The sequence below is a fragment of the Pinus tabuliformis genome, chromosome J (genome assembly GCF_031772625.1).
Source record: "Pinus tabuliformis cultivar Carrire ecotype Pingquan chromosome J, CPIR1, whole genome shotgun sequence".
Classification (NCBI taxonomy): Eukaryota; Viridiplantae; Streptophyta; class Pinopsida; order Pinales; family Pinaceae; genus Pinus; species Pinus tabuliformis.
In genome coordinates this window covers 1,083,088,049-1,083,160,137 of record NC_142295.1, presented here as the reverse complement: position 1 = coordinate 1,083,160,137, position 72,089 = coordinate 1,083,088,049, and the positions used below count along the sequence as shown (strand labels likewise).

General features: G+C 36.7%; 1 pseudogene; it reads left to right on the top strand.

Moving 5' to 3' along the window:
- The first annotated feature begins 38,721 nt into the window (after positions 1–38,721).
- On the top strand, positions 38,722–63,359 carry LOC149230746 (putative serine/threonine-protein kinase At1g01540; annotated as a pseudogene).
- Positions 63,360–72,089: the final 8,730 nt, after the last annotated feature.

Below are 72,089 nucleotides of genomic sequence, written 5' to 3'. Positions count from 1 at the left end.
TTCAGGATATCTGGATCGAGAAGTTACCGATGAGGTTGTAGCGCCATACTATTGGTGTTCCTAGCTGTTGGATGAGGCTATTGTGCATGATAGCTCAGGCTATGATCTGTTATCATGAGCATCATTAGGTATACTTAGGATGTTTTTCTATATGCATTTTGAGTTTCGAGGTTAGATGACCAACATGTCTTGGACACAAATTTTATAAAAACTTTAAAACATCTATCTATTTTTTTTTTTGCTTTCAATGTTTTTATATATGGTTATGTGCAATCATATTCAACTATTGATGTGAATTGAAAATTTTACTTTTACATGTGTCACAAATGTCTGTTAAACACATAGTTCGCTAATGAATCAGTTAATGTGTTAAAGTTCTTGGAAATGTGTTGATATTGCATGTAATAAAAATGTCTTTCCAAGAGACGAAATTTGAGGAACATATGATAAATTGTTGGATTTCAGACGATATAACATTTGTTAGTTGCAGTAAGACAAGTTGTGAGTCCAGCCTAAGGATGATTCGGCGTATGCCAAGCGAAATGGCATCAAAGAGGATTTCAACCAATGTGTTATACTTAGTGATATTGTTCGTAGAACGACCGATACAAATCCCTTGAAAACTCACTAACTCACCACTTGGAGCGAATATGGCCCATGCTGTAGAAGATAGGTTCTGCGTACTACGACTAGCATCATTGACATAACCAAAAAATGGTTCCAAAGATTCTGACATCTACAACAAATGAAAAGCGGATTACTTAACCACATAAAAACTCTAAAAGTCACATTATAACACACACACACGCTATCAAAGTTTATATGCAATGCTTATTACTACGCAAAATTAAGCATAGTAACATTTCAAATACAACCCCTTATGGGATTGTGACAATGGAATTCCATCATAATCAACTAACTCATAAGCACCTTTTGCCAAAACAGGCTTGAAAGTATAGGGGCCCATCCATAATGGTTCAAATTTCCCTACTCTTAGTTTATCAGCTTCCTGATCATAAAGCAAGACCAGGTCTCCTTCCAAGAAAATGTGAGGCTTGACATTTTGATCATATTGTGCCTTTATTCATTTCTTATGTGCTTCGTTAGCCAATGCAGCTTCACGACAAGTTTCATATAGATGGATGAGCTCTAAGAAACGTGCTTCTTCTTCAAAATTGTCAAGTAACAGGTCAATTGCGAGTTTTAATGATGAAAGTTCACATTGTACAGGCAAGATTGCCTCTAGACCATACACCAATTGAAAAGGTGTGAATCCAATTGCATTTCTCACCGAGGTTCGGTAAGCCTACAAAGGTGAGTACAGGACTAAATGCTAATTCTGTTTATGAACTCCTATCATTTGTTGGAGCATTCACTTAAGGATTTTGTTGATGGCCTCAACTTGTCCATTAGCTTGCAGATAATAAGGAGTAGAACTATCATGTGAAAGTCCTAACTTGGAAGTCAATTCGGTCATCATATGGTTGTGAAAATGCGACCCATGATCTGTAACTATAGCTTGTGGTACACCAAACCGTGCAACTACATGGTTGAAGAAAAAAAGAGTAGTCGTCTCATCGCTGTTGTTTAATGTAGGCATGGCCTTGGCCCATTTCATAAAATAGTCCACGAAAATAATTATATACCCATGTCCCCCGACCGAGGTAGGGTTACATGCCATAAAATCGATGCACCATTTTGCAAATGGTCCAACAACAATGATAGGATGCAATGGTGCAGGTGGTAATCGTGTTTTGCAATAAAAAATTTAGCATGCATGACAACTTCTGATAGCAATAATGCAATCATTGAATATAGTTGGCCAGAAGTAACCAACACGGAGATTCTTCTGTGCGGTAGCATGACCGGATAAATGTCCACCACAAGCACCAGAATGGAAATCATTCAAAACTTTCTCGGCTTCCTCATGAGTGAGGCACCTCCGTAAAATCGTATCGATACCACGATGGTAAAGGGTGTCGCCAATGATCAGATAATCTTTGGCTTGGTAATGAATATGTCAATGTTATGAGCGAGAGGTATCGGGCTGGAAAGTTTGGGTCTGGAGATAGATCAGTACATCTCCATACCACGGGTTAGATGATGAAATTAGGAATAGAGACTCATCCAGAATTGATGGTTCCGTTGTTGAATCGATATTGGTAGAGGGAAGGTCGCAAAGAAGCTTGAAAAAGACTAGAGATTTCTTTGATTTGGATTTGATGAATTCCAAATCAAATTCCTGCAAAATGACAATCCATTTCAAGTACTTTACCCCTAGCAATTGACATGACAAAATGTATGACATAGGGTTGCAATATGAAATTACAATGGTCTTTCGAAGCAATATATAGTGGCAAGTATCTATACATCTTGAACAGTAGCCAAATCTAACTTTTTGATGTAAGAGTACTTAACTTGAGATTGCGACTCAAATAATAGATTGAATGTTCAGTCCCATCTTCTTCTTGGACTAAAACCATAGTGGTTGTATCTGCAGCGGCGAGATACAGGAAATAGTTGTTTTGCTAATTAGGGGCATACATTAATGATGCTCGAATCAGGGTATCTTTAAGAACATCAAAGGAAGATTGCACAACCTGTTTCCAATGGAAGGGTATCCCCTTTTTCAAAAGATGAGTAAATCCTTTAGCCATTTCAACATAGTTGGGAATGAACCTCCTTATAAAGTTAGCCTTCCCTTGGAGTCTCTGTAACTGTAGTAAATTGGAAGGTGGAGGCAGATCAAGAATTGCCTTAACCTTCAAAGGGTCGAGTCGAATTACTTCTTTAGACACTATGAAACCAAGCAAATGACCAGAACTAGCAAAAAACACACATTTATGTGGATTGAGCCGAATCTTGTAGTGTCGACACTGTAAAAATATAGCTCTCATATGTTGCGGGTGATCATCCCCTTTCTTTGAATGAGCAGGTAAATCATCTAGGTAGGGTTTAACAATGTGTTTGATGTCATGGAAGGCGTAATTCATTGCCCTCTGAAAGGTTTCCCCAGCATTCTTCAAATGAAAAAGGAGTTTCCTATATGCGAATGTGCCCCAGGGACAAATAAAAGCAGTTTTAAATTAGTAATCTAGGCGGACATTAATATGATTATAGTCAGAAAAGCCATCCATAAATGAGAATATTTCACATACTGCACAGTCATCAATTATCTGGTCGATAAAGGGAGTGGGATAGTTGTCTTTTGGACAAGCATTATTAACATCCCTATAATCAACACACACTCGTATTGTTCCTTGTTTCTTCATTACATGAACAAGATTGGAAACCCAATCGGTAAGAGGAACAGGGTAAATGAAACTAGCATGCAAAAGTTTTGCAATTTATACTTTTATGGCAGCAACCTTCTTTGGATGAACAGGACGGAGGCACTGTCGTACTAGTTTGACTTCAAGATACATTTTAATTTCATGTTCAACTATACTAGAATCAATTCCTGTCATTTCCTCATATGACCAGGCAAATATGTCGTGAAATTCGCAGAAAAGAGCACGGTAAGTTTCAAGTTTGGACGGAGAACAAGATTTTCCAACATGGATGTTCTCTATAATTCCAAGTTTGGTCGAAATGTCTATAGAAATGGTTCTTTGATATTTTATAAGTTTCGTTTGGAATCGACTGTGTTTATAAAAGCAAAATTCGAAAGGAAATCAACAATTGAAAGGTGATTTGGTTCATTTGAAACATCTTCTATGTGATATGGAAGATGGGATCGATGATGATAATCTTCCCATAGTTCTTCTATCATCATTGATTGGATGATTCCCTCATCAGTAGAAAATGTACGTGAAAAAGGATCAAAGGAAGTACCATATTATAATGAACGATCAACCCATACAATTTGTGATAATGGATTTGGGTTTGCTACACAAGCCAAAAACATTGATTTCTATGCAAGCTCAATGGGGCTTAGCGTCATGATTTCATTACTCATATCATCTTTAGAATTATTTGGAATCTTCCATGAATCAAATGAAGTGGAAGATATCATATTGCAAGTCTCAACTTTTGCCACTTCCGCATTTGTGATGGTAACGGTAGCAAAAAAGTACCCATTAGGGAAGGATCTTTAAAGAGACCTACTCCAAGGTTCTAAAGAGATATCGGGGGTCCGTGAACTAACGGAATGCTTCCAGTAGCTTGTGAACTAGAGGAAAAGAAGTTGAGTTGATCAATTACTGTGATTTCGCCTTTATGAGGGAAAGCAATCATATGAAAGTATGTCGAAACCACAACAACCATAGCATAAACCCAAGGTCTTCCTGGCAAAATCTTGTAGTCAAGGGGTCCATCAATGACCTCAACTTCAATAGTTACAGTTTTTCCCCCTAGTTCTATCTACAGGTTACTTAAAATTCCACAAGGCGTATATGTGCAACCGTCAAAAGCTTTTAAAGTTGTAGGTGATCGTGACAAAGGCGGGGAGCCAAGTGTTTTCCAGCAACTCATTCACATGATACAAGCAGAAGAACCCTCCTCAATGATGGTTCGATGAACGAGTTTATTCAAAGCCTTTACTTGGATCAGGAAAGCTAAATGAGCTGGTAATTGCAACATATATCCCGCATGGTTGAAAACCACAAGATTAGAATCCGTTGGATCAATTCCACCAATTTCTAACAATAAAGCCTACTTTTGGGAGGGATAGTTTTGAAGCACCTCAAGCATCGACATAGAAGAAGGTGACTGAGACAGATCTTCTAATATGTTATAGTTTTGTGTTGCTCAAGCTCAAGGGTTGAATGTAGACTTATGTACAACTCCTTTAGGCGGTTTTATTTTTAACTATGGTGCAATAAGTGGTGGAATAGGATTAGACGAAGTCGAAGTCGAAGGATTTGGTTGATTTGAAGCCTGGTTATTCAACGACAACGATGGATTACTATAATCTTTACTTCGCGTAAACACCAAAACATCAATTTTAGGCTTAGATGCGGATAGCATAAGAACTTGTGAAGTGGAAGCATGATCTATAGCAACAAAATGAGTCTCTAGATTCGGAAAAGGATCTGTCAATGCCACGGATGCACTAGAAGTCTTAAGAAGTTTTGAGACTTCAGAGTAGTGAGGACAATATTGCGTAAAATGATCCTTGTTATAGATCAAACATGGATAACAAGGTTCCCTAGCCAGAGAAGGGGAATCAAATGATTTATCTTGAGGGGAAGGGTTTTGTTCCTTTTTAGCTTTCCCCTTCTTCTTGCTTCCAAGTTGCTTTTCATTCTTGCCTTTGTCAGATGACATGACATTTATTTCGGAAGCAGGAGTATTATCAGATGTAGTAGAAGTTTGATAGGAAATAGAAAGTGTTTGACCATATGGTCTACCTGCTGTTTGTGTGCTCGAAGAACCAATCACATCGTCACTGGCATGAGAGTCCTTACTCAATGGGGGTGGATGAACAATAAAAGTTGGTATGGGTGCATTTGGAATTTTGTCATAGAGCGTGCCAGATAGGGTGTGAATCAAGTCTAAATATTGGGCACAAGCAATTACTTGCTCTTCAATGACAACTCCTCCTTTAGCCACATCCTCTGTGATAGATGGAAATAAGGATTTTATAAACCACTCAGCTAAAAGTTGATCAGGAACATAAGTTTTGACCATTCGACGACAACGACACCACTCATGAATATGATCAGAGATATGAGTAGCAGTAGTTTGTTTAAAGTTGGCCAATAGTTCTGTTCCAGTTTCATATCTGATGGGTAACTGGAAGTGGGTTAAAAATGTGGTAGCTAAGGATGTAAAGTTATCAAATGAAGCTCGTGGTAACTCAATGTACCATTTTGCAGCTAGACCAGTAAGTGTTCACTGGAAAAGACGTAGTCTAACTAAATCATCATTCAAGGAGTTTGATGAACACAATAAATGAAAAGTCATAACATGGTTGGACAAGTCTTCTCTAGGGTTTCCATTGAATTTCAGGATATTAGAAGGCAATTTATGAGGAAGCACCAGCCACCAAGGTGCATAAAGAATTGGGTCATTGGTAAGTCGATTTAAATCCAATAATTTAAGTGTGGCAACAAAATACAACTGTCTATTGAGGTCAGGTTGAGCATAACCAAGGTAAGATGGAATTGCCTTGGCAATAGACCTTTGCATACCAGCATAAGGCATTTGCTGTTGGTAACCTTGATAGGGGTAAATTTTTTGAGAAAAGTTGGTATAAGGTGGTTGTTGGGAACGAGGATAAATTTTATGCTGTCCAAACCCAGCATAGGCTTGTTGACCAGGACCTGGATAAACTTGTTATTGACCAAACCCAGCATAGGCTTTTTGACCAAGTCCAGGATAAGTTTGATATTGCTGGAATTGTTGCTGTTGATATTGTGGCTGCCATGGTTGTTGATTTAACGGTTGTTGCCCACCAATGTAAGTTTGACCAGGTTGTGAATAAAGTAAGCCATTGTAAGTCTAAGTCATTCTAGTAAATGGTAAACTGCCCTGAGGTTGTTGGATCCCAGGCACAAACGGTTGTTGTAAAATGACTTGAGAAGACTGAATCTATAAACCTGAAACTTGGGGGTCTAAGGTTGAAGGACCAACTTGCAAAGGTTGAGATACAACTAATTGAGCTTGCAATTGTGGTAAAGTTGTAACGATAGGCATAGTAGGTATGGATGATACAAATTGCATAGGTTGCGATGAATACACAAGCCTTGGTTGAACGAGCATTGTTGGTTGCCACTGACAAATAATCATTCCAGGTTGACCTAAAGATGATGACATACTGCCATATGGTTGCCCCCCAGAAAATGGAGGATAAGGAGATTATGCATATTGTTCTCCGTATGGGGGTAATCCAGTGTAAAGCGGATACATTAGACGGTAACCAGATGAACCAGCTTGATATTGACTTGATTGATCAAGTTGTTCAGTATCCATTAGTGAAGAACAGGTAAAATTTCTGTTAAGGACATGGGTGAATACCATGGACTAGAAGCAACACCTGAGTGGGTTCCAGATAAAGATTGGTAACCCGGTGGGACGGAAGGAAAACAATACAAATGTGACTCAGGTGTTGTGGTAAACATCGAAGAAGTAGCAACATAAGGTTCTGCCGTAGCTGTAACAGATGGTATAGTTTGGGATGTTGATTCTACCATAGTCAAATGTCCTAATAAATGTCCTAACGAATCAACGAGAGTCTGAATGTAATCAGGATCAAAAGGAGTAGTAAAATGAGGAATATGAGGATAAAGATAAAGTCCATGTCCAAAGTGAATTGGAGTTTGGGTGTTTCTTCTTCAGGTTCCTCTTCAATCGAAATCAAACCAGGTGGAAGGATTTCACCGTCAGGTCCGTAATAGATTTTCGGTATTTGTTCCTGTAAAGGGGAAGTCTCAAAAGTTACAGATGTCTGAGGATGAACCGGTCGATCGTCTTCTGGTATGGTAACCACTTCTAATTGTTCAACTTCAAGATCCAAGTGTTATGGTAAAAGAACAACAGGTTCAGGTTGGGCTTCTTGAACAACTTCTGGTTCAAAAGTAACTTCTGATTGAATAATGATAGGCTCAGGATCAACTTTTGGTTGAACAGATTCAAGTTCAGAAGTAATTTCTTGTTGACCAACTTTGGGTTGAGAATCAACTTCTTTTTGGACAACTTGGGTTACCATTTCACTAGGTTCACGTTTAGTGTCCTTAGGTAATTGTGGAGATTCTATTTCAGTAACATATGTACCAGTAATTGTAGGAGTAACTGGGGTCCTAGTACTTACCAGTATAGGTGATTCTGGTAATTCAGATGAAGAACCAGAAGTTTGTGATGTACTGGATTCAGTCAAACGAGACCATTTTTTCTGGCTAGGTGTAGCTTCATAGGGTAAAGGCGGTTTAATCGTTGTCCTCCACGAACGTCGTGGTAAGGGTTGATGTTCCTCCATGTTTGCTGATTGATTTTATTACAAAAATAAATAAAAAAAGAGAGGGTAATCTAGGCAAAAGGATTACCAAGCAACTGTGAACTAATATACTGCCTCAGTAAACCAAGGACTTAACATACGTGCAAGCAATCTCTCCAAATGCTATGTTCGGTGTATCACAGTGTACAAGGCAACCAACTCGGTTACCTAAGGATGGATAACAACCTAATGTAGTCCTCCCATATATACCCGAAAGTATGTGGAGGCCCAATCCGTGTTAGTGTTGTCTAATGCGAAACCGCACAGTGAGAGAATTCCTTTATACTTTTCATACTATAACACTGTCCTATATACCTGAAGGTACATGGACGAGCTACGATATACTTACGTATGTGGAATGAGGTATCACACTCGGAATGTATCGCAGACAATTAACGACAGCTGCTATGTTTACGACGCCCGAACACGTCTCTAGCCTAGAACTTCTAAATGTTATTTGTTAGGTGATAATGCTCCATTAAGTTAATTGATATAACGTTTAATTTGATCTTGATTAAGAGTTTGTCTTTCAAGTTCTCCGCGTGATGTCTTTGAAATTCCTAGAATGCAACTATGATGAGAAACATTCTTTTCATTTGATTTTGAACAATGAAAACCTTAACTACAAGGGATAGAGCAATCAAAATGTTTAATCAAAGAGAAAAGAGCACATCTAATGCAATTTCCCTAAACTATTCCTATAAGCACACACAAACCTCTAATTTCATAATGTAAGTTTTTCTTTTCAATTCCCTTAATGATGAGATGAACAAAAGGAAACTAATGCACATACAATCAATCAATCTTTTTGCAAGAAATGAAGACTTACGACAGTTCTGTTTTGAAAGAAATGAAGACTTTACGACACTTCCTTTTCATAAAATATTAATTGACTATAAGCTAACTTTGACAATGAATTAATAATGATAAAGAAATCATTTAAGAAACACTAAAAAATCAAGGCCAAAGTAGGGCTAGGAGGAGAAATACAACTTGATTTCAGAACCACAAGAATCATTAATCTTTCAGCAAACAACAACAGAAGCAACTTTGGAAAAATCAAACCAAAGGTGGGTTTTTTAGCCTAAGAGGAATTAGCGCAGGCCAGAGAGGGAGACAATGTGCTACAATGCACTGTCTCTAAGGAAGGGGCTGCTCTAGAACTCACTGTGTCAAGACAAACACTATGCTGGTGCCAGAGAGTCAATTCAAGACACATTCAAGCACAAGTTTTGACTAAAAACACTTCAAAAAGATTGAAATAAGATCAATAAAGCTAAGAAAAGTTTACTAGGGTGTAATATGATGAGGGTAAGCCACCAAGAACGACAATCGTTCCCTAGTATGGTCGCCAATTTGTTACATGGAATTTGCATCTATGGATAAACACATTTTCCCTAGGTGGGTGACTACACCTAGAACAACAGAAAGAAAGTAGTTTAACCTTTTCTTATAGAATATAGATGAGATGGAGGAACTCACTTGTTGCCTTTCGCTTCCTTGATCTCTTTTGAATCGCTCACGTTGCTCCCACTTGAACTAAATCCGCTCAAAAGGTACCTGCATCAAGAGAAACATAAACAATAAACGATCAAAGCATACATAATCTATCGACTATAAAACAAGGGAATCAAAGACATTGAAACACATAATCATCACAGATGTGAACAATCATATGAGAAAAGGAATAAGCTCTTTATTAATGTCGAAGGAAGAGTATCACCCAATACAGTTTGATCCTATGCCACTCCTCCAGCTTCAGTCCAACCCTCACCACATCAAAAGCACAACACTCTAGCAACATAACATTACTTAACATAAACTCAATTCTCAAACCAATAGAATTTCCTTACAAACTTCAGATTCTATCCCCCTGATCACTATGATGAGTGCTCAATTTATAGGAAATGGAGGTGGTTTTGTCATAAATGATGGAATTGAATGGCCTTCCAAACTTGGAGTTAGTTTCCATGGAGCAAGGGATGAGAGGATAGGAGGTTAATGGATACTTAGCCTATCCAATTTCGAGCTAATGGGAGGAGATAAGAGATGGGAACCTTTTAGAATCATCTAGAATGAAGGAATATTCCCAGAACCTTATGAAAAATTCACTCAACCTCACCTAGCATAGGCTAAAGAGGGCCTAAGTGCATTGCAATGCAGGCTACAGTGGGCCTTCCTGCTCTACAGTGCATTGTCTCAAGGCATAGGCTGCGCTGGTGTCCCGAGGAGGAATTTCAGGAAGGCTTCAGGCCATAAAAATTTCATAGAAGGAGGCATTCAATGAGTTGACTTCTCTAGGGCATGTAACAATTGAATTAGGGTTTGATGAGCCCTAAATTTACTGATCTGAATGTCAGGAGTGATGTGCCCAAATAGACCTGTAACAACATATTATTCATCAAGCACATAAATATAGCTAGAGCATTAGTCAAACCGAATGGAACTATAATAAACTCATAATGCCCACACCTAGTCCGAAAAGTTGTCCTATAAATGTCCTCCTCTTTGATGTGTACCTGGTGGCATTCCGATCTCAAGTTGATCTTAGAGAACATTGTTGCTCCCTTTAGTTGATCGAACAATTCATCAATCCTTGGCAGCATATATCTGTTATTGATGGTCACTATGTTCAACTGCTTGTAGTCAATGCACAATCTAAGAGTACCATCATTTTTCTTCACAAACAATACCAGTGCGCCCCAAGGTGATACACTTGGCCTAATGTATCCCGTGTCCAACATTTCTTTCAACTGTAGCTTCAATTATACCAACTCAGGAATGCTCATCCTGTAAGGTCCTTTTGATGTTGGAGCTACCCCTGGAACCAACTCAATAGAAAATTCTACCTCCCTATGAGGTGGAAAATATGTAATGTCATCAGGAAATACATCCTTGAACGGCTGTAAAACTGGGTACCTGCTCAACAAATATGCATCCTAAACTTCCTTACCTTTGTCACTAGAAATGTGCACTGCAAATAACATACAACCTTTGCTACAACTACGCTTTCCTTGCATAGATCTCACCATCCTAACTGATGTGGCTTTATTCTTTCCCTGTAATACTCTTGGTTCTCCATTGTCATCAACACACTCAATGGATTTGTCATAACAATCCACCTTGGTTCTATTAAGATACAACCAATCCATGCCCAACAACATGTTGTATGATCCCAATAGTAATACATTCAAATGTGTCGCGGTAGACATACCATTCAAATCAAATGCACAAGTTCTTACCCAATGGTGAACTCGCTTCTTTCTACCTGTAGCCAACTGCACTAACCAAGATTCTTCATGCAACTCCTTACTCAAACCACACTTATCCACCAAGTTAGGAATAACATAGCTATAATTAGATCTAGGGTTAATCAAAATACAAATAACTTGATCACAAAACTTATTTTCCATCTCAATGATAAATTCCTCATGGTCTGACTGTTTTTATCCAATGCTGCATAGATACGAGGAACGCTCTGAAAAAAATCCCCAACAGTTTGTGCATCCTATGCACTATATATTTGAGGCCTACCACCCTGATTTTGTGGACAATATCTCCTGCGATGATGTTTTCCACAAGTCCAACACTCTATAGGCTTCTAGCCTACACCCTTATTCTACTCCTCATATTGATGTCCCCATCCTTAATATGATGCATTGAACTTCTTAAATGGTGCAACATTCTCTTTATTATCTGTACCTTGAGGTCTTGCTCGCTTTCTGTCCCATTTTCATTTTTTCTTTAAATTACCTTTCTAGTTTGGCTTAGTCTCAGATTTGCACCTCGATTGTTCATAAAAATGCCTTAAATTTTGAAAGGCATCCTCCAATGATCTAGGCTCATCGAACTCAATCATGTCTTTGAATGAAACCAACAATTCACTAATGAAACTCTGAATCTTGGCCTTCTCCTCCCTAAGATAAGGCACATACCTCAATAACTCCAAGAACCTTCTAGTGTACTCCTCATATGTCCTAGATCCCATCTTTAACTCATAGAATTCTTTTCCCCTGTCATCAAAGTATCTCTTTGACATATACTTCTTCTTGAATAGACGCTCAAACTCACTCCAATTCAAGTCTTCCTCATGAATGCATCTATCATTATTCACGTCTTCCCACCAAATGTTTGCTTTACCTTTGAGACTAAATGTATCTACTCTTTCTTTCATGTTCTCTGAATAGTCATGTAACCTGAAGAAATTCCTCACATTGAGAAACCATGCCTCTGCATCCTATGGTTTCTTCATCTCTCCATCAAAAGTACGTGTCTTTGCTTTCTTAAACTCATCTGGCAAGTATCCCCTATCACTCCTATTGTAAGGATGATAACGATAACGATCATAGTGCCTATCTGAATGAGAACTAAAATAATACATGTGTCTATCCCTTCTCCTCTCCGAAGTGTCCAACAATCTTCCATCTCTAACTGTGTCATCTCTATCTAACCCGTGACCACCATGTGACCTACTACCATATGCCCCATCATGTTTTTCCTCCTACTCATGGCTGATCAAACATGGTCCCTGTCACTGCAAATCTGACAAATTCTGAAGTATCACTACATTTACCTCTGCTTATTTCTCCCGTGCCTGCATGATTCTATCATTACCTGGCTTACAACTCCTTATTTCTTCCTTTAAGCTTCTCAGTGTATCTGCCAAATCAGAAGAATTCCCAACACCATACTGCTCATTTGATTCATAGGGAGAGTCTTTGTAGTATACCATCTTGCTATCCATTTGATATTTCTTCGTGTAAGGTATATTATGTAATCTAAACAAAATCACAATAAACTACTGTACCTTAGTATAGAAATGGGAGGATACCTTATCTGCAACATCAACAAATCAATGTAATACATGTATACCATAATCATGAAAACATATAGAAATATAACACATAATAACCATGCAACCATCATTCTAGCTAGGGTCCAGTCCTCAATGCATAACCTTAACAAAAACACACATCACGACCCCATGCATGACAACAACTACTACATCACTATACACTTGACCACATGCAAACATTAACATGCATAAGAAATGCGTAACCAACCATACACATGCATAAACATATGTAATCAAGTATGAACGAATAATACTTGTAACCAAACCTACAAGAATGATACATGCAGCCAAGCATACAAGAATGTAACCAAACATAGAAGAATGTAGCCAAGAATACAATAATGATACATGTAAGCGGCATATAACAACATGTAACCAATCATACAATCATGACAATGCACTCCACAATAAAAACATCAACTTCCACATGGCGACATTACTACAACCATGATCAACATTATGCAAATGCAACAAGCACATGGAATGCTAATGTAAGAGAAACACATGCATCTAACATGCATGCATGACCAACACACAACCCATCTAGTCTGAGGGGTGAACCATGATCTGATACCACTCTGTAGCACCTTCCTCCCACATCTACCCAAGAAACCAGCTCGACGGGGTAAACATGCAATGAGAGGCCACTATGATATTATTCGACCTCCTAAGTCATGTTAAGGAAGTGGAACCAATTGACGCACACCATACAGACATTCAACATCAGCATTAGGACCCTCAAGAACCAATCCAACCTTTCTGCCAACCAAACCTTGGGTCCCATTGAGCTTTTGGACCACTTGACCTCTAGACACTCTCATGCTATGGGCATTCTAACATCCAAGGACCTCTAGGTGCTCTCATGGGCCTATAAGCCAATGTCAAGGGACTTTTTTCACAGTGTTGTGCCAACGTCCTCGAGATTTGAGCCACATTTTCAGGCCCAGAGCCCAGGTCACTATCCAAAATAGAATGAAATCTTCATAATAGTAAGATAATAGGGAAATGATAATGCAAAAGAAATTACTTGAATAAGACCTTGACTGAACGTCTACGAGCCATGACAGGAATTTCTTCAAACATATCACGAATATGTAATCAACAGGTGTAAATAACATATCTGAGCATAGGGGTATCATACTTAGCTGAGTATCGCTAAGAGACATTGATGCCTTAACACATTGACTACCATTTCATCCATTAGGTTATAGATACATTGTTCATTCATTTACAAGTAAAAACATGGTGAGAGCCATACATAGCTACTGCCATAAAAATATATATATAACCAACATAATAGCAACAGAAATACCAATGAATTCACAATCATATGATCCACATATAAACCATTATAATAATCATAGAAATACAAGGAGAAATAACCTCATATTGATGATGTAAAATCCAAACCCGAGATGGGACTTCCACGTTCCACCTGACCATAGAATGGCTGAGCCAAATCTCTCTTCAACCATTCACCCCTATGGAATATTCCAAGCATGAATGTGGGATCTCATAGAACACATTAATCCAAAACCATCCAGGACTTCCAGAGGCCATCCACCTCAACCCATCAAACAATGATTCCACATCACGATCGGACATCACAAAACGATCATCATATTAGTCTCTATCCAAGCCTTCTAAGGCTTCCACAGTGTTTCTTCCAACAAAGGTTTCCAGGACTAGTAACTCAACCCACAGCCATTGCCGAGCTTCCAGAGCGTTTGTCTAACCAAGGCTTCCAGTACTAGTAACTAAACCCACCAAGGGCTTCTAGAGTGTTTTTCCAACCAAGGATTCCAGGACTAGCAATTCAACCCAAGTTTTTACAACACTTCCAGAGCGTTTTTCCAACCAGGGCTTCCAGGAACTAATAACTAAACCTAATCTAAGGAAACATGAGAACCAACAAAAAAAACAAGGAAACAAACCCATAATCTCCATGGCTATCTAGGAAATGGAAAGGCTAGGAAATCCACTGTCAATCTAGGAAATCCTCCATGCTAGTGACAAATCATGATAGAAAATCCACATGCATATGCCATCCATGCCAAAACTAGTGAGAAAACATACCTGCAAATCGATACCTACAAGAAAATCCCATTGTACCTATTGATCCTGATGTCCTCTTGCACTTTCCTACTCTTCCTTTGTCTTTTTTCTCCAAAATAAAAGAATGCCAAACCCTCTAAGAGTGCTCAAAGAAAAACTATAAGTATCCAAGAGTATGTGAGAGAGAGAGAGAGAGAGAGAGAGAATAATGAGAGAGCTCTAACACTGAAGTGACGAAAGGTTACCAACTGATCCTCAGAAGCATTTTTGTGAATGAGACCTCTATTTTCTTCATTTTGCATTAGTTTCCTTCATTTTCCATTATTTTCCTTCATTTTCCTCCTCACATGCAACACGTGACCTTTCACCTCCCTTTTCTCCTAGTTTCCATTATTTACATAAATAAATGTGCCAAAAATTCCATTTTTTCCTTTCCAACACCTTAGCCATTGCTTTTGCCAAGTTCCTTAACCATTAATAACCAAATTAACACCCACACTAGGATGTCTTGCCCAACATTCAACTTGGAATAAGTGTCCCATCAAATGTGGTTATTATTTTTCCTTTATTAACTTTTATTACATGGAATTTTCACCGAGGTTGTTACACTCACCAACTCATGCTCACCAAAACAATGATTAAACTTATTCCTTCAGTCCTCCTTTTAAAGGAAATTTGAATGGTTAAAATTAGTGAATTTTATAATTAAGGAATTATTTTGTGATTGATTGAGTTAGCATGAGTTAAATTCTCATGCAACTCGTCCTATTTTGAGTCAACCACTTGAAACTCAATCACTTGTGTTTTTCCTCAATCAACTCACACTAGAAAATCAAGAACTCGACTTTCAATTTTAACACATCATTTAACTGCATCCTATCTCATCCTAATTTATAGGGATTGATTCCTAAATTATAGAAACTCATCCTAATTTATAAGGAATCTCCTAATTTTTAGGAACTCGAGTCATGCATAAGAAGGAACTTGTTCTAGCTCCTATGATTAAGGCACAAAGCAAGGAACCCTTTTCTCGCTATTATTTTCAACACTCCCTCTTAGTAAGGAAGGTGTTCCTAGAATAACCTCGTCCACCTAGATCTATGTCCAACATTACCATGTTCTTTGTTGTTGCAGTTTTCGCCCTCTGAACTAGAAGGATTCCCTACTTTCTTCTGCAAAACCTGCTTTTATGTCCCGTTCTTCCCACCATGCTCTACAAGTCCACTACTTTAGTCATAAGTGACATATAACCTATGTACCTGGGTGTCAGCTTCTTGATACTGGAAGACTCAACTCTCTTCTAATCTCCCTTAACCAAAACCTCTACCCACTTGGCTCAAACTCTATGTATACTAGAAGTCTCAGACTGAGTGGCCGCCTCCACTCAAACTGGGCTATGGTCATCATTATCATCATCCTTCTGGTCAACCCAACTACCAACTAGCTTAGACTGAAACTGAGATACTGGTTGAGTCTCCATCTTAAGAGATTTATCCTGCTCTCATTCAACCACCACATTTATACTTTGAGCTCTACCTACCTTGCTGCTCAAGGCTACATATGTCTCTACTTAAAACTTATATAGATTCTTCACCCTCACACCTATCTACTTCTTACATCCAAAAGCTAAGTGTTGGATGTACATCTTACCTCTAGTGAATATGATATCATATCCCTTGTCCTCAAGGCTAGCTACCAAAACAAGATTATGCATCAATCCTGGAACATATAGAACATCTCTAAGATGAAGAGGATTACCTGAATCTCTCTCAAAAGTGATAGTACCAACTCCTCTAGCTGCATATTGACATCATGTCCTAGCTAAATTTGAACCTTCATGTCCTTCTCCTTTGGGTGGTTGAAACTCTTCTTGTTCCTAGTCCTCTGGAAGGATATTCCTTAAACACATACGGTAGGTATTTTTCCTCCTCTTCTACTGATCACTGCAACCTATTCTCCCTCATAAAGCATGCATCTCTAGCTCCCCAACCTTCCACTATCAATGATCAACGCTCCTTTTCTGTCCCTGAACTTTGGCTCACAGATTTGTCCCACTAGTAGCTCCACTAAGAAATTTTCTCATTGGGTCTTTTGGATTTTCCCTCTTATCAGTGGTTTGGGCATCTGCAACCTTTTGAACTAGGGCTCCTCAACTCTACCTCGTAACAACTAATTAGTGCTTCAATGATCACTCTACATGAGTACTTCAAGGACTGCCCACTTTTCAAGATTCTCGCTGCTCCAAAATGTTGTTCCTCGGGCACACAAATATGCCCTATCATTACGACACATCATCCATATTGTCACTCTCCTCTTCAAGGCCTCCAAAACTTCCCACACATAGCCAACTCTTTAACCAATCTAGGGCTTACAAATCAACCACTAACAATCCATACACTTACTATTCTTAGGTTGCTTCAAATCTCTGTCAAAACACAACTAGGACAATCTTCCACCTAGCAATATCTCTCTATAACCTTCATTGCCCTTACATATCTAGGCCTCCTTGTCAAACACTTGATAGAACTCAAACCTCATGCATAGCAACTCCTTGAGATATCTTTGAACTTGTGGATCCATGAACTGCTGCCCTAAAAACTTCCAAGACAACATTCTTCATGTGTTTCTCTAGATTCTGTTCACTGCTCTAATACCATGTAGAAAATCCACGAAATTTTGCAACTTCTAATATGAACAATCTGAAATAAAATTTCTTCTCACATAAACATAAAATTTCTCTACTAGATGCAGCGAAATAGGAACATAAATAAAAACATAGTCACAAAATTAAAAAAAAACATAATTTTCTAGGGGATCCAACTGGGAAAACCCTCAGCTTGATGATAATTTTATTGATAACAAAAACTGAGCAATTGATCTCTTAAAAAATACAATTGTTTCAATTTGAAAGACACACTTGTCTTTCCTACTTGATCTAAGCTTGAAACCTTTGCAAGACTGTTGATCTCTACTGCCCTCTACCAACCTATGCACAAGATTCTCTTGCACAATCTTCCTCTCACAAGATCCATGCAAAAACTCATGCTTCCTATTGCTTGGTCTCACCAACTCATGCTCACCAAAACAATGATTAAACATGTGCATTCATTCCTCCTTTTAAAGGAAATTTGAATGGTTAAAATTAGTGAGTTTTCTAATTAAGGAATGATTTTGTGATTGATTGAGTTAGCATGAGTTAATTGCTCATGCAACTCGTCCTATTTCAAGTCAACCTCTTGAAACTCAATCACTTGTGTTTTTCCTCAATCAACTCACATTAGAAAATCAAGAACTTGACATTCAATTTTAACACGACAGTTAACTGCATCCTAACTAATCCTAATTTTTAGGGGTTGATTTCTAAACTATAGGAACTCATCCTGATTTATAGGGAATATCCTAATTTTTAGGAACTTGAGTCATGCACAAGAAGGAACTCGTTCTAGCTCCTATGAGTAAGAGGAACCATTTTCTCGCTAATATTTTCAACATAGGGACTTCCACACCCATCCAATTGATCATTACATCACTAAAGTCCTGTAATCTTCAAAGGAACTGCAGAATTCACTAAACCCTAGTTGAGCACAACTTAAAGGGAAACTTAATGATACAAAACATTATGGTATTCTATGATTGCACTTGACAAGAAAAAGGAAATGTACAATCACACACCTTTCACCTCATCCTAAATATCATGTTTGAAATGAATGAGTATTTAACAATTTTACCTAAACTTATAACCAAAAAGTATATAAATTTATAATTTAATAATACAAATTAATAGAACAATTGTACTTTATATACAATCACACCTTTCACCTCATCCTAAATATCATGTTTGAAATGAATGAGGAGTATTTAACAAATTTACCTAAAATTATAACCAAAAAGTATATAAATTTATAATTTAATAATACAAATTAATAAATTAATTGTTATCTATATATATATATATATATTTATATATATATATTAAACATTTTACAAAATTATAATTTTATATTTTGGAAAATTTAAAATAATTAGTTAAAATAATGAACCATATTAATCAACCAAAATATGAGATCTTAATATTTTGTAATTTATAGGTTTTTATTATACTGGAATTACAAAATTGCACTCTTTCTTATTTCATTGCTACAATTTTTTCTCAATTTTGATAAAACATAAATAAATAGCTCACAGTGAGGAGATATCAATGAAATATGTCTATATTTATATGTCGATATGTAGGCCACTATGGTATTACAAAACTAGGTTCTCCTCAAAGTCTATGATTCCTAGATTTAGGAAGATGGTATGGAAAATATTGGTGCATTTTGGCATCATATGGACTCTCTCCTTTCATAGAGTTGTCCACCGCATATACTGGTTATCATAGTTCCCTACATGGTAGAATTACTTCTTTATGGAATGAACAAAATCATCCCAAGTGGGTCCTACATTTAATATTGCAAAATCATCTTTACTCTATCTCTTCTATTAACCTTTTCAACAATATTTTAGGAGCACAAAGGTGATATTCTCATTGTTAGAATTTTTTTGGATAAAGTAATATTTGTCTAATAGATTTAATTGTTTCTCCAAACTATTTACATATATTTGGCCTTCAAATAAGGGGATATCAAAGTTAAATTGTACCTTGTAGGGTGTTTCACCTCTAAAATTTTTTGCTTGTTGAAGGTGCCTTGGCCACTGTTTACAGTTGTCTAAGATATGGGTGAAATTTTCCATCATCTCATTCCTTTTTCATGTGAGTTCTACCTAGAGAAACAACTTGATGACATTTCATGCTCAGTCATCTTTCTTTTCTTATGTCATGGTAGCCTGCTTAGGTTGGAAAGAGAGATCATTCCCAAGTGAAATTATCTCGAGACCCAAATTTTTGTACCCTAACCCCATTGGGAACATGCACTAAGAAATAACAATTTAAGTGATTTGATATCATTGATCCAAGTTGTACAAGGAATGAAATGAAAGGTAGGAAAGGGAATGGAACACACATAGAGAAATATAGTATAGAGCATAGTAATATATTGAAAATCCATCTTATACTAAAAAAATAAAATAATAAAATATCATAGAACAAAAATTGGCTAGAATGGTGGTATATATCTTTGAATGGAGAGAAATGGTGGCTACCTCAGTGACAAAAAAATATTACAGGAGGCCCAAAGAATGGCCATTTAACATAAAGAAAGAACCCTAGATATCCAAACCCCATAACCCTAGAAGATGAAGTGATAAAAGGTTTGCAGTCCTCGAGATGGTTGACCCCATCAACTTCTTGGGGTGCAAATTTTGCATACAATGTCCATTCAAGTCACATCGTAAACCCTTGGAAAGAAATATCTGAGGATTACAACTTTTGGTTGGGGCTACGCATATAATGTCAACCATTGGCCCTTGAATCGCCAAAAAAAATCATTTATGGTCTCCAAATGACTCCAAAAGTTTCAGACCTGAAAAACTATAGAAAACTACCAAGAGGATAGAGAAACATTGAGACAATGGAAGAGGTGGGTGGCCACCAATATCCACTAGGATCATAAAGCCAATAACTCCCTTTTCCTTCTCCTTCAACAACAACAAACAAAAAAAAAAATCTCTTTGTTGGCACAAAGGCTTATTTTTCCTTCTCACAATAGTCTTGTGCCACATGGTACCACTTCAACCATTGGCTTACCATTCTTGGATGTGAAGGAACACATGCATATGAGGATGCAAGAAGAGTTGTCTATGTGTGTATAGGTCATGTAGAATTGCATAGTTGTAGTAAGTGAGGTGGGTGTTTTACACTATGTTTATATCCTTCCTCCACATAGATTGTAATGTCAAATGTTTTCTACATTTGACATTCTAATTCTTCAAATTACCAAGAAAATACTTACTTACTTCACTTACATTCACTATTTTACTTATTTGTTCATAAATATGTTATTAGTGATGTTCATGATATCTTTGTTTCTACCTTTATAATAACCAATTTGGAATGGGTGATGTTCATGCTATCTTTTTTCTACTTAATACTGCTTAAGAATGTGCATAGAGATTAACATCATTAAGATAGACTAAATGAAATATGAATTGATGTGTGCATTAGATTAAAATGTGAAATTCATATTTGAGTTTAACCAAAGTTCCATTTAGATTAATAATATCCAAATACAACACCTCAAATTCAAGAAGAAAATATGCATTAGGGAAAAACTAATAAACTTTCTTATTGATTGGGTCAAAAATAAAATATCAATAAAGTCTTAGAGCTAAAAAAAGAGAAAATAGACCCACAAAAAGAACTCCTTTATAACAAATTCCATGATGTACGTGGTTAGGTCAATCATAAAACACTTTAATCACTCAAGAGGTTGAGTACATTCATTGACCAATAATCTTTAGTTAGAGAAGAGTCGTTATACTTGTGAATATATGATAAAAGAGCTTTGTAAATGGGTAAAGGAATTTTTGATCTTGATCCAAAAATTCTGAGTAGCATATCGAATAAAAAAGTTTATGAAATTTAAATATGTATAATAGCATTTGTTACACATTTAAAGATTAGCTTCTGAAATTTAAATATGTATAGTATTATTTGTTACCAATTTAAAAGCTTTCAATTTGATGCTTAAACTATTCCTGTATAATGAAAATGATGATCTTATGAAATTTTTAATTGTTTTATTTTTATTTTTTTTTAAATTACTTTATTTTTAACCATACTCTTTATCATTAAGTTAAAAACCTACTCGTTATCAAATGCCAAAACTACTAAGCTTTCAAACCAACAATAAGCTACACCTATACAAATGAAGATATGGCATCAATAACATACATGTCATTCATATATGTGACAAACTAAAGTGACATAATAAGTACACAAGTTATATTTCATTACTGTGTAAATGTTTTTTAATTTCGAAAATTTGGATGGTTTTAAAAAATCAAAAATTTTGCATACAAATTTCATCAATCATATTCTTTCATATATACAAAATTTCTTAAGAAATCAAATTATTCAATATAAAATTTTATTAATCATATATATAATTATGTAACTTTTATTTAAAAAAAACAAAAGCTAAGAAAATAAAACAATTTACTTAGCTAAAATTCAAAGATTAAAACCACCTTATTTATGTCGCTCATTTGTCACCTTGACAATTTCATTGTTCAAACAACAATTCGAGGGACGATGAATTGGCATGAGGAATGTCTAATATCTTGTAACATAGTGTTTGGTTGTTTTTTTGCCTTCAATGGTAAGAAAAGTTGTTATAATTTAGTTCTCAAATAAACAAAGAGACAATTATTATTGGTTTTTATTTGTGAATGAAGGTTGACTCATTAGTGTTATTTAAAGAGAACCATGCCACTTAGAATTACCTACTGGTGGTTCGTAAGGGGGTATGCTTTCACTCCTGCTAGATGCCTCTAGGTCTTGGGATATTAACCTATTTCCTTACGTCCAACAAAGACTAACTCTTAGCCAAGTAAAAGCAATTTTAGGGCACACTTCAATCCCAGACATAACCATTCCTTATGTCCCTTACAATTTTATTTTTATTGTGATTTTTACATTTTGCTTTTCATTTTATTATATTTTTGTGTTATTTTTTCATTAGTGTTTGTTAGTGGCAAATATTTGTATGATATATAATTTGTTAATACAACTATATTAATAGAGTGGTTGAAATATATTGATAAACATTATTTTCCACATTTTAATGTTATTGATTGCCATGGAAAATGACATTGATTGTCATATTTCAACCATTTTATTAATGTGGGTGTGCTAATTGATGGCCAATAAGTGTATTTAGGATTAGTAAATCATGGTTTATTATGGTTTAGAAGGGTCGATTATGGTCAATAAATGATTGACTACGGTGACCATGGTTGTCCACCTTAAGTTAAAGTTGTTTAAAATATATTATAATTGATCATGATTAACTGATATGGTTGATTGCGGTTAACCATGGTTAACCATGATTAACTATGATTGGACATGTTGACCATGATTGACTATCTTGATAATGGATTATCATGGTTTAACCATTTTTCCGATGGTTTACCTTGGTTGATTATGCCTAAATATGGAAAAGTTATGGTTGACCATGGTTGTAATTGTCTAACTAAAATTGACCATGATTGATTGTGGTTGACAATCACAAACTATATTTGATAATGTTTAATCATGCTAAGATTGAATTTGCTTGACCATAGATGACCATGTTAACCATGGTTGTCAATGGTTTTCTTACCCTCGCACCGAGTTGAACACTGCCGCAGAATTGGAAAATTGGTTGATGGTGTGCAATGGACTTATGAGGATTTTGATGCCTATTTTAAGATCTTTGGTGAAGGAACCTAGATGGGCAAGTGTTCTTATGAATTCCACCACTATCTTGGGCGTTCCCGATGGGAAAAACACGGAGCCGGCTCTAGGAGCTTGAAGTCGCAGAAACTCCACCACTTCCTAGCAAGAGCATATCGGTTGTACCTGTGATACTAATGATCACATTCCAAGATGTGCAATCATCACTCTCCTCTAGACAGTCAGTACGCTTCACCTATGATTCAAATACCACCTACATTTCAATAATAATTATAGTTAATTGTAGGAAGATTATCATTACTAATTCTACAACATATGTATTAGTGAACAAAAATGTAGGGAGATTAATGTGGTGTGTGTGAATATTGTTATCAACATCTGCATTAATTTCATCTTTAATAATATTAGTATCAATCCATATTAAGCATAAATCTAACATGAGGCGAGAGGGATCCAATTTCTTCAGGGATCCCTTGAAATGTAGCAACTAGAAATTGATTCTCCTAACTGATTAACAATTTATTAATTTTTTGATTAATACTGAATTAATCACACTGTTGTTTCTTCACCATAAACAATGAATATTTTAGAAGAAAAACAGGAACTAAGAAATATTCTAGCACACACACACACAAAATATGACACTGTTTTTTTTGGACAAAAGTCCCTGGAAAAACCCAATGTGGGAAAACCGGTGCAATAGCGGAGGGTTTATATTATTATGCAGCAGTGATTTCTAAGTACAATCTTTGGAAGCCCAATTGGCTATCCAATCAGCAAGGTTATAACATAAAGTATTTTGGAGAGAATATTCTCTCCCTCCACAAGCAAACCATGGCCTCTGAAAATTGGGCATCAAACCCTGCACGGGTCGATTCTATTCCTGATGAGATGCACGAATATGCTGGGAAAACACATGCGATACTCGTGGTTTTTTTGGGAAAACTCATGCGGCCCTAATCTGCGGTGTCAGAGAAATATGTGTGACCCTTGTGGCTAATCTGGGCTAGGTGTGTCATGGAATACTTCAGTCACTCGCTTTCCTGCCTCTCTAGAACTGGAAATCCTTCTCCAGATCACTGTCTCTACCCCTCTGAGACTTTCCACTCGATCTCTAAATCAATCTCTTGAACTTTCTAGATCACTGAGTGTTTGCAAAATCTATCTCACCCGTGCGTCCTTCTAGCTCAAACTTCTCTCCATTGCTCAATATTTGTAAGTAGGTAGCTTGGTCTACCAAGGAACTCGCACACTGAGTGTGTTCTCCATCTACCCATCGACCACTCCTTATAATATCTAGTTGAAAATTCAACGACCATGATTAAATCTTAATAAATGGTTGATATAATCTCTAAGTCAGTTTGTGTGACTTTCTACATCTTTCTCAATTAATTTATATTAATTGACCCCTTTTCTCAAGTTGGACTTAGGAAAAATTAAATCATGGCTAATTAATTTAATTGAGCCATTTCTAGGTGTAATTTCTAGAAACAATTTCTGGGTTTTGGAGATCTCATGAGTTTTAGCCTCTCCACAAAGTATTGAGACTAGAACACCCTCTAATGCTACAAAAATTAATACTCCCTCTTAGAGAGGAAGGTGTTCTAATGTTTCACTATTGTTACAACACCTTGTCATTGCATCATCCCCCATACATGTTGTTGATGTCTGACCACGATGACTGCCTATCATTTCCCACCAACTATTGTGAAACTCTGATGTTGCATCTATGTTGTTGCTGACACTGCACTATACTATTGTACTGCTGCCAACTCTACATCTACACTGCAACTCGCTCTCAATTGTTGTTTTTTCAACTACAACAATTGAGAAGTATTCAAGATACTTGATCATCTGTGCACTCATGTTCAACTTGTCTCCTGAGCATTTGATCACTACTAGTGTTTGCATGTCCACTGTGGAATTTGTGTTGTGCCTCTGGCACTTCTATCAACATTGAACTGCACTCCTCAGTATTTGACTACAACTAGTCAACAACTGTTGCTCTCGTACTAACTGCAACATGATGACACTGGTCCTCATGTTACTAAATATTGTGGGACCCTGTAGCAAGGTAATGATCCATGAGGAGTAAACTGCAACTGCTGCTCCTCTATGGGCCTTGCCCAAATATCTGTAATTTTGAACTTAGATCTACTCATATTGTTGTTGTTATTGCTCTGCTACTATCTCTGCATTTTTGTCACAATTATTGCAGTAATGAGTTTGATCTCCTCAGATCCTGAAGCACTAGCTTCCATAGGGATTCTCCCTCTGAATCTAGACTCTCTATGAGTCTCGATCTCCCTATGGGATATCTCGTTTCTCCCTCCTGGAAACTCGCATTGTCCTCTTGTACGGTAAATTGAACTGCATAGTTCTGTGTTGGGAATCTTCTGGTTGGAATTGCACCTACATACTACAACTGGGCAATTAACACTACCTATGTCATTGCAACTAGTTCTGCAACTATATTCTGGGTACTGACAACAACTAGATTTTCCGTTGTCTAATGAAAAATTGCATCTACTGACATTGAACATGCTACTATGATACTGTGGGCTCTTGTAGGAAAGGTGATGGTCCCTCTGCAACAATTTGGAACTGATCTGAATGATCTCCTTATTGCAACTGCATTGGACCCTGCTGATCCAGGTGGATGTTGGTGGTCACCCACCTATCCCACTTGGACCCCCACAATTGTCTCTTTCAATTTTTCAGTTTCCATAATTGTAGCACAATTTACTATTTTTAGTAGTTTTTCGAGTCCTAAACTTCCAGATCCATTTTGAAGCCCTAAACGATGTTTTTTTGGAAATCTACTGCCAACGATTCTATATCTAAAATCGTCTTTTTCGTCATAGTCCTCAGAGAGATCTTTCCAACGGGTTATCATGTGCATCAAACGAAGATAATATGGCCAAGTCATGACCCCAGGGAGTTGGCTGTCCAACTCACCCCAACGGGGCCCATAAACTCTTGGTGTTACATCTCCTCTGGTTAGGGTTTTGGTTGTTAAGGGTTTTCTCTTATTGTTCAATAAAAAAAATGCCCTTGAGCCTCATTGTAACACAATTCAGAGGCATGTAGCTGCCACATCTCTTCTCAGAGATAAACTACCATCGCCCTAGCTGGTTTATTTCCATTTCTGTTTGTAAGCATATTTTAGTATTTTACATTAATGAAGTGAAGTATTATTTCTGCTGCATCTCTATGTTTATGGTTATCTCTGTAATTTGTTGTGTTCCTGTTTAAATCCAAATCAGTGGTATTGGAGCAGTTTTCTTTTTCTCTGTTTTTCTTTACATGTCCCCAACGAGGTCGGGATATAAGGAGTTATGGCTTGAACTGGTCGAACCTTTGCAAGACTAGCCTCACAAATCCTGACGACCTCCCATGGTGGATTAAAGGAAAGACGAGGGGGCAGGAGATCCTATCAAAATCTTGCTCGAAGAAGCCCTTGAGCGATAAAGGAACGCGATGATGGACAACTTTGCCCAGATCCTTCAAAGGCTACCCAGGGGTGACGCATCGGCTTCCAACAGCTACTCTGGAAATGCCACACCATTTAAGGTATAAGTTAATTTTGAAATCCCCATATTCGATGGTCAAATAGATGCAGATGCCTTCGATAAATGGTCAAATCTGCTAGAGGGTTATTTTTCTGTTCATTATTTTTCCAGTCGGGAAAAGATTATTTTCGCTCTTCTCAAAGCAGCCCCCCACGTCAAGAACTAGTGGGAAACCTACTGCGAGAAAAAGGATGAAAGCACAGGCTCACTATTTTCAGCCACACCCACTTGGAATTCATTCTGAGATGCCATCAAGGAGTAGTACTACCCTATCAAAAGCTATGAGGACAAATACATAAAGTGGACCACACTGCGACAGAGAAGGGACAAAGATGTGCTGAGTTCACAAACATTTTTCATACCCTTCGCACACAGTTGGGTATCAAGGACTCTGAGCTACATTTGGTACTCAAATACCGCGGCTGCCTACACAGATACATCTAGGAAGAGATGGAGTTCCTGAACATCTCCTCGCTTGGCATGACATACCGATACATTATCAAAATTGAGCAGAAGTTTAAACAAAAGAAGCAAGACTTTGGATCTGCAAATCTAAAGACCAAAGGACAAAGCCAAGGTGGGGTGACCCAAGACAACCCATCGAATCCACAATAAAAGAACAACACCACAAAGTTGAAGAAGGACACAAGAAATTGGTGTGAGTTCCACAAGAGTCCCACTAATAACACAAGTGAATGCCGGACCAAGCAGTTGTTGGAGGCCGAGTTGAAGGCTTCTGAATTAGATGCATGTTCTGACCCTGAGTCAGAACCCGACAAGGGGAATGGCAAAGGGAAGCAGATCATTGACACGGAGCCCAACGCCACTATTTCCACTGCCAAGATCCAAAAGAATGAGCCCAAAGATCCAGAGGAGGGGGAGCGTCTTTTCCACTCATAGATGTGGGTGAAGGGTTCGCCACTGCAATTCATTGTTGACAGTGGGAGCCAAAAGAACCTCATTTCAGCAGAGGTCATGAAGCGGTTGGGCCTACCGACTACACCACACCTGTAGTCGTACAATATTAGGTGGCTTCACCAAGGATGAGACCTTCGAGTTCACCAGCAGTGTCACCTTCCCTACAACATCAAACCCTTCATAGATGAGGTATTGTGTGATGTTACACCTCTGGATGTTTGTGATGTATTATTAGGCCAACCATACTTATCGAGGCGACCTGTTGTGTATGAGTTAAGGCCTAGCATTGTTATTATTTCTTTGGGTAATTCATTATACAGTATACCAGAGGTAGCCCCACCTACTGCCACGTCTTTGATCATTGCTAAGAAAGGCAGCAAGCTCATCTCACAGACTAGGAAATTTATTTTCTGTCTAGTTCGCTCCCAAAGTAAGGGGAAGATCATCACCACATCCATGACCCCTGCGAAGGGTTCCTCCACGCAGTAGCAGCAACAGAGGGATACGGTCATGAAAGAACACATGAACAACTTCTCCTCACCCACTGGGGTACCACACAAGCTTCAAGTGGGCAACAAAGTCTGGTTGCATCTACAGAAAGAATGCCTTACAAGAGCCCATCAGAAGCTTCGACCACGCCGACATGGTCCGTACACCAGTACAAGGCTACGAGAAATAATGCTTTGGAGCACAACATTCCTCCATTCATTCGTCTGCACCAAGTGTTCAATGTGTACCGCCCTCGACCATGCTTCCCATCATTACTGTACACATCCAAGATTGCAGAATAGCTCACTAGGGACCAAGTTCAACAGATGGAGGAACTAAACGCAATGGGGACCATTGCTTCCTAAGGGGGGAGGAATGATCCAGGTGGATGTTGGTGGCCACCCACCTATCCCACTTGGACCCCCACAACTTTCTCTTTCAATTTTTCAATTTTCATAGTTATAGGACAATTTACTATTTTTAGCAGTTATTTGGGTCCTAAACTTCCGGAGCCGTTTTGAGGCCCTAAACAACGTTTTTTCGGAAATATACCGCTAGCGATTTAGTATCTAAAATTTTCTTTTTTGTCATAGTCCGTAGAGAGATCTTTCCAACGGGTTATCATGCGCGTCAAACGGAGATAATATGACCAAGTCACAACCCCAGGAAGTTGGTTGTCCAACTCACCCCAACAGGGCCCATAAACTCTTGGTGTTACATCTCCTCAAGTTAGGGTTTTGGTCGTTTAGGGTTTGCTCTTATTGTTCAATAAAAAAAGGCCCTTGAACCTCATTGTAACACAGTTAAGAGGCATGTAGCTGCCACATATCTTCTCAGAGATAAGCCACCATCACCCTAGCTGGTTTATTTCCATTTCTGTTTGTAAGCATATTTCAGTATTTTACATTAATGAAGTGAAGTATTATTTTCATTTCATCTCTGTGCTTATGGTTATCTCTGTAATTTTTTGCATTCTTGTTTAAATCTGGATCACCTGCCCATTTGGCACATTGTAGTTTCATAATCCTCTTTGATCTGGTGCCCCATTGTCTCCTTTTGAGCCTAGTCCCTAGGTGGGACCCTTCCTTTGTTTGCAACTCGCACTAGACAACTCGTACTTCCTCCAACGCTTGTCTCTAAAAATTTAAAGTCGAATTGTCACTGATATCTGCATTCTGGCTAATTTGCACGACCTATTATAGAAATCTCGTACGGTCATCCCTGCAGAGTTGCAAAATATGGAAACTCAAAACTGGAGAAAATAAACATGGAAGCTCCCTCCCTTCCTTTCTCTACTTATAGCATTGTTATTCACACTCCCTTCTCGAGTAAGAGAATCTACCTGCTTCTACTTCGATCTGAAACAAGAAGCTTGGATTTTTGAAGTTAGAAACCCTCTGAGAGAAACTCCTTCTATGTGTGTACTTTCTCTTCCACCCGACACTGAATCTACTCTAGCAAGTTGTTGCAAACACTCTGTGTCCAAACAAGATTTTGATCTGGGAAAATATGAGTTGTTGTTTATCTACCTATGCTACACTCATGGCTTTTTTCGTACTAGTGCAGTTGTTTAGTTTGAAATCATGCAATCCCCACATCTATAAAGGAAAATCTTGCGAGACCCGCGCATCTGATATGAGCTAATTCGCGCAGTCGTCAGAAAAAATTGTCCTGTAGCTCCTTCTGAGCCGCAAATTTTTCCTTTCTGCCTCTGAGCTCCCTGTCAGTCAAATACGCTCTGATACCATATGAAAATTCCCTTGAAATGCAACAACCGGAAATTAATTCTCCTAACTAATTAACAGTTTATTAATTTTCTTATTAATATCGAATTAATCATATTGTTGTTTCTTCACCATAAAAAATGAATACTATGGAATCAAAATAGGAACTGATAAATATGTTAGCACACACACACAAAATATGACACTTGTTTTTGGATAAAAGTCCCTGGAAAAACCCAATGTGGGAAAACTGGTGCAACAACTGACGGTTTATATTATTATGCAGCAATGATTTCTGAGTACAATATTTGGAAGCTCAGTTGCATATCCAATCAACAAGAATCTGACATAAAGTATTTTGGAGAGAAGATTCTCTCCCTCCTCAAGCAAACCCCGACCTTTGAAAATTGGTCGTCAACCCCTGCACAGGTTGATTATGCTTCTGACGATCCACACGGTTGTGCTGGGAAAACCCACATGATACTCGCAGTTGTTCTGGGAAAACTCGTGCGTCTCTAATCTGCGATGTTTAAAAAATATGTGCAACCCTTGCGGTTGACATGGGCTAGTTGCGTCGTGGAATACTTTAGTCACTCACTTTCTGCCTCTCCAAATCATTGTCTCTGCCCCTCTAAGTCTTTCCACTCGATCTCTGGCTCAATCTCTTGAACTGTCTATATCACTGAGTGTCTCCAAAATCTGTCTCACTCGTGCACCCTTCTGGTTCAAAATTTTCTCCCTTGTTTAATCTCTGCAACAGGGTAGCTTGATCTGTCAAGGAACTCACACACTGAGTGTGTTCTCAATCTACCCATCGACCTCTTTTTATAATCTCTAGTTGAAACTTAAATGACCATGATTAAATCTTAATCAATGGTTGAGATCGACTCTAAGTCGATCCATGTGACTTTCTACACCTTTCTCAATTAATTTCTATTAATTAACCCATTTTCCTAAGTTGGACTTAGGAAAAATTAAATGATGGCTAATTAATTTAATTGATCCATTTCTAAGTGTAATTTCCATAAAATATTTCTAGTTTTTTGAGATCTCTTGTGTTTTAGCCTCTCCACAAAGTCTCGAGACTAGAATACCATCTGATGCTACAAAAACTAACAGATATAGCAGGTTAATGAACATGTAACATTTACTAGTTTTATTAGGTTGAACATAGTTTACTAAGTTTACCTAGGTTTACTAGGTTGACCTAAGTTTATAGCAGGTTATATTTACTAGGTTTATTAAGTTGAACATAGTTTACTAAGTTTACCTAAGTTTACTAGGCTTATTAGGTTAACCTAAATTTACTAGATTGACATAAGTTGAAAAAAAAATTAATGTTTTATTTATTTTTATAATAAATTTGTTTTTATGAAATATAAAAACAATAAGACTTTAAAAAAACCAATTAAACACCACATCAATATATTACTACAATTTCTTCCCAATCCCAAATTCTCTTGAAATTACCCCTCAAATAACTTGAATAAGGGAAAAATGCATCACGTGATCTTTTGGGTAACAACGGACTAGCCATAACTCTTCTTTCCCAATTAACATTGCAAGAACAAACACATATGTTCTTAAAAATAACTGTTTGGTATTGAGTTGGAAGCCCACATGGCAATTTAAATAAACTTGAGCTACAAACTCACAAATGCATGTGTTTTTAAGAACATTAACACATTTGTATATGTGCATGTTCTTACCTGCTTATTGCCACTCTTTTACTCATCAATTGCGTGTGAGCCCCTGTATTTTTAAAGTCTCATTATAAATTAAAATTTAAAATCACTTTACAAAGCATTAACATTTTCTATATTGTTATCTTTTTTTTTTTATCACAATCATATTGAAAATAATATATTTAAAAAAAAACCAATATAGAAAAAATATTACATATAGCATCAAATTATATATGGACCCTCTCCTACTCGCGGAGAGCCAGACCTAGCTCCATTGTAGTCATATGCTCAGACCCTGATCCTTGCCGCCTCTCCTCCCTATTTTAGCCCTACAGTTACTACATAATTGAGCAGAACCTAGATGAAGTTGGTAACGCAGCAATGTCCTCCAGCGTGGCTCAGGTTCACTTCCAGAAGGTCGATTCTTCTACAAGTTCTCTGTAAATTCTCAACTTTTCAAGTTTCTCACTTGCGTGGTCCATTTTGGCCTTTCAGCCCCTGCGTTTAGGTTGGTGAATAGGTAGCCCAACGCCACTTACTTTATAATTAGGAAAAATTTGGCTTTTTTGATGACTTGTTTTAATTTTGTGTTTTAAATTACTATCCTTGTTTTCTCTTCCAGACAAAGCTTTCCAACTAGTGAAGGGCTCAGATCCCATGAACTCTAGACTGTAGACTATGGATTTTACAATGTTAATATAATTTTTTTATTATTTAATAAAAATTAATTAATATATAATTAACAATAAAACAATACAAAAAAATTACGCTTTAATAACCTGTTTTAACATGGATTTATTTATTTTGATATGACATTTAAACATAAAAATATAACATCAAGTTTTTACCTCTTGAAACAGAGAAGTGTGAAAAATCAAATTTGCTCATGAGTTGGGCATTGCTATTAGGATTTTATATTTATAAATTTAGAAGTTGATATCTAGAACGCACCGTTCTTCACTATTTATAAAATTTATAACTTGAGACTTTAGAAATAGAAATCAACATTTAACGTGGAGAAATAGCCATCCCATCTGTCCACTACTCAAAAGCTAGGTAATTCGATACGAACAATTAACAATTTCATTTGTGAGCATTTAGTACATCAGTCACAGGCGGAGGCGGATCATGAACCTGGAATTTCTCAGCAAGCTTTGGGCAAACGTCCTCCACTTCACTGAGGCTAGAACGGATCGACAGGAGGTGGCAATAGACTATCTAAATCTTCTTTCCTCCTCTTTAATTAATTAATTAAACCTTATCCATTTAATTAATTCTGGAGAAGCTTAAGTGGGTGAGGGTTTCCTCCTCTTTAATTAATTAATTAAACCTTATCCATTTAATTAATTCTGGAGAAGCTTTCGGTTTTCAAAGTTCATATTGTGTCAAATTATTTGGGTTTTTAAATGGGAATGACGACGATTTTGTCAGCGATAAATTATGAAGTCCAGTTTAATCATTTGTGCAAACGATTTGGTCAACGATAAATTATTGAGTCTAGTTTAATCATTTGTGCAATGTGATTACTATTGGGTAAATATTTATCTGCAAAATGCATATAATATAACTGGATTGTAAAAATAATGGATGACATTAATTATATGTTTTGGAATATGCTCTAAAATTGTTTGAGCTTGGTTGTGCAAAGTGATTACTATTGGGTAAATATTTATCTGCAAAATACATATATTATAATTGGATTTTAAAAATAATGGATGAAATTAATCATATGCCTTGGACTATGCCCTGAAACTGCTTCTGATTGGCTGTGCAACGTGATTACTACTGGGTAAATATTTATCTGCAAAATGCATATATTATAACTGGATTTTAAAAATAATGGATGATATTAATCATATGCCTTGGACTATGCCCTGAAACTGCTTCTGCTTGGCTAAGAGCTCATTTTCTTTGGATGTAAGGAAACAAGTTAACGCCCAAGAGTGCGGGACAGGTTAACGCCCAAGAGTGCGGGACAGGTTAATGCCCAAGACCCAAAGGCATCTTTCCGGAGAGAAAGCCTGCCCTTGACCACCAGCTGGTTATTTTAGGTGCCTAATTTTCCTTCAATAACCGTGATGAGTCCAGTTAGCAGCTAGAGATGGCTATCCTCACCGCTGGTTTGACAACTGAATTATGATAGGTTTTACCACCTAGATTAAAAAAAAATATCATAATTTATATATTATATATTTTAAAATATTTTTAAGTATATTTCCTATAAAATTTTACCAAAATTTTATAGAAAATTATGGAGTTGTCTATAATGCGACTTTTTGGAGATTCCGGTGACGGAATCCGGCGGAAGAAATTGAGGTTAAATCTTGATTTGTTGCAGTTAAAATGGTTTTTTAACTGCATATTTGGATTCAGCACCCTGAAAAACCCCTGGGACGCTTTCATTGTGCAGAAACTAGCTATCAAACTTGCGATTCCAATAAATTCCTGCCAGATTTCGACCGAAAAAACCCGCCGAAAAAGCTTTCAAAAAATCGCGTTATAGACAACTGCGAAAATTATTACATAATTATAAACTTTAAATATTAATTTTTTAAAATACTACTACTATATTAGAATTAAAAAAAATGTATTTCAAATAAATTTATAATAGAAACATAGATTATAATTTTAAATAAAAATTTATTTTACCCATTTTAATAAAAAACTCGAATTAATAATATAAAATTATATATTAATATATACTTTACTTTTAGAATATGTGATACCTAAAATATAAAATATATTGAAATATTACATGTTAGCAAACTCAAATTTGATCATTTGCCAGAGTTTTAAGATTTTGTCCAGGTTCACCTCGTAACTCTACATAGCTTTAAGATTTTGTCCAGGTTTATCTCGTAATTCTACATAGTTTCAAAATCTGGGCCATGTTTATCCAGTAAATGCATGATAATGGATAATATCAATGATACAATCATACAATAAGTTCGAATAAATAAAATAAAATATTTTATATTATTTATATAATATATTATTGTGGTAGTTTATTTTGCAGGTTTTTAGCATATTTTTTATTTTAATTTGTCTATAATTTGATAGGGACGTTTTAGAATTACAAATTTGGGCGGCGGCTGCATCGGCGTCAACGCCACCTAACGCTAACGCGTATTTTTTAACCTTCCTTAGGTTTCCCCTCGAGGATGGTTCTTTTTATGGCTATCTCAGCTGGGCCCACATGTTCCCCGAACATGTGCAACCCTGGCATCGGTCGCGCCCTGGCTCCCGGAATATCGAGTTGCGCACGAACTCACGGCAGCCAGGGATATCCAAGAGACCTTGGGATGTATATGCTGTCCCAAGGCCTCTTGCCCCCTCTGGAAACCGGGGGGGTGGGGGGCGCTGGCGATATGGCTTCTCGGGCAACTCGATCAATAGTTGACACTTAGGTAGTGGGTATCGATCTCGATGTAATGAATTCTCACACAGCTTATAGTAACCTCCCATAGCTATTTCATATTGCACGCATGGAAAGCGGTCAAATGCATCTCGATCTGTGTCTACTGCTGCTCCCGCTCACACCTAGGGACTTTTTAGAATTACAAATTTGAGTTCTAAATTTTCCACAATACCAGTGCTTCATAAAAAATTTTAAAATATTGAATTAATACAAAAAATAAAAAATTATAAATTTGAGTTTTAAATTTTCCATAATATGAATGCTCCATAAAATTTTTTAAAATATTAAATCAGTGTATACAATCAAAAACCCATTTTAAGTAACAAAAGAAATTCCAAACCATAACATATATATATATATATAATTATATAATTGGTATTTTATAAAAAAAATCAAACTTTTTATTATTTTATATTATTGATATGACATATTTTTAATCATTTTTTAAAAATAAAATAAAATATCTTTTTTCAAAAATTATTAAAGGTATTTTAAAATATATATATATATATATATATATATATATATATATATATATATTCCAAATGTTACAATCTAATTTTTCTATGTTCTAAAACTTTTTGGGATATTTTTAGTTCAATTTTCCTTAAAAAAAAATCAAATTTATTGGAATCACAAATTTGAGTTGTGAACGACTCGGGCATTGAGCCTTGATTCTACACCTCATGGGCATTCTATTTATGCATTTAAAAACACTATTTAAATAACAAAAAATCACAATCTAACTAAAAATTATTTCCAAAACTTTGAATAATTAAACAATATCGTTGAAAATAAAAATTTAAAATTTAAAAAAAAAGTATGAAAACTTTGAATTTTTTTTCTATTAATTAATGAATATATATATATATATATATGGTTTGGATGGTTTGGAAGAATGTTGTAATTTTTTTCCTCTAAGTTTAATTTCTTGCAAGTAACATATTTTTTTTTCTCAATCTGTCTACTTCTATTATTATACAAAAAGATTCAAAAAGTTACAGCAAGGCCTTGGCCTTGAAAATCTTGCCATGAGGTTGACAATTAGCCCAGATGAACACATTCCAAAAATTGGTGGACTTCCTTCTGTTGCGTCTTCTCCTAAGACCCGAAACATTGCTAAATAGGGACAAGCTGAGACATACAACCATTGCGCAGCTGTGCAACGCTAAACAAGGACTTCCAGACATACAGACACATACAGTCGACACAGAGACATATAGACACATACTATGACCTGACACAGGCAAAATTGCGAGTTTCAAAAACAGAGTAATGCGCCTACTTCTTAGGCTGCCGAGAGCAGAATGCCATACAAGATAAGTCATCATCCGTAGTGTAGGGTTCCTCCACTACCCTGCACCCGTATTGCAAAGAGTCTTCCGAGTCTGAGCGAAGGACCACCGAGCCGGTTGGGTCTCCCTGAGCTGGTTCGCTTGGACCTGCAGGGGCAGCTTGAGTCGCCAAGGAGGAGCTTCCCATGACCGGGCGTTGAGTATCAATTGGAGGCGCCATCCCTTGTTCTGGCGGAATTGCCGGATGTGCTGCTGCCTGGCCGCTGAGATTTTCACAATTTTCTATAGTAACAGAAACTAAGAAAGTGGAATTGGCAAGAGTACAGGGGATACGATAACGAACTGTTGGATGCGCCGCATGCTCACACTCAGCCATCCTACCACACCCGTGTCCTCTGCCTCTTCTGGCTCTGGTAACATGAGGACGACTTTGCTTAGGTGCCAACTCGACTAAGGAAGAGGGGGAGATGGGGGCAGACCTCTAAGAGGTGGCACGTCCATGGGAGCCTCCACGTCTGCTTCCCATCCTAGGCTCTCTGGGCATTGCAATGTACAGAGGATTAACAAGTGAGCAGATACACGGAGGGGAGTGACTAACCAGTACGTGAGCCCTTTAAGCTTGAGCCCAATGCCTGTGAAACACTCTCGTGCCTGAAACAGAGATGGAATTGGGCACTGTAAGTGATTGACCCTGAGTTACCAACAGCACCGCAGAGGAGTGCGAAGAGGCTACAGAGGAATGCGAAGAGGCCGCAGAGGAATGCCAAGAGACCGCAGAGGAATGCGAGGAGGCCGCGGGAGCACATAGTTTTTGAAGCGCCATTGCACAATTAACCAAGAGGCGGATGGAGGAGTTAAAGACCAGCATTAAAAACCTTGCGTGAGACCAGCTCACCAGTTCTGCAAGGTACCTTGTGGCGTGCATGGGCTGACACCTGCCCATGTGAAGCGCCACCTTCGTACCATCATACCATTCAAACACCCGCATCCGGGATCTTGCAAGTAACATATTGAGAGTGATAAAATGTAAAAAATGTCTCTTTTGCCATAAACTAGTAGGTCCTATACACCAATTTAGTGTCTAATATGGCCATAAATTCAAAATTATTATTATTATAACAACTTCAATTAACTCTATTATCATAAAAATCTCAATATTTATTCTAAATATGATATTTAAAATGAGGAATATTTGAGAAATTTACCTAAACCTATAGCCAAATATATAAAATTATAATTAATAATACAAATTAATAAAATAGTTATACTTTATTTTTAATTATATATATATATATATATATATATATATATATTATTTTTTTCTCTGTAAAAGCTAATTCTATTAAAAGGAAGGAAAAATAAATTTACAATGAGGCTGCAGCCTCAGCCGAGAACAACTAAGTTCCTTCTGGGAATCATAACTGCCCCATATTTGGGGAAACCAGTTTAAATTTACAAAAAACCAAGCTAATGACCAGGAGAAAAACGACAAAACTGGAATGAAGTCTTGAGATTTCACCATTTGAAACAGTTGAGAAACATGACATAAAAGCCTAACCATAGAACTAGAAACAAAACCACAGACAACAGGACATGACCAGTCAGTAGCAAAACTCTGAGGTGGCTCTTGGGAGGCCACGTGGCGTTACATTGGGAAATCCTAGTTAGGAGCCTCCTCGACAACTGGACACGCATTCTCATACCAAATCTCGCCTTCCTTCGCCACGTCGCTGTTCGCTCTGCCAGTTGGAAGACCCATCGCCTGAGGGATGTCGCTCGAGCTGCCAGCAATGGCCAGCGGAATAGTGGCACCATGAGCGTTTCCACCTGGAATTTCCATAGCCGGAGGAGTGCCGCTCGAGCTGCCAGCAAAAGCCATCGAAGTTGTGGCTCCATGAGTGCTGCCACCTGGGTGCCGAGTGTCTTCTGCAGTATCACCTTCAACATTCTTACTGCCACGCTTGGCTGCCCTGCCTTCATCCGACGGAGGTTGCTCAGAGCCCAGACAAACTTCCATTCTGCGATTGTTCTGAGGTTGCTCTGCAGAGATATGCGCAAGAGCACTATGCTGGTCTTCTTCTTCAGAGAGGATGATAGTGATATTAGCCATAATAATGAGCCGGTTCAGGTTTCTCTGAAACCTGAAATGATTCGAATGGAAGGCAGAGTGAGGATAGTGACAGCTGGGTGGACTGGGAGGGAGAGAGCTGGCCGAGAAGGAGGTGGAGAAACAGGTGGTGGAGGCAGAGCTTCATTGTACGCAGCCTGAGAGCGGGTGCTACCTCCTTGGTCACCTCCTTAGCGACTCCGCATGTGGTGACGAACCATCGTGCTGCGGCGGATGAGAAGCTCAGGGGAATTGGGGGCTTGGAAGGAAAACAGAGAATACGCAGAGAGCTCCTGGGTAGGGTTCAAAGGGCAGTGCTTGGAATGGGAAAAATGGAACCCATTGCCAAAGGCAAGACAGCAGAGCAGGCAACAACGTTTTCCTGTAACAGTTCTTTTGCAGGGAATTCCTACTTGGAGCAGGCAAATGCTAAAGGACGGAGGTAAAGCAGATGGGTTGATGGGTGCCATATTAAATTGATCTTCCTTCATTTCTCGGCCGGAGCGAGCATTAAATATTTTCTGCAGGCTGGCCTACTCTCGCCTGAGGTAAGTCTGCAGGTGCCATGACTGACCCTGGGATGGTGCGCTGGCCACCAGCTGGCTCGGCCGAGCGTCGTCAATCCATCTCCTCAGCATTAATGTTCTGGAAATTCACCCACAGCCGGGTTATATATATATATATATATATATATATATAATATTAATGATATACATTTATAAAATATTTTAAACATTTTACAAAATTATAATTTAATATTTTGGAAAATTTTAAATAATTATACAAAATAATGAAGCATATTAATCATACAAAATGTGAAAGGTTAATATTTTGTAATTTTTTATCTACCATTCTTTTCATATTATTTTATGTTTTCAGTTTAATAAATGAGGTTATTCAAATTTAATTAAGAGAAAATTGATAAATTACATCTTTTAGATAAACTTTTGGTGCTAAATTACGTAAGTAGTTGAAATGTATGATGTTTCAGGTAGACCTTTACCAATCCTCAGAGACAAAAGAAGATCTTTGAATAATGATGTGGAATTGCTAAAATAGGTTACATCTTTTAAAAAAATATTAAAATTATAATTTATGTGATTATAATTTTTTTAAACAAAAATGAGTATGGATTTTATTAAAATCTACACCTGGCCACAGTGACTACATGGGAAATCAAGTACATTGCTTCTTCTTTCATAGGGTCCTCCAAGGAGGTACTAACTAGTGTAACAAAAAGCCTATATTGAAAACAAATTGCTACAATAGACCGACATACATAGATTTTGCATAATTGAATGAGCGGAATGACACAATTACAATAAGAAACATCACTAAAGAGAAGAGAGAGCTTCGTCTGGAGGCTTATTGAGGTCTAACTACAGTTTGTCCATGGTCCGCCTAGATGCAGTGCTAATTATATTATGGTTTTCACTTGCTTTGATTTGTTTCTTTGGGTCCTCAATCTACCGCCAAATTGCATCGATTTCATCATCTTGATGAGTTATATTCTCTTTTAGGGATTGAATCTCATCCATGAGAAAGATGGAGGATGTCATCTACTAGTGAGGTTTCCAATTAATGTCCATATTTCTCTAATTTTAGGACTCCAATTTGTTGTGAGCATAATTTCCACATGATGTTGTCCCCAAAAACAACCAAATTCCTTTTCATGGTCAACAAAATTGAAGTGCTTGGAAAAATGGGTCAGGTGTCAAAGAATACATGGCTCAGAGGGGTTAGAGGGCTAATGATAAAGCTACCAAGAAAAATATAGAGGTCATCAATGATCTTAGAGTGGGGAAAAGTCATATAAAGTGTAGGAGCGCCATTATGGGAGACTAGTTTCTTCTCACATGGAGGATCAAGGCTTCTTCGTAACTTCATAAGACCGAGAACATATAGTTCAAAGCGGACCAAGAATAGGAAGTAAAGGAGAAAGGAAACCAACAACGACTAATGGCAGAAACAACAGGAAAATTCACACATGGGAACAAGAGATACCTAAGAATTAAAGGACCCAGTTGAATAAGGCATACCTACCAGATGAAACTCCCACAAGCTTAGACATCCTAGCCACTAAAACATACTCGAACCCAATAGAAGAAGCTTCCTCAAGTAGAGAGTGAGACCTCGCGAGTCAGAAACATGGTTGAGGTATCTAATTTGCCTCAATTTACACTATGCAAACTCATTCCCTTTCCATGAATGTGTAAGAGTAAGTCACAGAGCCAATTATCATAAAGAAATTGAGAAAATGCAGCCCGTCCAAAATTAGCATGCACAAGATGCCATTGGGAGCAATTAAGCAAAAACTCCCACTTTATATGCAATTGTGAACTTTGTCGATTTAAATACAGATGCATTCCATGGATTTAATTCAAAATCCAAAGATCCTACTCGCAATGTCAATCTTATCACCATTAAGTTTCATTATGGCCAACCTTCTTGATTCTATCACTAAACCAAGTGCAGGGTCAGATCAGGGCTAGTTGTGGTGTCTGATATTGAATGTTAGAGCATGTGGATTTATTGAGAATAATTCCCATGCATGGGTCATGCTCGCTCCTGAAGCCACAACGCTCATTTTGATATGCCCCTCTATTGGATTATAAAGTATAATTTTTCTACTCATATTTCTATCAGAACTATAGTGATGTGGCCTTAGCATAGGAGACCATTTATTTTTTATCAAGAACCTAAGGTATATTTCTCCATCTAGGGGAGTCATTTATCTTCGTCTTGACCACTTTTAGAAGGCGAGACAAATTAGCCTGCTTATATGCTTCCATGTTTTGACCTCTAAATATATGAAAAAAGGGCTTCAAAAGAAAGTTTTCAAATGCACATGTAATTATTTGAAGGAAGAGTTTTATGTGGTTTTCTTTAGGAGATGAGCCTTTGTGCAAGTGTTAAATAATAAGGGGAGAGTCTCCCAAAATTAAAATCTCAAAGATTTCCATATCTTTGGCCAATATTAATCCAAGCTGTTAACGGGAAAAGTGTCTACTCAGAACGCCCCTATCCCACTAAGGCGTGACAGTACCTTAGAAACAAACAGAGAAAACTACTTTCATATTCTTCTTTATGAACTATAAACGAAGAGGAATAGGATGAACCAACCTGTGTCTTGCGCTAGTCCTTTGATCCAATCTCTCTCCTCTTTGACAACTTCCAACTACCTGCTCCCTTACTTGCCCAGATTCACCAAGTTCCTGCAAGATCACAGAAGAGGAAAACTACACAAAGACATGGATTTATATTCATAAATAGCTTAGGATCAGATTTAAGCTAAACATGCAAATATAACAAACATCATTGATACACAAGCATGTAGGAGAAACTCAAATAGTTTTATTGATATAACAAGAAGGTCCAAGAGGAGTTACAACCGATGATTCCTGATCCAGCATCAACCCCCCAGCAAAGGAATCCCCTCTTCACCTCCAACAAAGCATAAATCACCCAATACTCTGATCTCTATCTCAAAACCAATAGCAATTCTCTGCAATGTACAAAATTCCGGCCTCCGGATCTCTGGGATGAGGGATCCATATATAGATGTATGCAAAGAGGATGAGTCAGCTTATGATTTGACTAGTGGCTTCTCTTTGTCAGTTCTTGCTTCCACTTGGAGACAGAGAGTGCCTTACTCATCCTTGGTCGAACTCAGTGAGGCAAGTGTCATTGGGGAAGATTCTGGAAGCTTCCATTGTCTGTCCACCTCACGGAATGACACTGCCATTTGTCATTTCCCACTCAGCGCACCCTAGTAGTGCATTTAGGTGCGTTGCAACGCACCTAGCTAGTGTACTTGGGTGCTATGCAACACAGCTAGCTAGTGGAGCAGCTGAGATGATCCTGATTTGATTGATTCTGAGCAGTTTCTGGTGGAGAACTTCTGGGAGAAGCTGTAATTTGTTGACCTTGTTCCTTTAGGGGCCGGAACAACACTTTTAGGGACTTAGGATCCCTTGGTTTATGGACATTTCATGCTTAAAGCTGTAAGGCACAAAAATGTCTATAACAGTTTCCGCCTAAAGTATGAGGCCGTTTATCGGGTGAAATGCTTTATTAGGAGGATCCGAAGTTCTTTCAATGCTGGGAGGAGACCTGTAATAAGATACAATACAATACATTATCTTCATACTGATTTTCATGATCTAGTTGATGCGGGCATTCCCATGCTTAGCTTTATAAATTCATTTTCATGTACATAGGACAGACAATCGTCTGATGGTAGACTGATGATTCTGATAGAGCCATCATCCTTTTGGTAGGATGATTATCTGTGCTGCAATGCTGTACATTTCAATGTCTTTATTTTCCTGAATATATATCGCATCCCGGATGGATGAAAGTAGATCCGGGGTCTTCAATCTCGTCCGATCTTCACTCGAAGTACAAGTCGATCCATGTGAGAAATGTTTTGAAGTCGAACATGGAAAGACATCGCTTGATTACCAGTCAATGATGTGAATTGTTAACAAGCGTGAGAGGAATCACCGATAATGATGATGACCCTCAAGGTACTACAGTACAATTCACGTGGTGTGAATAAAGGACTTGGCGTCGAACACCACGCAAAATCTTTCGGTCGAAGGTAATTGATGTATACCTGTCGCTGGAACTGAGAAACTTGCCATTGAGGCATGCAAGCTTCAAAGTACTGAATGGGGTGTTCCTAGATCAACTTCTTGGATAATGAGCTGATGTCGACAAGAAGTGATCCGTCAAAGGAGGGCCTTAAAGAATCCCACATCAATGACACGGAATGGAGCAAATGATTTTGATGGAGGTGAAAACGATCTGATGATATATGGTTCAGGATGGCGGTCATGAAAGAATGAAGTATAATGTATGGTAGTGGATGGGACACGAATGACTTCTCTTGAACATGTCAGTGACACTTATGTGATGGATTGGTAGCATTTAACCCAAATGTGGATGGTATGGCGTGACCATGGCGATGTGACCGGTGAATGAAACAACCCAACCCGACTCAGGCACAGAGTGGAAGTGTCATGTTCAAGAGCGACTTGCTACCAATAAAGATTCTTTGAGTTTCTTCCCAATTTTTCCCCAGTCATTGCTGACCAGTACCTCTTTATTTTTGTCAAGCTTGAGGAGGATAACATATGCTTGTTCTATAATTTGCCCTTCGGGCAAACCCATCGCTATGTTTTAACGAGCCTAGTGATAGTGAAACTCGTTCTCGTCTAAAGACAAGTTTGTCGCTATTAATCTTTTTAACGAGTTTAACGACAAAGATAACTCGGTCCTTTTCATTTTTAGAGAGTCTGAAAAGGTACGTAAAGATAATTCCGAAATTACTTTTTCGTCATCTAATCCCTTAAGTCCGAAAAAGTATAAAACAATACAGAAGGGATGAATTTTTGATAGTTTTAACGAGCCGAACAAAACAAGTGCTCGATCTTTTTGTGCAATAATCCCTCAGGTCCAAAAAGATTAAAATCTAGAGGAGGGATAGCACTTCCGGTCGCTTTAACGAGCTGGAAGGCCAAAACTCGGCAATCTTTTCATATTTTACGAGTCAGTTGAAAAGAGCTTAAAGAAGACTCGTCTTTTGAGGAACGAGTGATAAAATGGGTAGCAGCTGATTCCAGGTAAGGGTTGGATTTTTCCAATCACGGCAGTGTCACAAGGATGGCTAGTGAAATCACTCTTCGCAGTTGTTCCTCAAAATGGGTAAACAATCAAATGGATGTGAATGATCGGCCAATGGAAAAGTGGAGGTCATGGTGCAAACACGACCAAGGCTTTAATGGCTGAAATGCTTCATTCACGGTGGTTATTTACCGGGGAATAGTTCATTTTTTAACGAGCTTAAACGCGAGTGGAAACATTTGCTCATGTCTTATGTTTATTTTTTAACGAGCTTGAACTATGTGCTAAAACTGCTCAATTAATCCAATCATATGGTAAGAATGTCTCATATAAAAAGGCAACTTTTAGATTTTTGCCCCACATCCTTTCTTTATGCAAGTTAGATGACGACTAATCCTACGAGTTTAAAGGGTTAGAGGTCCTAAAAATTTAAAAAATAAATAGCCGCCCCTCGCTTGCACTCCAAAAGGTTTGCATGCCCCCAGGTATAAAGTATGGTTTCAAGGTTACCCCTTCTTTAGTCCAATAAAACTTTTGTTTTACTGGGAGAGGCCTACCTCTTACAGGTTACCCAAAGATTGCTCGATTCGCGGTGCAAACAAACACTTCTTCGTCGATGTCTACCGAGATAAACAAAGGCGAGTGACTCAGTTCTGCCAACTCACATAACTTTGACAAGAGAATCTTGTTCTAGAATAACCCCTCTTCCAATCACGGACGGGGTACAGACTAGTCATATTCTCCCGCGGAAACCTACCCTATACCTGAAGTTTTCCTGCCGAAGCAGACCAGGATGCATGCCCCCTGGGTTTCAGTCATATCCCTCCGAATTACTCACGCTCATTGGAGGACGGACTGAGGATTGAGACATTTCTTGCGTGAAGAGACCATTTAGGGATGGTATATGACTATTTGCTATGCGTGATCCGGGAAATGAAAGCTGGTCCACGAGCTTGACCACTCTTCCTTCGTGCGGAAAACACATTACTCTAAAGAGTGAGGAGACGATGGCTCCCATGCAATAAATATAGTCTCGTCCAAGGAGTAGGTTATAATCCAAGGGTCCTTGAACTACCATTACATTCATTTGAACTGTCTTCCCTCTCAATGTTATGGGCACATTGGGAAGGATCCCTAAAGGTCGACTGGTTCCTTTATCAAAACCTGTCAGATTTCTCATCTCAGGCAACAGCGATGGTGAACCAAGCACTTTCCAAGCAATAGAGGAAAGGATACTCACAGAAGCCCCCTCATCTATGATGGTACCAGCCATGACCATTCTATATATTTGAACGATAATTCGGAATGGTATGCTTGCTGGTAAACGGGGTCTGCCTAGTTGATTCCAATCGAAGGAGACAACTAGGTTTCTTGGAGGTGGGACCGAGTAGACGGCCGGGTGTGGTTCTGACGAACTTCCCTCCTGCGGTAAGGGAATGGGTAGATTGCCCCCATGTTCGTCGGAGTCTGTGTTGATGAAGAGAATTTGGATGGTGTCATCCTTGTTCTCTTCAGTGACTGTATCATTCGAAGATAAAACCTCTGAAGGCAAGACCAGGTCAACTGCCGCCTCGACCTTTTGACTTTCGCCTGGTATGGATTTAGATGGTTTATCTTCGATGATAGGCGCTTCAGCCGACCACTTGAGCGGGCCAGCTGGATTCTCAACTAGCGACGGACTCGGTAAGAGTTATTTATATCCAGGAGGAAGTCGTAACAGTGAAATTAGACGATCATCCAAAACTCTTTTCGCTTCGTCTAAGAAGGGGCAACGGTGGACGGCATGATTGCCTTCCCACAGTTTACAGGGAAATCTAGCTTTCCCTTTTTGTCCTGGGGCTTCACTTTCGCTAGTTGACGGTGTGCTTTCAACATGATCATCAGAGGTTGATGACACCAGATTGTGAAAATGAGGAGACCAGTCCCTTAGTATCCGAGGGATGCAAGGACAATCTCTGTGAAACTGGTCTCCTTTGCAAATGACACATGGCGATTTAGGCCTGGTCGGTGCAGTGTGTGGATTTTCATTAGACGACACTCGTTTTCCTCCATTCGCCTTTGGCTCCTTATTCTTCTTCTCTTTCTTCTTCTTCTCCTTCTTCTTCTCTTTCTTCTTCTTCTCCTTCTTCTCCTTAGGAACTTGACTTTTGGCTTTGCCAGTCCCATCAAGTGAAGAGGAAGGAGGAGAGGAAGAATTAGAGGAAGTAGAAGGTTGGTGGGCAACTCTGGACTCGTCTAATTGCTGATTCGATTGTTCAGGAATAGTGGTGTTCTGAACGACATTGGTTGAGAAGAGCCATATTGGCAGGCCAATTGTCAGTCCTGGAAGCGACAATGTGGCCATATGGGGTGCACCAACATCTCCCCAAGAGGAGAAGGGACTAGGATTTCCACCAAGGGGAATTCCTTGGTTGGTAGACTCCATTTTCTCAACCTAAGATCAATGTAGGAAAAGGGTATGAATATTCCGTTTAAAATAAATTTTTAGACGCTTTGACATAACTTGTTTTTTCAGTTTTAAAGAGTCGAGAAAAAACAAAAGATGACTCTAGTCTCCTTCGATTTTTAATGAGCCTGAAGTGACAAGTGCTTAGATGGACATTTTCCGTTAAGGAGTCTGAAAAGGAACGAAAGGGACTGCTCTGGAGATCTAGGTAGAGGGAGTACCAAACCAATCGCAAAACTGCAGAATACTTTTTACGGTACGACAGTCAATCTTCCCGAATGATGTGTTCGGTGCATTGCGATCAGTAGGGCGGCCGACACGGCTTCCTATGGATAAAAGGTTTTAAGCCTATAGGGGTCTCCCAATATATACTCGACGGTACGTGGGAGCACAAGTCCGTACTGGCACTTATCGTCTCAAAGTGGAGGAATCACCCAACCATCAGTGAGGACAACAGTTACCAGGATTTACGACGCCAGAATACGTCTCTAGCCTAGACCTCTAAATGTTGTGTGTTAAGTTACAAAGCGTTGTTAGATTCATTCAATTTATTTTAAGTTGATATTTCTTAGAAGTTTGCCTTTTGGGATCACCACGAGATGTAGATGTAATTCCTAAAATGCAATCTAAAGATGATAAGCAAACTTTTATCTCTTTTTAGCAATGAAAATCCTAGCTACAAGGGGAAAAGAAAGACACAATCTTTTCTCAAAGAGCAAAGAGCACATTGTAGATGCACTTTTCCTAGATCAAGCCAAACAGACTATCAATATGCAAATGCACATATGCATGTATTTGTTTTCACTTTCTTAATATTGATGCCTAAAAAGAAAGTTGATGTACAAATCTGAATTTGCTTTCAAGTGACAAACACAAACAAGCTTCTTTTCGAAATCAAAAGGTAGAGATGATTACGACACTTTATGATTTTGAAATAAACACTCGTTTCGACACTAGAAAGTCTCAAATTCAAACCAAAGGCAAAAGTAAAAGCATAATTGACTGTCAACAGCAAATAAACTTTCTCCTAAGATCAAAATCAACACTTACGACAGATCTAAATCCAAGGACGACAGTATGACTATTCTACTCTTTCAATGGAAAACTGTAAATGATGTAACAAACACACAAAGAACATCTACAGTCTTTTTGTAGAAAGGAGGTGGAATTAAGGCAAACGAAAAGGGGTTTTTAAACAGACACACACTGATCACAGGCTGCAAAAATCAGAGACAAAACTGAAAAAATGAAGCAAAGAACCTCAGCTGCACAGGGCTAGGCTGATCAGCGCACCTGTTACACAGAGAAACTGGATTGCAGCACAGGTAGCCCTCTCGGGAACTGCGTTGAAATGCAGAATCTCTTCACAGAGCCTGCGCTAGGGCAGAAACGAGAATTCTATCCGGGTTCTAGGTCACGGTTTGCAGTTTAATCTATGGTTTTTGGCTGAGTGAAAGCAATCAGTAATGCACAATCAGAGGGTGGATTTAAAGGAGGTCTAAGAGCTATCACAAAGGGTAATCAGATCATTTGTGAATCAGCTGTTCAAATCATAAATAAATCCAGTGAATGGATTGAAGTAGCAGGTGTCTACTTTGCATTTGATAATGGAAAATGCAGTTCGATTGCTACTTCTGTGTTTATGAAACAAACAACAAGAGAAACACAAACAAACTAACTAGACACGACCCCCAGTGGAGTCGCCATTTTGTTAACGGGAAAAGTGTATACTCAGAACGCCCCTATCCCACTAAGGCGTGAGAGTACCTTAGAAACAAACAGAGAAAACTACTTTCGTATTCTTCTTTATGAACTATAAATGAAGAGGAATAGGATGAACCAACCTGTGTCTTGCGCTAGTCCTTTGATCCAATCTCTCTCCTCTTTGACAGCTTCCAGCTACCTGCTCCCTTACTTGCCCAGCTTCACCAAGTTCCTGCAAGATCACAGAAGAGGAAAACTACACAAAGACATGGATTTATATTCATAAATAGCTTAGGATCAGATTTAAGCTAAACATGCAAATATAACAAACATCATTGATACACAAGCATGTAGGAGAAACTCAAATAGTTTTTTTGATATAACAAGAAGGTCCAGGAGGAGTTACAATTGATGATTCCTGATCCAGCATCAACCCCCCAGCAAAGGAATCCCCTCTTCACCTCCAACAAAGCATAAATCACCCAATACTCTGATCTCTATCTCAAAACCAACAGCAATTCTCTGCAATGTACAAAATTCCGGCCTCCGGATCTCTGGGATGAGGGATCCATATATAGATGTATGCAAAGAGGATGAGTCAGCTTATGATTTGACTAGTGGCTTCTCTTTGTCAGCTCTTGCTTCCACTTGGAGACTGAGAGCCCCTTACTCATCCTTGGTCGAACTCAGTGAGGCAAGTGTCATTGGAGAAGATTCTGGAAGCTTCCATTGTCTGTCCACCTCGCAGAATGACACTGCCATTTGTCATTTCCCGCTCAGTGCACCCTGGTAGTGCATTTAGGTGCGATGCAATGCACCTAGCTAGTGTACTTGGGTGCTATGCAATGCAGCTAGCTAGTGGAGCAGCTGAAATGATCCTGATTTGACTGATTCTGAGCAGTTTCTGGTGGAGAACTTCTGGGAGAAGCTATAATTTGTTGACCTTGTTCCTTTAGGGGACGGAGCAACACTTTTAGGGACTTAGGATCACTTGGTTTATGGACATTTCATGCTTAAAGCTGTAAGGCACAAAAATGTCTATAACATAAGAAAAAGGTCATACATTTCAACTTGATTATTGGTCTTCTTTTCGATCCCCCAAGAATACTTAATAGTTAGTTTTCCTTCGGGATTAAATATAACCCCCCCTCCTATCGGCCCTATAATTTATACAATTCTAGTTATTAAATAATTATAGCTAAAATAATTGATAAATAAATAAATAAAATATCTACATGTACTCAATATTCTTATGTTTATTTTATAATTATGTTTTGCATTAATTTCCATCAATACAAAATAATTATTAGGTTGTAAGGCATTCCCCTCTTGGATGAACTCCCCTCTCGCTCCATTCTACTCCATCTGATTATGTGTTAGACAATTGGATTATTTTCAGTCATTGGTTACCCTATTAATTTACTCTCCATTCTATATACACTTGTCATACGTTACCCTGCCCACTATCAACTACAACAATTACACTATCTTGACACCTGAATTAACTACCAAAATACTATCAGGTAGAACATTTATACTATCTTGGGTTTCTTTGTCATGGATTGTGTTATAGATGAGAAATTGTATAAGGTAGCGACCTCTTTTAGATGTTCTTGGATGACCTCCTGCACATGCCGAATGAGAACCCTCATCTGCACCATATTTTACATGTAAACTCTGTCATAGCTGCTTGGAACCCTACAAAGGCATATTCACTTCCCAAATTTTTAGTTCGATAAAGGTTTATGACCCATTTAATTAACTAAGATTCAAACAGAGCTTCTCTTCATTTCACAGTTGTGATCCAAACCCATCTCTAAATTCCCTTCATCAGTACAATGCGACTTTTTCCCCATACATGAAGATTATCATGACACTAGGTTTCTTCTATACGTGTTACAAGGTGGTTGTAGGACTTCCAATATGGTATGGGGGCACTCTTATATTTATCACTTCATCTAGGGTTTTTTCAGAGCCTCCCTGCAAGATAACTCTTTGATTCTTTCTCTTTTTCCACACAAGGTTTTCTCTTGGGATCTTGTAAAAATAATAGTTAACTTCAAGGTTCATTCTAGAAATGAGATGACAAACTTGGAGTTTCCAGAATTCCTTAGAGTCATTCTCAATGGTCTCTCAGACAACAACAATATTCTCTGGATTGCAATCTAATATGCAACATTCATCATTCACTAAGTGAAAGTTATTAATAGTCTTTCCTCTCTTCCTTATTGGCAGAAGAAACTGATGGAGTTTCTCTATAATTTCCACCTCGCAATCATTATGAACAACAACATTAGAAACCATTGAAGAATATAAAGTCTTTTTAAGGACTGCCTAACTTCATAATATGTTTCTTCTCCTCCTCCCTCCTTTGAATTGATTTCAAGCACAATGGACCCTGAACTCATCCCTAATTTAGTGTCTCATCCCTAGTGTTAATAAATGAGGTATGAATCATAAGGTATATTTTCATAATTCTTTAACTAGAGCCTACATAAAACCCAATTTCAAGCTTGTGAATCCTCAAAATTTAGGTAAAACTACATATAACATGTGAATAATTGGCCCAAAGTATCCATAGCACGAATTCCTTATGGCTTCTAAACAATGAATTAAAACATGCATGTAGAATAAATTATTTTTTAAGAGTTCATGCAATAAACCATAGTTTAAGAAGTATGTTGAACAATCTCCAATATTACTGGGGGGACCAAAGAGCATGTACAAGTGGAATGAGCTTTGTATTTCTATTCTTACTTGCTACAAGTGTTACATGCTATGTCTAGTATAACTTGAGCCTTTTGTTTTAATGCACTCCATTTTCATTGCATGTTGTGATCGATGTTAAAATATTTCTCGCACTCTTATCCTTATTGGTGAATGTTGAATTTGATATAAAGAAACACAAAGTGTGGCTAGTTTCAAAGGAAACTTCTTATGGAAGTGGCCAACAAATAAGGTATGAATATTTTCTGTCTTTCAATATATAATTTTTTGCATAATTTTTTGATGAGGATTGGTTGATAACATAAGCTCTTTTTTATTTCTATAGATACTTTGCAACTGATGGTTACATATATCCATTTTGTAATCTACTAATCTAGTTAGATCCAATGATTATAAAAGTCTTCCTTCAAGGTCTAGAAAGGATATTGAGCGCTGACGAGGTTGAAAAAAATGTAGGCCTTAGATGTTAATGTATATGTGCACCTAATTCAAGATGCTAATGGTCTGGATAATATTGAGTATTTGTAGTCATGAAAGCGTACAATTCTATTAAAAAGTGGGTTAAAATCCTTTGAAAATTTAGCTGAGAAAAATCTCTTTAACATTTCTTAGCTGACTCCTTCAGAAGTCGCGAGAAAATGTGTTGAGATTACACAATTGTGGCCTTCAAGCTCATAAATTTTTTTCTCTATGAGATGCTACGAAAAATATTGTGCCAACAAAAAAATCAACAGAATGTCGTAAGGAAGACTTAATGATAGATGAAAAATGAGGCATTATAGTACTAAAAAATGGGCATGCTTTATGTTGCAACTTAAAGCCATAATTTTGTTGCCAAGATATTTCTCTTAATACTTAAAGTAGACATTTCTCAAATGTATATGCATATAGATTCTCAAACCTATAGCAAGAATAGTTTAGAATTATCCCTTAGACATAGATGATTAAAACTTAGATGTATTCCTCAAACATAAAAGGTTGAAACTCAAATGTTATTCTTAGATGGAAAGTGTAGTAACTTTCATTTTTCCACTAATACTTTTCTCTTCCCTAATTCTCTTATTTATGAAGTCATGGATTCATTGAATTGAATCTTTACCATTATAATTTTACTTTTATTTCTACAATCTAGTCTAGGTTTGGCAAATAAACAAACACCATTGTATCTCATATGTTTGAGGAGATAGTGTTATGAAGAGTTAAGTTTTTTGAACCTTTGTTTAAAGTAATTTGTAATGTGAATAGATTCAACTAGTTATAATTTTTTTAGCTTAAATTAAAGATACCTTAAAACACTTCTAATACAAATTCAACCCTCTATAATTCATAATCGTGCATCTGTAATGATTGGCCTATAAAAACACAAGACTAGCCTTTGCATTGGTTAGTGAAAGCATGAAAATAGGACAAACATAAAAAACTGATTATACGGCCCGTGAAATCCTAGTTAGACTCTTATGTCAGACTACTCACATGTTGTACAGAATTCAAATCCTCAAATCTAGTTACTTAAAATAATATTTCTAGGTTGGGTCTCTAAATTAGGTCATTGCTAAATGTTGAGATGGTAGGGTTGGAAATCATATGTAAATTTCAAAATGTCCATCCCTGACCACAAATAAGATTTTCTTGGCTAATTTGATAGATGTAGGGTGAAATAACCCTATGAAGTTACATTGTAACCCTCAAAGAATAAATATTGTGATATACAACGATCCCCTGGCATGTGAAAACAATGTTACTACAATTGGAAATTTAGTTGTTATTCTAAAAAAATTAGTTGTTACACTTAGATACTTATCTCTACTTAACAAAATCGTTATATGTCATGGTTCTCAACATGTCTTGTGTTCATCAAATGACATTTTGCACCCCCTTTTACACTCAACTTTCTTTCTTACAAGCTGGCATGTTTGATAATGGCTTTGATGTTATCTTGCATTTATGAGCACAAAAGGCATATAGTTAAAGAAATAATTTCAATCACTGATTTTTTTTTGCATTACACAATACCATATATTCTAGCCTACAACACAAAATTGGTTGTTGGAGATAAGATAGATCTTATAGCTTTTCCCAAAATAGATTTTCCATTCTTAAAATAGCTTTTATAGCTTTTCTTGCATGTGCATAACTTTTCTATTCCTATGCATGTACTTTTTTGACTTTTCAAATTTCTACTGCTTTTCTATTGTTGAAAAGTCATATCTCTATGAAAAAGAATATGAAATATCCTAATAGAATTGATACAAACCAAAAGAGAGGTTGGTGCTTTGAATCATGAACAAATTGCAATGAACTAGCATTCAATAATTTTGTGTGTATCATAGCCAATCATGATACCTTGCTGCTTTTTTGTATACATATTCTTATAATAAGATTAAAACCTTTGTAATAAAATTACTTAATGTGGATATAAAGATTCATTCATATATATTATTGAAGGAGTAACATTGTGTGTAGTTATTGAAGTTATTTTTTAATTTAGGAGTATGTACCAAGTACAATTTTTTACTTTTAACTTGTTCGATATTGCATTGTAACATATATAGCAAAAGAAATGGAGCAAATGACGTCTATGTGAAATTCAACAACTTACAATGTACTTGATGATGCCTCTACATTGGATGTGAGCAAGCGGCAGTGTGCCTTTTGATGAGATGTTTTGTTCCATTACTCTACCATTGGAATCATAAAAATTTACCCTCTAAATTTAGTCACCAAGGATGATCCATGAATCACGCTAAATTATGAATTCTCCGAGTATAAGTTTATGTGATTCATAATGTTATAAAAATCCTTTTCAGATAAATCACATTAACGATTAACATGTCGAAACGTTTCGAACCACAAAATATGGTTAGTCCTGATGATGAACTACATTTTTTTGTTCAAAACACGTCGACCTGTTGATCATTAATGTGATTTATATGAAAATTATTTTTATAAAAATTGTTAATGGTTCACCTGTTCTCATACTCTTTGAATATTATATTATATTGAACATATATGTTGGAAGTTATATATATATTTGTGTGTAGGAAAGTACTTTGAAATTTGAACATCACTTGATATCAATATAAAAATGTTGATAATATCTCAAAACATTTTAGCCTTTGCTGATATTTATAATTATAACACACTATTTAGGTAGAACCTTTGACAATGTGAAAAAGATATGTAGCACAATTCTAAAGTTTCCTTTTAATCACAATGTTTTACTTTCACATTGATCATAGGAAGTGATTATTCTTTGAATATGTTGTTATTAAGGTATATGGAGAGACCTCTAGGTTAATTGAATCGCCTTGTACATATGTACCTCAAGTATCACACCTTGGTTGGGGTCATTGGTACATTATCAGGGACTTAGAGTGTTGAAAATAGCAACAAGAAATGCTAAAAATAGAATTAAAAAAATCCTAGTTTAATTTTGTCCTTGAATTAAATTAGGAATTAAATTGTAATTCTAATTCTCATAGCAACTTGTAATAGTTAACTAAGTTAATTTGACTTAGTTGGATCAGTTAATTTGAGTTGGGAGTCTATCTAGATTCATGTAGAGTGGTTCCTAAATTTTAGGGGCCCAGGTTGAGTTTTTTTGAGTTGTAATTATTTAATTCAGTTTAACTAAGTTAAATTTAGTCAAACTAGTTCCAACTAATGGAGGAATTAGTGGGAGATTCAGTAGTGGGGTGTAACCAACACTACTCAACTATTAAACTGAAGATTCATTCATAATTAACTCATGCATGTCAGATAAGAGAAAGATGCAGTTGAGATTGGAGTTAAGGGACAATGTACTATCAGTTGTATAATCATCTGAATTGTACAGATGATGCATGCAGTCAGAAGAAGGCCTAAAATAAATCATTCCTTAATTAGAAAACTCACTAATTTTAACCATTTGAATTGCCTTTAAAAGAAGGAATGAAGGCACGAGTTTAATCATGTTTTGGTGAGCACGAGTTGGTGAGACCAAACAATAGGAAGCACAAGTTTGTGCGTGGATATTGTGAGAGAAAGGAATTAGGAGCTTGGAAGCTTAGAGGCTTGGAAATTTGGCTAATTATTGGCCAAAGGCAGCCAGTCAGGCAGAGGATAGAAAATACTTGTGCAGGTTGAGCTCAAGGTTGAGCAGAGCATATTGTATTCATCTAGATTCTTTGACTAATGCAATATATAGATAGCGGGGGTTTTTAGTTGTGGATTTCCCCAGGAAATCATTGTGTAATGTGTTGATTGAATTCTTTCTATTGTATGCGTCATGATTTCACGATCATTTAATTGTATTACTGATGAGTAGAGTAGATTCAAGTCAACTGTTTCAGCATATTAAAATTTGCAGTTTGAATCTACAAGGAATTTCTACATGGTATCAGAGCTGAAATCATAATAGAAGAGAAGAATTTTAAGTTGTCCTTGTAGATTGATGGAACTCTAGTTCAGGGCAGATCCACAAGATGATATGTGCAAACTTCTTAATGGAGCTAGAAGGCTGCTAGTGGGCAGATCAATGAGCCAATTTTTAGTGACACAAAAAGGAGTTTTGGTCATTGATATTGGCAAAATAAGTTGTAGAGATATTTCCCACAAGGAGATCAAGACTAAGAGAGAGTCTAGTTTCAGAGGGAACAACCCTATGGAAGCTAGTACTTCAGGATCTGGGGAGATTAGACTCATTATTGCATTAGTTGCAACAACATTGCGGAAGAAGCAATAGAGAAGTAGCAACAGTAGTACGAGTAGATCAGATTTAGCTCATGCATGAAAAGCCCTGAGGAGCTAGGCATATACTAGATATTCTGTGGTTGAGAGGGAGCATGTTAGACCTCTCAACATGCAGCTTCAAAAGCAACCTCAACAAGTTGTGGAGCAACCACAATTGGATAAGCAACGAGGAGATCGAGTGGAAACATCCACTCAAGCAGAAACCTCCAGTAGGGGTAAATTTCAAGCCAAGTGGGGAGAGGGAGCACATGCAGCCATACCTCCTAGTGTGAGGTGGAGTGATGTGAAGCAATAGTCCCAAGAGTTGCAAAAATTTGGGCATGGTCCATTGAGGTGTGTTTGTCTCATGGATCATTACCTTGCTACGGGGGCCTGCAATATTCAATAGTAGGAGGATCAGTGTCAGTCAAATACTGAGGAGTGTAGAACAGTGTTGAAAGTAGAGCAGGAAGGCTCAGTAGCAGAGTCAGCAACAACACAGTTTTCCCAATAAATAGTTGCAGACACAATTGATTCAGCTTATTTTGTTTGGATTATTTTTAGTTGTAGATGTTGTAGCAGCAACAACAACAGTGACAAGTGTTGCATGCAGAACATTCCAAAGGTACCAGACCAGGATAGAGTTGAATTCCTTTCTTGTTGAGAGGGAGTGTTGAAAATAGCAACAAGAAATGTTAAAAATAACATCAAAAAAATGTTAATTTATTTTGTTCCTTGAATTAAATTAGGAATTAAATTGTAATTCTATCCTCATAGCAACTTACAATAGTTAACCAAGTTAATTTGACTTAGTTGGCTAAGTTAATTTGAGTTGGGAGTCTATCTAGATTCATGTAGAGTGGTTCCTAAATTTTAGGGGCCCAAGTTTAGTTCTTTTGAGTTGTGATTATTTAATTTAGTTTAACTAAGTTAAATTCAATCAAACTAGTTCCAATTGTTGGAGTAATTAGTGGGAGATCTAGTAGTGTGGTGTAACCAGCACTGCTCAACCAATAAACTAAAGATTCACTCATAATTCACTCATGCATGTCAGATCAGAGAAAGACCTAGTTGAGATTGGAGTTCAAGGACAATGTACTATCAGATGTATAATCATCTGAATTGTACAGATGATGCAAGTAGTTAGAAGGCCTAAATTAAATCATTCTTTAATTAGAAAACTCACTAATTTTAACCATTCAAATTGCCTTTAAAAGGAGGAAAGAAGGCACAACTTTAATCATTGTTTCAGTCAGCACGAGTTGGTGAGACCAGGCAATAGGAAGCACAAGTTTCTACGTGGAGCTTGTGAGAGAAAGGAATTAGGAGCTTGGAGGCTTGGAAATTTGGCTAATTATTGGCCAAAGGCAGTCAGTGAGGCAGAGGATAGAAAATACTTGTGCAAGTTGAGCTCAAGGTTGAGTAGAGCATATTGAATTCATCCATATTATTTGACTAATGAAATATATAGATAGCAAGGGTTTTTAGTTGTGGCTTTCCCTAGGAAATCATTGTGTAATGTGTTTATTGAATTCTTTCTCTTGTATGCTTCGTGATTTCACGATTGTTTAATTATTTCCGCTGATGGGTAGAGTATATTCAAGTCAATTGTTTTAGCATATTACAATTTGCAATTTGAATCTACAAGGAATTTCTACATGGAGATCACTACTAATGGTTTCTCAAATGAAAATATAAATGGCGAATGTGGCTATGGAATTACCTAACATGGTTTATTGTCTAATGTTAACTATGTAGCGGTGAAAAATCCACTTAACAATAGGAAAGGATCATGTTGTTTTAGTATTGTGAATCTTTGATTTTGTTTTGTGTTGGTATTTGTTTTCAAATGCCATTGCTTGGTTTTTTCACAGGGGCCAAGAAGAAAATGAGTTTAGAGTAGAAAAGGAGGCGATCAAGTGATTCAGGTGAAAAAATATTGTTCATTTGCTTGGGTATTGTGCTAAGGGTGTAGGCAAGTATTGAAAAATATGGTTGGACCTATCTATTTGTTGGGTATATTATTAATCATGGGAATCCATTACTTGTAAAGGTATTTGATAATGTAGCCTATGGGTTTTGATTATTCATAACCAGGTTGTTCGTGTACAAGTTTTTCAATAATGGAAACTTGGAACAATGGCTTAATGGAGATGTAGGGCCTGTCAGTCCCCTCACATGGAAAATCCAGATGAAAATTATTCTTGGAACTACCAAAGGGTAATTCATCTAAACATATAAATTTATCATTTTTTCTTGATGCATAAGCCTATAATGCAAACATTCTAGATAGATGTTATTGTTACTAATTTAGAGTCATGGATGTGTGCAAGTTAGCATATTACACGGGGTTAGAGCCCAAGGTTGTGCATAGATATAAAATCTAGCAATATTCTCCTGGATAAGCAATGGAATGCCAAGGTTTCAAATTTTGGGTTGGCCAAGCTCCTTGTATCTGAGAAAAGCTATGTCACAGCCTAGGTAATGGGATTTTTTGGGTAAATATCGATCCCTATCATGCTATTTGTTTTCAAGGCCTAGTATTTGGTATTGAACCTCTAAAATATTTTCTCATTTTACTGTATTAGTAGCCTACAAACCAACGGGAATAATTAGCTTTGGTGCATGAAAGAATTAAGTTTATGAAAAGTTTCCCCATTTATTATGTGGTTACAACATACTAATCTATGGTTCTGGGAAAAACTTAGACTTGATGAGATATTGTGGATGGGGGGATGGGTATTAAAGATCTATGTTATTAGTCATATTGCTAGCAGTTGATGGTGTTTTTCTATTCAGTTTTGCTTGATTTTATTTTTTCATTTTTCCAGATTACTAGCCTAGAAACTAAAGAAAACCACTAGATTTGGTGAAGGAAAAAATCATTTTTGTACAATATTTCACTTTTATTATGCAGTTGGACCATACTGATCCATTCGACTGAGAACTTAATAGGATATTAGGTATCCAAGATATTTTCAATTAGGTTGATGGTGTTTTATGGTGCCTTTTATATTCAACTACGTTGCACCAGAGTATGGCAGTACAGGAACGTTGAATGAGAGAAGTGATGTTTATAGCTTTGGATTACTTATCATGGAGATTATTTTCGGGAAGAAGCCTTGATGATTATAGTAAACCTGTTGGGGAGGTTATAACATAGAGTTCCCTTCAATCCATTGCTAAATTTCTTTAGTACTTTCATGTAATAGAGGCATATCTTTAAGGTCTTCAATCCATTGATGCATTTCTTCAATGCTTTCATTTGAATTAACATCAACATAACTTTAAGGTCTCAAAGAGGAGTTTATTCTTTTGGATTTGAATATATGCAAGTAAACTTGGTAGAATGGTTGAAAATGATGATGGGGCGCCGAAGGTCTAAGGAAGTAGTAGATCCATTGCTCGAGGTTAAACCCTCATCCAGTGCATTGAAACAAGCATTGATGGTATCCCTGTGTTGCATGGATCTAGATGTTGCGAAGAGGTCAAAGATGGGCCATGTCATACACATGTTGGAGGCAAATGAATTCTTGTCTCGTGATGTATGTTTATTATTTGAAACAATAACCTTGTCACTTCAAAGTATCAATGGGAGTATAAGTTTATATATAAATGAGAAAAAACCAACTGATATATATGTATACACAAAAATTTAATGGTGTATACAATATATCTATACTCTATTTACTTGCATTAATACTCTATTGCTCAATTCTTATTATTATCATTATAGGCATTCTATAGTAATATAATCTGAAACTTGGATTTTGTTTGGGCGGGATCGGTGCCTCGGTCATGACGCTACTTCCTAGGTTTGTTGTGAGAACCCAATGAATGACAGAACCTCAAACCTAAACAGTGACAACACTAGAGAAGGTGAAGTCAACATCCCCACTCACAGAAAAAGGTAGAGATTATGATGACAATAATGGGATTTTTTCTTAATTTCACCGTAGATTCTATTAAGCCTCATGTGCCTATGTTCCCTAAAAGGTAGACCTAGACAGTTTGTTAATCATAGCCAACTGATATTATATCATAATTATGGTGATCATTTTTTATTTGAAAGCCTTGTCACATATGACCTACCGCTAAGAGCACTTAGCATTTATTTTTGTTAGTGTTTATCAGTGAATTTTTACAGTTATAAAGAAGAATCCTCTCAATTTTTATCCATTCTTATTGCAGAATATTGGCATTAAAATTTACTAAAAAAATCACCCCAATTTTGTAATTTAGCAATTGTAGTTTCTATATAAATTCAATTTTTCTGTAGATGGGCATTGCATTGGAGCTCCATTTAATTATTTACCATGATTTGTTGTAATTTATTTACCAGAAAATAATCTAACATGCAATTAAAGCCTAAGGCCCTTCTAATAGACTGGAATTCCAATTAGGCCTTCTGCAAATTGGGATTTTTTCAATTGTATTGTGATTAAATTTGAATTAGTCTTTCTTCAAGTTGCATTTTTCCAATTATATGGTAATTGAGTTTTAATTAATCTTTTTGCAAATTGGATTTGTTTTCCATTAAATTCTAAATTAATTTCAGTTAATCTTTCTGCAAGATGGGAGTTTTTTTCCAAGTTATAATGTTTTCCTTTTTTTACTATATGAAATACAATTTAATTTCAATTAATCTTTCTGCAAGTTGGTATTTTTTTCCAAGTTATAATGTATTTCTTTTTTTACTATATGAAATACAATTAGTCATGGGCATGTGCTTCTTGGGTGGAAAAGAAATAATGGAGGGCGCTCTAACCACAAAATATATAATTAATACATGTCAATCCAAACCCCTGATCATGATAATTTTATTCCTCGCGGCAATCCAAACTTCTAATCATGGTACAATTTTGTGCTAAATCTTTATGTTCTAGTTATGTTCTACTATTAGAGTAGAACATTTAAGCTTACAAAATAGATGATATGAGTTGTTTTCTTCTTTCCAACTTACCTATGTATTATTTACAATCCACAAAAAGGTACACATTCACAATGTTAAAGTAAAGAGAATCCATTATATAGATAGATAGATTGATATTTACCAACATAGATTCATTGTAACCTAGATCTATTAAGCATAAAAAGGAATAAAATGGACTTAGGTGAAAATCTCTAAGTGCTTAAAGATCTCGTGGTAAGGATCTAAGTAAATATTAACCACCGGGAGAGCCAATCATTGGCTCAGTGCCTTTCCATTCTGTCCACTGGATCATAATAATGTGGAATTTAAATAGATAAAAATGGAAAGGCAGTGAGCCAATCATTAGCCCACAACCTAGTGGTTAATGTTTGTCAATGGATCTATACTAACCCTGATTTTACATTATGATCATTTAAAAGAAATAAAAAATGAAGAAATTTTTACTTCATTTTTGAAGTTAAACTTCAAAGTTCAGATATCAACTTTTTTTCATTTAGATTTATTAGCATGTTACCAATGTAGGTTACACATCTTTTCCACTTTAGGCTGCTACAAGATCACCTTTCTCTTCTTGGTGCAAAGACATAGAATAGATGTTGATTGGACTTAAATGGTTCAAATTCTAAGAAGATCATTCTTCATTTATTGTCACATATCAGATTTCTCTTCAAAACCATTCATTTATTGTCTTCGGGAACAATTTAAGATATTCAAATTTTGATATTTATCTATTTGACACAATTATTTTTAGTAATGTCATTTTAAGAAATATTAATAATATAAATCCTTTCATTTGGTTATATCAAACATTTTTGAATTAGCAATAAATTTTAGTTTTTCAATTTATGATAAAAAAATTGAAATGCATTTTTAAATTGAATATGTCAATTACACAACATTAATATGTATACTTACTATTAAAACATTAACTTGAATGGGAGGATGTGGTGGTGGAGCAATTTATGATAAAAGTTTGAAATGCATTTACAAATTGAATATGTTGATTGCAAAACATTAATATGCATGCCTATTATTAAAACATTAAATTAAAATAGAAGATATAGTAAAACATTAACTTAAAATGGAAGATGTGGTGGCAAAGCAATTTTATACTTATTTGAAAATGACCTAGGTTGGGAAGGGGATCAACTAGTGGATACATACACATAATACTTCCACAGGCCTTTCTTTGAAGGTACACAAATGGCTTATCAAATATTTTGATATTATTAGTTTTTTTTGTTACATTCTCAATTAAATTTTGATGTTCCAAACAACTAGATCTTAATGATGTATATAAGATAATATGTATTCTTTTTATGTGATTTTTATATGATGGAACATAATATGAGTTTTACAACCCAATTTTAAAAATATAAACTTTAACATATAAATTTTATTTTTCAAAGAACTTAAAATATAAACTTTATTTTTTCTTTGAAGAAATGAAATGTCCATTTTTATAACTCTATTGATATAAGTCCAATAATATAATATACAATGTTGATTTGATAGCTCAATTCAAACAACATTCTAGTCCATTGCAAGTTACAATATTATCATGAACTATACAACCCAAACCAATTGTAAAAATCTAATATAAAATTGTTGCAATTTAGGGACTAATATTCATTCTTCAATTGTATTTTAATTCAAATAAGAGGTTCTTCATTATATGCCAAACATTATAACAAATTAAAACATTGCAATTGAATGCCAAACATTACAACAAATTAAAACATTTCAATTGAATGCCAAACATTACAACAAATTAAAACATTGCAATTGAATGCTTAATTTTACAATAAAAGTATGAAGTAATTTTAAGTAATAAAAGAAATATTTATTAATTCTAAATAATAAAAGAAAATAAAGTAACTAATATTATGTTTCAATTACCCGGATGCGGGTGCCTTCATGCTTAATTAATAAGGGCGCATGTCAAGCCGGCATCTGGACTTGCAGCTGGCAATCCTGCACGGCCTCCTAAATACTCCCGCGGATGATATGAATGATAAACAGTACCAGCAGATCTTCAAGCATTCGGAAATGAATGCGCTCCCTGTTCGAGACTCTTCGCAGGTTGTTAAATTAATGGCTTCGTCGGTTGTTTCAGCTGTCATTCTCCTCGGCTCTCTCTTCATCAGCCTGTCTTTATTCCTGCATCCTTGCATCACCCTGGTAGTTTGGTTTCTCATTCGGTGTAAGACCCTTCTTTGGCTTCCCCACCTTCGATTCTACTCCGTCTGGCCCTGTTCCTCATTGTCTTCAGGTCCCTTTGTTCCATTAACAATGGTGCGTCACTGTGGAGGCAACGGTGGAAACAATGGGCGTTCTCAGCCTGCCCCCCAGAACATTATCCCTTTGGCTTCGGTTGCCCTGTCCTCTGAGCATGGTAAGCCCTTCTCGCATAATTCATTCCAAACTACCCACTTTAAATTCCACAGCTGTCTTAACAGACCGATTCTCTCAGCCAGCATCACTGCATTCTGGCTGAGGAAGAAGATAGACCCAGTGTATCTGTGCATTCCTCAACTTCGCAGTCTCAGGACAATAGCACGCTTCAGGGAGAAGATGCAGGCATTGTGTCTGATAACGATGATTTACAAGCTCAGGGGAATGCCCCATATGTCCTCAAGCCTCCAAAAGATTATACTCAGGACATTTCGGCTCTAGCTAACATGGCATACCCCTCAGATGGTAATCAGCGCTTGGCTGCTCCTCCAGATGGTAATGATACGGGTGCTGGGGACAATGTTGATGGTTTGGGCATTCCTTGTCGGATGAATAAGGATGCTCGAGATCCTCTGTTAGATGCATGATGCCTCCGAGACCTTGTCAGATGGCGTAGTTTCCCTTCTGGTTCTTTTAACCTTTGTGCTATGTTACTCTAGCTTTTGTCAATGTGTTTTGCAGCAGGTCTTGGCACGACATGTCTTTCAGATCTTATGTTCATATGCTTTTCATCAAGTCTGGGCTTGGCAAGTTTATCAAGGCTTTGTTTTTTTCAGTTTTGTTTATGGTCATCCGGGTAGCACAGAATTTATCAGGGCTATAGCTCTCATCTGTCTTGTTCTGTTGTTTACTATTTTGGCTAATATTTTTGTAAGCATGGACTCCGAGTCTGGTTTATCTGGTTATCTCATCCTGACGTTCGGGTTATATGGTTATCTGGTTATCCAGCCATCTGGTCTTATGTACTATGGGTTAGTGCTTTTGGACAGCTTCGGCTCCCTTGAGGTCTTGACCTCCATGTAAATATATTTTCTCTTTATTAATATAATTAGCCATTACTTAGAAAAAAAAATATTATGTTTCAATTACATTATGATTAAATTATTATTTTTCCGAAGAAAAAATCGTAACTTTTTATTAAAAAGATAATGAAAAGTTACATCTGCTGAAACAATGAAGCATGCTGTGACCTGCCACAAGGGCTCGGGTGCTTTCGCACTCCACGCAGCGTTAGAAGACTAACGTGCAAAAAGAAATAAGAAAAAGAGAAGATGGAAGAGATGATGAAAAGAGGCAAAAAGGCTGAAAATTCCGACATTTCAAGTTTTTCGCCCCTTTTTCTTTTCGACCTTACGCCACTCTCCTTGGGTGGCCTCGGTCGAAACAATGGCTAGCTGTGTTTCTGCATTCTGTGAGCCATTTTCTTTGTCTGAATCTGAAGTATCTGAGAGATGATGTCGCTTGGTACCCCCTATACTGTGGTCCGCGTTTGTCATCTCTGCCTTGTTTTCTGGTGTGGTTCCTTTCTGTTTCTCCATTTCTTGAGTTGCCTCGGTCTTCTCTACAGGGACCTCTTCCTCCTCTGCTTCTGATTCTTCGTCCTCTGAAGCTGGGGGTGAGAATTGCCATCCTTTCCTCTGCTTCCCTTTCTGCTTCTTTTTGCTTTTGGCTTCTGGGCATGCACTTTGTAAGTGTCCTGTCTGCCTGCAGAGTCTACATCTGAAGGCGGTATTTTCATAATCTAGCACTTGCAGCCAGTTTTGTTGTTTGTAGATCAGCCTTATATTATCCGGCAACCCTTTACTTAAATCTACTTCCACACAGATACGTGCAAAAGTGTAGATCCTTTCATCAATCCTTTCCAGATCTGTTTTGATATATTTCCCTATGCTGTTCCCGATGCCTTCCAGGACTCGTTCATTCCAAAAATGCAGAGGTAGATTGTATAGTCTAACCCAGACCGGCATTTTGGTTACAGTCATTTTGTTTGGGTCAAAATCTGGAAACCATGGGGTCATAAACAGCCCCGCTGTTCCCCAAAACCATGGTCCTGTGTTGATGACTGTATCTCTGACTTCCTTGGATGTAAATTTAACTATGAAAAACCCCTTTGAGCAGAGATGAATATCACATTCCATAGTCCAGCTAGTGAAGATCCAATGGAATAGATCCAGGGGTTTTGGCCAAAAACTATTGAAACGGCAAATGAGGGCTTGCGTTTCATAGGACTTTACAAAATCGTCCAACCCAGAAGAATCTAGGTTTAAGGCTGGGGTTTGCTCTGCCTGATCTACTATGTATGGCCTGGGTATATGGCCACCTTGATCTGGAGAGGACCCTGAATCTCTGCTGCCCTGCAAAATATTTTTGTAGGATAACCCTCCCTTGGGTTGATGCTGGGGAACAGGTTTTTTTCCCTTGTCTTCGCTTTGCTGTCCCGTAGTCGGAGCCCCTCCTCTCAATCTGAGATTTAGAGAAATGATTGACCCTGACCCAATCTCATAGCTTTCCATCGATCTACAGTCCTGTAGAGACCGCCTTCCACTGACCAGATGTTGGATCTGGACTGGATATCCCATTTCTGCCCATATTTGTTGTTTCAGTTGCAGGGAAGTGCTTCCTGCATGGACCCATACTAACCGAGTTTTCCCTTGTGGGGGTTTAATCAAAATCTGAAAACACTTGTTTGTTACCTGCTCTGGCTGAAGGCCATACTCCAGATCTGGCCCTGACCTATTGGAGCTATCGCTCATTTGCATGGCAAAATCTTGGAACCCTCTGTTGTAAGGCTGCGTCGATGTGGTAAGAGCCCGGATCTGCGCTGCAGAGAACATTGGAGCCTCCAAACACCGCGACCCCAGGGCCCTTCTTCCACCCCATACCTGATCTGACGCTTTTCCATTTAAGATCCGCCCTAGATTGGCAGATCGAGTCCACGGGATGCCACAATGGGGCATGTAATCTGGCAAAACCCTCTTTCCTCCATGGACGCAAGCAGATTTGCCATATCTGTGCCTAAAGTTCTCGTACGATGGCGTAACGAAACGAGACAAAGTGCAGACCATTTGTTTTTGGGTGTAAAACTCCGGCCATGAGATTTCTGGTGCCGCCGTGAAAGAATCTCTCTGCACCCTGACGGAGGAGAAGCTCAGTTTGCTTTGGTTCGATTCGTTAAAATCTTTGTCATCGGCAGGTTCAATCCAGGACCCAAAAGGGGCAGCGTGCTCATAATATCCATCGGCCAGGCGTCTAGCCGAACCACAACAGAGCAGATCCTTTGGGACCGCGGCGGCGCTGAGAAAAACTTCTGAAACCCTAAGCCCAGAATACGCCTCCATCGCTCTCTTCCTATATATATATATATGATTAAATTATTATTGTTAGTACTTATTTAAAAAATAAAAAAATAAAATATAATAATTGATATTTTTATGTTGCTTTATAATTATTATATTTATGGTAATAATTTTTTGATATTGGTCATTGCCCAAAAAAACTCAAGTTTTTCATAAGCTTGAAGGTAGAAGTGATGTTACTAAAACCTTATTGGTGCCAATAATATCTCTATTAAAAGTTCAAAAATGTCACTTACCGTGATCAGAAAGTTGAGTTTTTTCAACTACTTAGCCTAATCTATGATATTATTCAATTTACTATTCAATCTAACTATAATTATATGGATACAATTTGTTTTTTTTCAAATATTTTATATATTTATAACATTTTAAATTTCAATTACATTATGATTACATTATTATTGTTAGTACTTATTTAAAAAATAAAGAAATGAAATATAATAATTGATATTTTTATGTTGCTTTATAATTATTATATTTATCATAATGAATCTTTTGACATTTGTCATTGCCCAAAAAAAACTCATGTTTTTGATAAGAAAGTTCAGTTTTTTCAACTGCTTAGCCTAATCGATGATATTATTCAATCTAACTATAATTATATGGATACATTTTTTTTCAAATATTTTATATATTTATAATATTTTAAATTTGGAGGATTACAAATTAATCTTCCTCTTAGCGTGAGGATTGAAGTGAGATTGTTGATATCAAGCCAACCCACAAATATATTACAAAGCCCATAAACACAAAGCCATTATATTTTTCAAATATTTTATATATTTATAATATTTTAAATTTGGAGGATTACAAATTAATCTTCCTCTTAGCTTGAGGATTGAAGTGAGATTGTTGCTATCAAGCCAACCCACAAATATATTACAAAGCCCATAAACACAAAGCCATTATAATGCACGAGGATTAAAGTGAGATTGTTGATATTAAGCCAACCTACAAAACCCACAAATATATTTGTGTTCACAAAGAACAAAGCCCATAAATACAAAGCCATTATAATAATACTCATCTTACTAGCAAAAAAATTGAATTTGGATAAAAGAAATTATAAATTTCAATTAACTTAATTTATATATATATATATATATATATATATATATTATTAAACTTTCAAACTTCTTTTTTAAGATTATTTTTTTAAGTCTGTCTGGGGTAGCCCAAGTGGCGATGGCCGTGGACTGAAATCTCATGGAACCAGAGATCTTGGGTTCGAATCTTGTGCTACCCTCCCCATAGGGGGGTGAATAATGGACATGTAAACTGAAAATCAGAGAGTTCTACCAAGCTTACAAAAAAAAGATAATTTTTAAAATAATTTTATTACTTAATTATAGATATTTTTTTAGTTAAAAATAATATATAAATACATTATTAAAATTTATATAAATAAATTATTAAAATTTCATTATAGTTGTTGAAAATAATATAGAAATACATTATCAAAATTCAAAATAAAGAAATGTCATTTATTTCATAAATAACTTCTTTCAAACAAAGAGAATGATGCATTTCATAAATAACTTTGAACTCACTTTAAAGAAAACGATGCATTTCACCAATAATGAAATGAACTCACTTTTAACTTTAAAGTCTAAAGTTTTAAATAGGATGATACATTTTATGAAATATCTTAAAAGTAAAATATATATGATGCATTTTATTAATAAATTTGATCTTTTTAATGTTTGAGAATGATGCATTTTATAAATAACTTCAAAGTTCAAAGCTTAAAATATATAAATATAAATGATGCATTTTATAAATAATTTTGATCTTTAAAGTTTTATATAAGTCATTTTATTTTAAAGTTTTAAATTTAGATTTATAAATTTTATTTAAAAATATAATTATATTTATTTTTTTCTATAAATAAATTAATGAAAAAATTGAATTTGAAAACTTTTTAATTTATAAATTGAATTTTTGGACAAAAGGAAATGATTGAATTTCCAAGTCAAAAAAATTGAATTTGAAAACTTTATAATTTATAAATTGAATTTTTGGACCAGAGGAAATGATTGAATTTTCAAACCAATTTTGATAAGTTGTGAATTAGACAAAAAGAATTGTAAAAACTATTCATTGCATACAATTTGTAAAAACTATTCATTGCACAATAGAATAAAATTCAAACCAATTTTGATAAGTTCTGAATTAGACAAAACAATTGTAAAAACTATTCATTGCACACTAGAATAGAAAAATGTGTCTGCATAACAAGAAAGCTAAAACAAAGAAGGAAGGCGAATGATTGAATTTCCAAACCAATTTTGATAAGTTGTCTTTTAATTAAACAAAGAATTTGTAAAAACTATTCATTGCACACAATTTGTAAAAACTACTCTCACAATAGAAAAATGTGTCGTCATAACAGGAAAGTTTTATCATTTTATTATGCGTTGTTGCTCTATCAATGATGTAGAACAAGTTTGCAATCCCTTCCCTGCATTGAAACAACTATTTTAAATCAAGTTTTCCAATGTCTATAAGCAACAACTATTTTAAATCAAGTTTTCCAATGTCTATAAGCATTTATCTGGTTTATCTTCACAAAATTTTACTCGATAAAAAGTACTTGTCATTTTATTATGCGTTGTTGCTCTATCAATGATGTAGAACAAGTTTTCAAGTTTTCAATCCCTTCTCGGTATTGAAAAAACTATTTTAAATCAAGTTTTCCAATGTGTGTAAGCATCTATCTTCACAAAAATTTTACTCGATAAAAATTACTTATAACAATAACACAACTCAACTGTTAGCATTCTAAAAACTTGCATATATATTTTGTGTTCATGAAAAGAGAAAATGGAAAAAAACCTGAGTTACGAATAAAATTCCAATCAAATGAAAATCAATATCGGTTAACTGAATTGAAAGCATTGATTCGTGAATATGAAATTTAGCTTTGTTTTTTCATATATTCAAAAGAATTACATGAGAAATATAAAAATCTTGCTAAACCCTTCATCAATTAAGATTATATGTCTAAATATCCTAGAGCATTCATCAACTAAAGGGTCACTGGGCACAAGGGCATTATTTCCATTTGGAGTAAGTCAAGAAACAACGTTGCATATGACAAGTGTAGAAGAAGAAACAATGTAGTAAATAAAAATGACCTATTGTAGATGGTATCAAAGCTCCCATCAAAGTTCCCAGTTGAATAGTTTTTAAATTTTTAATATTATTTCCATTTGGAATGTGTCATGATATAACGCAAGAGGTTGGAGAAGAGGAAACAATGTTGTAAATCAAAATGTCTCATAGCTTCCATTTGGAATGTGTCATACTATAACACAAGGCCAGAGAAGAGGAAACAATGCATTTGGAACGTGTCATGCTATAACGCAATGCTGGAGAAGAGGAAACAATGCAGTAAATCAAAATGTCCCATATTGAAATGGGGATGGTATGGTATCGAAAATGTCCCATAGCTTCCATTTGGAATGTGTCATGCTATAACGCAAGGCCGGAGAAGAGGAAAGTAAATCAAAATGTCCCATATCGAAACGGGGATGGTATGGTATCAAAAATGTCCCATAGCTTCCATTTGGAATGTGTCATGCTATAACGCAAGGCCAGAGAAGAGGAAACACTGTAGTAAATCAAAATGTCCCATATCGAAATGGGGATGGTCTTGAAACTTAAAGTTGGAACGACTTTTAAATTTTAAAGCAACTAGAATTCATGCATTTATGCAAGTCTTGTGAATAGCATAAAGCCTCTCACAACTACCGATGGCATTGGCTTAAATGAAGCCTCCTGTTAAACTGATATCCAAAATGTGCGATATTACAAGACACATTACAACTTTGTGAATAGCATAAAGCCTCTCGCAACTACCAATGGCATTGGCTTAATGAAGCCTCCTACTAAACTGATATCCAAAATGTGTGATATTACAAGACACATTACAACTTTGTGAATAGCATAAAGCCTCTCGCAACTACCAATGGTATTGGCATAAATGAAGCCTCCTATTAAACTGATATCCAAAATGTGAGATATTACAAGACACATTATAACTTTGTGAATAGCATAAAGCCTCTCGCAACTACCAATGGTATTGCCCTAAATGAAGCCTCCTATTAATCTAATATCCAAAATGTACGATATTACAAGACACATTACAACTTCCAAAGGAAGAATCTCTCCCCTTAGCAAGTCCATAAAAACAAAACACAAACTAAACTGAATATGGTTGGATAAATACATTAGATTCTAAAGAAACAATTCTAGGAGAAATCTCTTATAAAATTGGTCATTTAACAATGCAGGTGGAAGTCTGTCTGAACGTTCTATAGCACTGCTAAGGGAACCAAGAGCAGTGACTGTAGGAGGCATGGCATTCACAATTGAAGTCTACATAGTAAAAATGATCTAGTTAGAGTTTAAACTTTGCCAACTTTGCCATTAATTAACAGTTCGTGTACATAGTAAATGTGCATGAAAGAAGCAATTTACCTTTGTTTCCATTGTCTCTTGTGGCACCCTCGTTCTCTCAAAGGATATACTCTCCAGCATGCGAATTAAGCAAAATCCCTCTGCATTTGCTAAGATCTTTATGCCATTGTCATTCATTGGGACTTCCAACAGGGAACTATCTTCATTGAGACAAAGGCGAGGACATGGATTATGCATTGAAATGTGATCAAGAAAACTTAAAATAATGTGTTAATTTTTTTCATTTTTATTTTTTCCTGAAAATCAATCTCTCTTAAACTCTGAAAATAAACCATCCTCATATTCAAAAATAACTTCTTACCGAACTACCCTCGACATCAATTGTTTTCTGGATATTGGTGTTATCCATGTCCCAAAACTTTATTTGAAATCCATCACCAGATGCCAAGAATATATTCCTGGTTGTATCAAATCGCACAACACCTAACGAATGCTTCCTAGATTGCTCCCTCACTTGCATTCCACTCAACCTAGTATGAATCACTAACTTTACTTGTTCCACAACCAAGTATGAATCACTAAAATTACTTGTTCCACATGAGAAGAGACTAATAAAAAATACAAAAGTTTTTATACTTCAGAGAGGACATAGTCTTGACAGAGAAAATATAGAAAATTGGATAATGTAAAACTCAGATCCATATGAAGAGACTTTACAAACTAAACACCATTCTAAGTTAACATTTTACCTTGTTCCATTAGCACTATAAGCCATTGTAGTGCACCAGAGGCCTGGAGCATTATAGTCCACCCTAGATCCTGTTGGTAAATCAAAGATATTATATTGGTGTTTGATTTTCCTTTCTTGATAATTTCTTATGAGTGTGTTGGCTTCTTTTACTTCTTTATTATCTTATCTTTCATCAAGAAATTATACATGTATGAAGATCACAAAACAAAAGGCACAAGATATAGGCACATGCCACGGTAAAACCCCCCTCAAGGGGAAAACCCAGTTAAGATAATTCTTCCTTTCAATAGTATTCTTTGAGACTCTTTACCCTAGACCAAGACCAGAATTTCTCTCCACACCATGTCAGCCTCCAAGATCTTTGACCCTTTCCAGCAATTTTGACTAGGAAGCAACTTCCGGCAACATGCAGCTTCCAACAATAGTGAAATCTTAGGATATTTCGATCTCCCAACCTAGACCACGAAACAGAGAGAGAGGCACCAAAAGTTTGATTTTCTTCTACTCTAGAGATCCCCAAACTCGCACTTATTTAGGCCTCCCAGCAATAGACTTCACACTTCTCCAACTCTTCTTGAGATATTGAACTTGCTTGAGTGTGAGTGATCCAAATGAATTTGACCTCCTTGAATATATAGGCTTATCGTGGGTCAAATGGGGGTCCTTTGGCCGACATAATGTGGAGTGTACATAATTCATATTTGACTTGATGCAAAACCTTTTTAAATGATTCGAAAGCTCAAGAAGGGTCTCTTCTAATGTACAATGACTCTATAAACTCAATATTA